We start from the raw sequence: 55,810 nt of genomic DNA, 5'->3' as shown, positions 1-55,810 counted from the left end.
GAGTGTGCTGACCTAGGGACTCGGGGATTGGAGGTGTCAGGAGTAGGGTTACAGATGTTGAGGGTGGCGCTGGTTGTAGATGGGATTGGGTATCTGGCCTGTTGCAGAACTTCATGCTTAAACAACAGAGCAGACTGGAGACCTTCCTGGCAACGGTTTATACTCCCGTGGCCAACACCTTAAGTGCCCAGGTGGACTTTGTGGTTGTTGCTAGCATTCTCCCATCTTTTTCTCCGTAGAAAATGTTTCCCCTTTCTTCTTCTACATAAACCATTTCAGAAAGAATTCTTAAAGATCATCGAAACCCAATCTCTCATTTTTCAGATGAGGAAAAAGAACGCTCAGAAAGGTTGCGTGACTTTCCCACAGTCACGCAGCTTTTTAAGGGGAGTCTGGATTCATTCAAAGCCAAGGCTGTTCTTTTACTACATTGTACCTACCTTTCTTTCTCTTCCTTTTCCTCCCTTTGCAAGCTAGACGTCATAGGCATCATTTTGTTCTGTTGATAGCCCATGGTCTTAAGTAATACTGATCCTGTTGCCCAACAACGTGAATATACTTGCCACTACACAACTGTACACTTAAACAATGGTTAAAATGGTAAATTTTATGTTAAGTGTATTTTACCACAATTTTTAAAAGGTGCTCAATAAGTGTTAAATAAATAATGAGTATTGAGCTTAGATAGTCACAAATACAGTTTAATATCAGATGTTGAGCTGTGGGAAAAAACATAATAAATGAGATCTGAAGTGACATTTCAATTTTCTTAATAAACACTTGAGCAGTAACAGTTTGTTTTAAGTAATACTGATCCTTCAGCTGATTCTAAGCAAGCCAGTGTGTTCTGTTGAGCCAACACTGCCTTTTCTGAGGGTGAGTGAGGAGGCAAATATATATGAAAATCTGTGTGTGCTTGCTTTATGTATTTCCAGATTTCTTGTACCCACAGAACCTCTGGAAGTGTGCAGCTAGTGTATTTTTATGAAATTTGCACACCATCCCATGAAAACTGTCAGGTATAGGACATATCATAGCTCACATGAGAAGGTGGGAGTGATTGATAAATTATCACTGCATGTATCAACATGATTAAATCTCAGAAATAACACACTGAAAAAAGTGAAGTACAAGATATGTAAATTATGGTGTCTCTTTAAAAACACATAGCCATATTGTGAATGCTTATACATAAAAAGCAGAAAAAATTGACAGGTATGCTACACACCAGTTGCATAGATAGTGATTACCTCTACACAGGCAGAGAGAGGAATGAAATCTGTAAAGTACACAAAAGGGGCTTCAACTGTTAATCACACACATGAAGCAAAAATGTTAATGTTTTTTAAAATTTTGGTGGGGATAGTAGGGTGTTTCTTATGTAGTCTTTAAATTTGTCTTGATGTTTGAAAGAATGTTGACGTATTTCCAACTTCAGTGACCTGGTGTGCTCACTCTGAACACAGCCTGACTGGTGTCATTCAGGTCAAAGGGGAAAGGAGTATCAGCAGTTAGACGGGTGAGATGCTGCACAAGCGGACGCTGGGAGGGTGCTGGTTGAGAGGACAGTCGACAGGAAGCTTACTTTCAAGGTATAAAATTATGCAAATTCAACAGGGTTAAAGTGAGGTGGTTTCTTTTATCCCATTCCTCTTTCATTCCATATTGTAACCACCAGTAGAAAGTCTGTAATGAGTGGGAACTTCACAGAGAGACATAGCATGTTGTTAAAACTGGTCTCTTTCTGGATGAACCCGTTTTGAAACCATAAATGTTAACTGGTAATACTGTACATGGTAATTTAGTATTGCATCGACTACCTCTCCCAGACCGCCCCCCCCAACCAAAGTCTTTGTTTATTCATTTACATACAACCTGATCATGTGGAAAAACCACTAGGCTGGAATTCAGACAACCTAGGTTCTAATTTCAGTTTGGCCACTTGCAGATTATTTGTTAACTCAAGGAAAGCAACAATCTCTATGAGCTTCACTCTTCTCTTTCAAGTTCGAGATACACAAACTCTGCCTATTTCAAAACTACAAAGCAATATAAGCATAGGTTTACATTTGTTTAAGTTGGAGGAGAGCATATTTTATCTATTTTAGGAAGCATAAGATGGTGGGAGTTTGGTAGGTTTTTGTTTTGTCTCTTTCTTGTTGTTACCTGCTATCCATAGAAACTGCTTTATATTTACCAAAGAAGCTCCGTCTGGGATTTTGAATTTTTGGTTGTTCTCCAGCATGTGTTTATAGTTCTATCACAAAAGTTATCAATGTGGGCTTTATTTTGGTTATTTACACGTTGCATTTTCCAGTCTTTCTCATAAGATCTTTTTCATTCTTGTGTTCTTGTGTTCTTGTGCTTTAGTGCTTGTGTTACATGTTGGGTGCTTAGGAAATTTAATTAAATTAGACCGGACCGTAAATTTTTTTCAACTTTGGGGTTATTCTTATTAAGCCATGCCATCTGCTGGTTCCCTAGTGTATCTGTCAGTCAGCCTGAATTCCTGTTGAAATTCATGCTGAAGCATTTGTGAGTTCGTGTGTTGGGCAATTTTCGCACGTCCTTCCACTTCCTGTGTCAGGTGCTCTTCTTTCATGGAACCAGCAGCGAGTTCTTTTTCCTCCAACCCTCTTTTACCTGTTGGCCACCCTTAAAACCCGGAAAAGTGGAGTTTCCATTTCGAAGCCCTGGAATGACCAGAGAAATATAACTGGGCATGCTCAGTAGGTTGCCTTCAGTTGGAACACTAATATGACTTGAGTGCTTGTCGATGCTGCTTGTGTCGGGATTGCACACATCAGTCTCCCAGCTTTATATGGGGAGATTGCAGCCCCTCCCACCCTCTTGGCGCTCGGTCTTTTTTAATTTTATCCGTGTGCCCAATTTTGGAGCCAGCCTTCCCGAATCTCTTGACCAATCAAGAGACCACACATTGTTGCCTAAGAGACCCCGGATGCCAGTGAAAGGATTTATAGGTGGTGATTGGATTACTGGAAGGAAGGGCGGGGGCTGGACAGAGTCAAAGAAAAGGCTGCCATGGAAACACTAGCGCTTGAGGCTTGAAGAGGGAGGTGAGCTGAAAGAGGTGAGAGCTATGGGCAGTGCATGAAAAGGATGGAGACTCTTTTCAGATCTCCACTCTGAGATCCTCATGGGCCTCTTACAAACCTTGTTAGTGCTCCTGGGGATAATATTTTGCTCCGTTTCAACTGCAGTTAAAATGCCAGGTGCTTCATGCTTAGGAAATTAAGAACAGTTCATTATTTCTGTGCCTATCAAACACTAACCTGTTGTCGTTAGTGTAGTTTTTGCTTTGTGTCTAACTAGTTGGATAGAAGATGAATTCGTATTTAAATCTAACCGTACTTTATTTCCTAATAATTTCCTGATAATTTAATTTCCTTCGCTAATGATACTGCATTGCACAATGTGTGTTGGCAGAGAAATTCAATCCTATTCTGCTCTGTAAATTCCAAGTAAAAATCCAATAATCCTGAGTTTAATTCCAGTGCTCAAGTCATAATGTTCTGAGTTTTATCCTACATTTCTATTAGTTTTAATCTTTAAACTGCTTCTTCTCCACTATTGTATTCATTCACTCAGTTGATTTGACAAATATTTGAGCACCAATTATGTAGCACTGGGATTAGGATTCACGTGAACAATGTAAGAAAACCACATGAGGAAAAAGGCATCAGAGTTCTGTACTAATTGTTTTGTACCAAAGTTCAGTGTGTCTGGGTAGATAGTGCATGGGGAGGGGGGTGAGAATGAGGCTGAAAAGGTAAATTGAGGTAAATTCATAGTGGACCTAGACTTCCATGATAAGGAGTCTGGTTATGCTGTAGCTATCAGAGAGTCTCTGAAGGTTTTTGAACTGAAAGGTGATATAATCAACTGGTATTTTTTTTTTAAAGATTTTATTTATTTATTTGACAGAGACAAAGAGAGCAGGCAGGGGGAATGGCAGGCAGAGGGAGAAGAAGCAGCAGGCTCCCCACTGAACAGGGAGTCCGACATGGGGATCCATCCTAGGACCCTAGGATCTAATGAAATAATAGATCCTAGGATCCTGGGATCAGCCGAAGGCAGAGGCTTAACCTACTGAGCCACCCAGGTGCCCTTCCACTGGTCTTTTTTATTTTTCTTAAGGCTTTATTTATTTATTTGACAGACAGAGATCACAAGTAGGCAGAGAAGCAGGGAGAGAGAGAGAGGGAGAAGCAGGCTCCCTGCTGAGCAGACGGCCTGGCACGGGCCTCGATCCTAGGATCAATCCCTGACTGAGATCATGACCTGAGCTGAAGGCAGAGGCTTAACCCACTGAGCCACCCAGGCGCCCCTTTCTTCCTATTCATTCAAGGAAAAGTTAAGGCCCAACATTCAAAGACCGCCATTAAGGTGGAAAGAGGTCACACAAAAAACAACAGGAAGCTTAGATGTGGGAGGAGAGGAAGACAACTTGCTTTGTCTTGCTGACAGAGTGGGGACAGTTACTTCTTCTGATTGTTATATAAAAATGTCTGTCTTTGTAATAGTCCTAAGTGTTAATGCCGTGAACATGTGTGTGCATGCAGGAATGTACACTGCTCATCTTCTGGAGTGGAAGGAGGGGGAAGAAAACACAAAAGGATAATGACAAAGCAAGAGCAGGACAACCCCATTTGAATGCTTCAGCAGAACTGTATTACCAAGAGGGCTGTATGTCCTGAAAACCATGATGATTGAAAAAAGGCTAGTTCAAATAATTTCTAACTGTTAGGAACCAGGCAAAAAGAAAACAGAAAAGAAAAAGAAAACTGTTAAGGCCCAGTGCTGGGCCTTAAGGAAGCCCAAGAGAAGCTACTTTGTCTTAATTCAGAAATTGTGCCTAGCTTGTTTCCTCCACAAACTGGAAAGTTCTCAGCTTACAGGAGGAGTTTTTCACCTGGGGTGAGCAAAATTTTATGTTCATGAGCATTTTTCTAGGGAAGGGATTCATAGCTTTCATCATGTTTTTGAAGAGTTTTATGGCCCTTAAAAAAACATTAAAAACAACAACTGGTTTAAAGAGAAGAAAAATCAAACATAAATAACAATACAAAACAAACAAAAAAAAATGTGATTTTTAACTGAGCAGATCTAGGCTTAGAGACCACACTTTGTATCTATAATTTGCCCACTCACACATACTTTTATAGCTGCCAATTAATAATACTGTAATGAAATAATTTCTTGTACATTTTGCAATTTGGCTAACCATATGTGACTCAGGTAATTAGGTGTTAGAGGTTGGGAAGAATGTGAGTCCTGATGTGAGTCCTCTTTATACCAGTGGTTTGGTGGCAGTAGGCAACTACCAAGAAGCAATTGGGTAATGATGCCCCTGTAGTTTTCAAACATTGGCTTTATCTTCAGCTATAACTCAAACCTGAGAGAGAATATTACCTGTTAAAGGAGAGCCTCAGAGATTTCAGACCTAGCTTTTGGGGGAATCCCATATCAGCCAAAAAAGTAATGTTTTCTTTTTTAATTGCCCAGTCTTTGCTGCTGTATAGTAATTTTTGGAGCCCATAGATCAGGGAGGCAAGCCATGGCTTTAATATGAAACCCACCTTTAGAGAGGAAGGAAGGCAGTAGCAAGTAGAAACTCTGAGGATATAATATTGAAACTATTGGGGTGCCCAAGTGGCTCAGTCATTAGGCATTTGCCTCCAGCTCCGGTCATGATCCCAGGGTCCTGGGTTCAAGCCCCGAGTCGGGCTCCCTGCTCTACGGGAAGCCTGCTTCCCCCTCTCCTACTGCCCCTGCTTATGTTCCCTCTCTCACTATCTCTCTCTGTCAAATAAATAAATAAAATCTTAAAAAAAATTTTTTTTTTTTTGCTATGGCCCTCCAATAGTTTTGTTTTGTTTTTGTTTTTGTTTTTGTTTTTTAGGATTTTATTTATTTATTTGAGAGAGGGAGACAGACAGAGAGCATGAGTGGAGAGAGGAGTAGAGGGAGAAGGAGAAGCAGACTCCCCACGGAGCAGTGAGCCTGATGTGGGCCTTGACCCCAGGACCCTGAGATCATGACCTGAGCCTAAGGCAGTTGCCCAACTGACTGAGCCACTCAGTCATCCCCCTCTGACGGGTTTTGAGGCACTCTGTCAAAGTCTAAGAAAGGTTGCAGGAAAGTTACTAGTTAGTGAGACTGCCCATCTGTCAGGCACTCTGTTGGACCCATTTTCTACAATCCTTGAAACAGTGGTTGAAGGTAAATGCAGATAGATCAAAAGCTCAGATAGACTGAATAAGTTGCAAAATGTTATACAGCTAGTAAGTTTTAGAGCCAGGATCAAACCTGTATAAAGTAAAAAGTTTTGTATGTTTTTTAATGTAAGCAAATATAATATTTACAATGTAAGTAAATAAGCAGAAAGAAGAAATTCATTGCAAGGATAATCAGATAGCTTACCAAAAATGGGCAAGAAAGGATAAGGGGCTTCCGAGGGGTAAAGCAGCAGGAGCAACTTAACAGGGCACTGATGCTATTGTTAACAACCACCTCAGCTGTCAAGTTAGGAGGAGCCAGCGTCAGTCCCACTGGTGTAGCTTGGTCTCATGACCAGGTCCTGGCTGGAGAAGGAGAGATAACCTTGATTAACCAACCCAGCAGATTCTAAACAATAAGGGGCAAGTAATTCTTCATGGAAATTTAAGTGTTTTAATCAAATAAACAAAGACATAGACTGGGTGCCTAAAAAGAGCACCTTTCCCCCAGTAAGCCCAAATATATCCATCTCTAAAGGCTCAGATTTGTCCACTACACCATTCTACTTCTTAAATATGGTATCAAGCTAGAACCCTTGTTACTTAGGTATCACAGAGAGGGGAGGAAGAAAGACAAGGGACCAGGATGGAGTGATTTATATTGCACTATGATTTTATAAATTAAATACTTCTTTCTGGCCAGGTGGGTATGTTCTTAGCTAGAATAATTTAAACAGACCTGATCTGATTTCTAGTTCCACAATCTACTGTCTGTCTGTATAAACTTAGGCAGGGTGTGTAACATCAGTGAGCCTCATTTTCTTCATCTATAAAATGAGCTAAAACCCACCACCTTCCCAGATTGTTATGAGCTTTAATTAAGCATTCCAATAAAGTGCCTGACCTATAAAATGTTCCCAGTACATGTTCTTCTCCCTCCCCAGTTCTCTCTCTCAGTGTACTAAAAGATGGTATGGTCTTAGTATTTTTAGTATTCTGAAGATCCTATGTTTCTTTTCTTCTGGTAGGTATGGTTTTTCTTATGGAAGAATATTCTGTTATTTCATGATGGCATTTGCACCTCCAAAAAGTACAGATGCCCCCAAAATGCAGACAAAAATGAGTACCTGGACACCTCTAAACCATCAGCTTTTGAATGACCGGGTAAGTGACCAGAGCTATTTTATATCTGTGAGGTTAGTCTGTGAGGAGTTCCCAGAAAAAGATTTTCTTGCTAGAATTGCAGTTACTGAATAATGCTGCACATTTAACCAAATAAAATGAATAAATCTCAACTGATGACTCATGTTACTCAGCTTCTCCTAAGAAGTTTATTTCCTATCTGCTTTCTGAGGAAGCACTCACAGAATAATACACCAGAGGATTGCAGAGGTGGAAAGCCGAGTATCATGCTGGGGTGTCATTGGCCAACCTCTGGGGATTTCTATTCCTGCTTCAGTTGGGGGCAGAATTTACCAACAGATCAGTGAGCTCCTATTATCAATCCCTTTATAAGGACCACACCTAATTGTCAGTAAAAAACAATCAACATCAATAAGACTGACCTCATTTTATTGCTCCTACACACCAGTTCCTCCTCCTGGTAAAAGGCATCACTTTACACCAAGTCACTCAAGCCAGAAATCATCCTCCTCCCTGCCAGCTCTGGGTTGGTATCTCCCAATTTACAAACTAATAACTTAGCCCATTACTTATGGCATAGAAGACACTACCATTTCATAGGAAAACACAAGGTTCTTGGGTCAGAGACAAAAATCTTTGTTACTCACAGTGCAGCAAGTGGCAGGAGCAACATGTTGGCATTGGTTCTCTTCGCCCACCGTGTCCCACAGGAGTGCTCCAGAAGGCATGGAAAAATACAACACACACCATGGGTTTGCATGACAACTGAGAACAGTGAGCCCAGGGAGTCCTTTGCTTTTATAGTAAGCAGTAACAGTCTGTCCTTGGTCCCCAAGGGAGATAGCACCTCATTACTCAAGGCTGCCTTGCTCCAAATGTACCTTGGAGAAATGGCCCAAGGAAAGAGCAATGGAGAGCTGACCCTCTTGGTATTCCAAGACATTTAGGAGTGTGAGATGGAGGCCCAGGGAGATATGTCTACCAGCACCCCCTCACTTCCACACACAGTTCATTTCAAGTTCTAGAAGTCTTCCTCTTCATTTGGGCCCCTCTCCTTCATTCATCCCTTTGCCTTCAGCTTCCCATTGTTGATTCACATCCTCATCACCCTCACCCTTTGCCCAATGCACTGCTGTAACCCCTAACGGGTTTCATCGCCTCTCTCCCGACCAATCCATCTTCTATTCTGGTCCCAGAGTGATTTTCCTAAAATACCAAACTAAAACAAGAAAAATAAATAGAATTAAAAGCTAAAATAAAATACCAAGGTCATCCTTTTGTGTGAAAATGGTAATAGGCCCTGCTCCAAAGAGAAGATTCCAAACCCCTACACGTAGCACTGGGGGCTTTTCTTAAGTCAACCTCAGCCAGCCTGTCAGTTCCAAGCCCTGCCCCTGCCTCCTCCTATCCTAGGCCCAGACCAACAAAGTAGCCTCCAGATGAGCCAGGCCCTCTCACACCTCCACTCCTTCGCTCCCCTTATTGCCTCCCCTATGAGTAACTTGAATGTCATCTTCTCTGGAAAGCCTCCTCCTGTTTGCTTCTCTTTGCTCTCATCACTCTTTATCCACTTTCCCAGTCAGCTGTAATGTGTTAAGAGTTGAGATTGTGCCTTTTCTCTCTGTATTTCCAGTGTCTGGCATAGTTCCTGAGATACAAAAGATGGAGTCAAAGTTCAGCCATCCTCCCTGGGACCTCCTTCACGGACGCTCCCCTTCCTGTCCCTACATCCCTCCTTCCTTAGTCTGGATTTGACCCTTTGCCTCTACACTGAACAGATATGCTAACTACCCTGGGAAAACATGAGCATCAGTCTGACCCCTCCTGTTCAGTACTTTCCTGTTCTACTCCTCTGATGTGAAACGCGAGCAATCTGGCGAGAGAGAGAGCAGCCAGTGTAGTGATCGGAGTAGTGAGAAATAAAAGGGAGAGAGACCGAAAAGGAAAAAGATAAAAGAAGTGAGGAAAGAAGAATGAGGCATAGAATAAGAGGAGAGATCAGGAGAAACAAAAGGAAAGACAGAGAATGAGAGACTGAAATCCGGCCTTCATCTGGCCCTGAACACAAGCAAGTCTATGGAAAGCCCTTTATATTCAGCTCAGCAACTGCTTACTGAGCACCTGTTCGTAAACGTTCTTGGCACTCCAACAGTTTATATAACGGCTTCTCTGCTTCCCCCCACCCCCAAAAAACTTCGGTGTTTAGTTTTGAAATCTGTTTTCTCCTAGAATCGTGAAGGCTTTACACATACGTGAAAAAGTGACTTGAATTGAAATACGTATTTGTTGGATGCCTTGATTTCAGAGATTTTCTTTGAAAAATTAGAGGAGTCTAGATCAATTTAGCAGCCAGGGAGAAAGTATCTTTTTTTTTTTTTTCATATGTTATTCTTTTATGTGACAGAGAAAGAATAAGCAGGGGGAGAGGGGAGGCAGAGGGAGAGGGAGAAGCAGGCTCTTGCTGAGCAAGATGGGGAAGGGCTTCATCCCAGGACCCTGCGATCAGGACCTGGGCCAAAGACAGCTGCTTAACCAATTGAGCCACGCAGGCGCCCCATTGAAAAAAGGCTTAATTGCCTGATTTCCTGTTGCAGGTTGGTTTACTAGATAAGTAGACTCTGAGGTTGGCATGTAGGGCTTCGACTGTGGAGGGCTCTCTGTACCAGCACCAGGGAAGGGAGGGGAAAGGAGGGGAGGTGGGTGAGGGGAGATGTAGAGGGGAAGGGACAAAGGCCACATGTTTGAGGCCTGGCCCTGTAGCCACCAGCCTTTATAGTTCCACGGTGGGGCGCCTGGCTGGCATAGTTGGTGGAGCATCTGACTCTCGGTTGTGTGTTTGAGCCCCACATTGGGTGTAGAGGTTGCTTAAATAAATAAATAAATAAATAAATAAATAAATAAATAAAAATATACTTCTATACTGACCATCTAGTAGGGACTACCTGCCCCTGGAAGGGCCTGACTTTGAATAAAGCAGAGCTCTCAAGTTCATGGCTGAGAGCCAACAGCACTCCCAACAGGTGGGTGAATAAACCCCAGGCAGTGAATCACAGCCCTCATCTTATCTTGAATTTTTAATAGCTTTTGTCTCAAAATGATAATTTCTAGAGATAATATTTATTTTGTTCTTTAGACCTCTCATTTTTATTTTTTAATTATTTTTTAAGATTTTATTTATTTATTTGACAGAGAGCACAAGCAGGGGGAGCAGCAGAAGAAGAGGGAGAAGCAGGCTTCCCGTCGAGCAGGGAGCCTGATGAAGGCAGGGCTCAATCCCAGGACTCTGGGATCATGACCTGAGCCAAAGGCAGATGCTCAACCAACTGAGCTACCCAAGCATCCCACAGACCTTTCTTTTATTTTTAAAGATTTTATTTATTTATTTGACAGAGAGAGAGAGAGAGATAAGAAGTAAGCAGAGCAGAAGGCAGAGAGAGAGGGGAGAAGCAGGCTCCCTCCTGAGCAGAGCCTTAACCCACTGAGCCACACAGGCTCCCCCTAGACCTCTCATTTTTTAAAAAAAAGCTTTATTCGTTTGAGGGGGATGCAGAGAGAGAGAGACAGAGAGAATCTTAAACAGACCCCCTGCTGAGCAAGGAGCCCCACCCAGGGCATGATTCCACAACCCCAAGATCATGACCTGAGCCGAGGTCAGGAGTTGGACGTTTAACCAACTAAGCCACCCAGGTGTTCCTAGCTCTTATTTTTTTATCAAGGAGTTATTTTGTGGTTTAGTTAAGTTCCAGTTTGTACTAAAATTATTTTTTAAAATTTGTGCATGTATATATACACATATGTATATGTAGAAAAATATATAGACCCATATTAAATTTGTATCCAGGTATACCAAACTATTTTTTTAAAGTAATCTCTATACCCAGTGTGAAGCTTGAACTTACAACCCCAAGATCAAGAATCACTTGTTCCAGTGATTGAGCCAGCTGGGTGCCCCAATCCCAAACTATTAATAATGGTTTCCAGGGGAGGTGGTCCTGTAGGAAGAAAGCTTTCATTTTTTACTTTACATAGTATAATAAAATTTCTAAAATTCCAAATTTGAAAACAATCTCAAAATTATGTAAATAAAAGTAAAGAGAAAGCAATAACTCTGGGAATTGAAAATTCTGGATCCAGATCACTGATACTTCCCTGTCTGACTTGAGTAAGTCACCTACTTTCTCTGGGCTTTACCATCCTCCTTATAAAATAAGTGAGTTGGATGAGATTACCTCAGAGGTTGTTTCCATATCTAACATTCTGACTGTATAAAGGGTATTAAAAATAGACACCACAGACACAGCTTGGCAGAAGGTGTCCATACAATAATTGTAAGGATTTTTCTATACTTCTAAATAGGGGATGTGTCACCAATGATCAGTGTAATTTTGAGGTCCTTGTTTTTATATTTGTTTTATTTTTGTCTGTCTTTGATTCTGTAGTAAGATGTAAAATGTGTAACTATTTCAGTCTTAAAAAGGGTCACAGGATTTTTAAAAAAATTTCTTTTACTTAAATTCTAGTTAGTTAACATACAGTGTCTTATTAGTTTCAGGTGTACAATGTCATGATTCAACACCTCCATACAACACTCAGTGCTCATTGGGGTACAGGAACTGAACTTCACAGCAGACTTAATGCAGAGAGATTGAGGGGTGCCTGGGTGGCTCAGTGGGTTAAAGCTTCTGCCTTCAGCTCAGGTCATGGTCTCGGGGTCCTGGGATGGAGCCCTTCATGGGACTCTCTGCTCAGCAGGGAGCCTGCTTCCCCCACCCCTGCCCCCACCTGCTTCTCTGCCTGCTTGTGATCTCTGTCAAATAAATAAATAAAATCTTTAAAAAAAAAAAAAGCAGAGAGATTGAATTCAAATTCAGATGCCTTCAAAGACAGCATGATCAGCAGGGGCAAATATAACAGATTTCAAAATAACTTGAGCATTTCAAATTTTGAGAGGAAGAGTGTTTTAAAAGTGGGCATTTCTTTGCCACCTAGCCATCTAATGTTTTAATTTTTTTTTTAAGATTTTATTTATTTGTCAGAGAGAGAGAGTGAGCATAAGCTGGGGGAGGAGCAGGCAGAGGCAGAGGGAGAAGCAGGCGCCCCTGCCATCCAGTGCTTTAATTGAAAGTAACCAACATTTCTTTTTCGAGACGTAGTACAGTACATGTTAAAAGGTGTTCTGAGAAAAAGCACCTTGTTGCCATTAACCAATCATAATCTTGGAGCCCCTAAATGTCTCACTCCTACACTGTAATGACGTCACACGGCGAAATATGTAGCTGCGCTGTCAACAGACTAAAATAACAACCGTAGGATTTTGACTTAACAGCAGGCTCCAAGTAAACTGTGATATAAACAAACTGCAGTAACTGCAGTGCTCTGCGAGGAAAGCAGACCCATTTTAATATTTCTGTTTTAAATCAATACTTTGTTTTCCAGCTCTTTAAGATGACAAACCTGATTGCAAGTCTTTGGAATGAAGACTTGCTCCAAACCCGAGGCACTGATGAATAATGTGTCCCAAATTCTCTTTCTTGCAAGAGTAGAGTCAGACCCAGATCTGAGCTTGTCTAGTGGTTTTCCTCTCTCCCATTGGCCTCTACCCGGGTCTAGATGCCTTTGTAAGAACTGGATTTGCTTGGACCTCCTTAGACTTGGTTATTGGCCCTCCAAAGACTATTGCTTTTGGGACAGTTAAGCATTCGACTCTTGATTTCGGCTCAGTCATGGTCTCAGGTCTGTGAGATCGAGTCCTGAGTTGGGCTCTGCACTGGGTGTGGAGCCCGGTTCAGATTCTCTCTCTCTCCCTCTGCTTCTGTCCCTCCCGGACCTTCTAACAACAACAACAACAACAAAAACAAAACCTCACTGTTTTAGCCTGAGTACACTCCCACTTCCCACCCCATTCCTTTCCTGCTACCTTCTCACTAACTATCCTTCCCCCTCCAAGTCAATGCCCCTTTGTTTCCAATGCCCCATATTGTCACTGGGCACCATGATGGTCATCTCATCCTCCTTTTGAAAAGAGGTTGTGATCTTAGGACTTAATATTTTTTCCTTCCCCCAACAGTTATTGCAAATGTAGGGCTGGATGTCAGGATGAGGAAGACCATAGTTCTAGTGAGGAACCAGTAAAGAGTTGAGCTGAACAGATGGCTTGGAACCAGTGATTTTTAAAAATTCATAAATGTAAGCCTTTGGGCCTCTGCTTGTCCTCTCTAAAATAAGGAAATTCAAAAGATCTTAGGGGTTCCTTTTAGCTCTAAAATGCTACGACTTTGGGGGCGCCTGGGTGGCTCAGTGGGTTATAGCCTCTGCCTTCAGCTCAGGTCATGATCTTGGGGTCCTGGTATCGAGCCCCGCATCGGGCTCTCTGCTTAGCAGGGAGCCTGCTTCTCCCTCTCCCTCTGCCTACTTGTGATCTCTCTCTCTCTCTCTGTCAAATAAATAAATAAATAAATAAAAATCTTAAAAAAAAATAAAATGCTATGACTTTTGAAACATTTTTGTTGTTGTTCAATCAGCAGGTGTTTGAGGGCCTGCCTTGCAACTTAGATTATAGAGAAAGTGGTTGTAATCCACATGGGAAGATAAAATGACCAGAGATGATGAGGGCCATAGCAAACTCTATAAAGCCCACGTGGAGCATGGTTTATAACTGGAAATTAGTTGGGAGGAGTTTGATCCCCTGGGCCTCTGAGAAGTACTGGAGCTGGTGACTTGGATCCAACAACAGATGACTGGTAGACTTTGGTTAGATAAAACGAAGAGTTCAGGAAATATCTGAAGCCACATTTTTAAATCTTCTGTACTCTATGGGTTCTCTTCTATTTTCATCCAGAAATCCCACATTTATCTGTTGCCATTATTTGAGAGTCCTAATAGCCCAGATGAGGGTTAATAGGGGGCAGGGGAGAAAGGCCTTCTTTTTCTTCTTCTCCAATATGAGAAAAATGTCTACCTGTAATGAAGGAGATTCTCCAGCCAGGAGCAAAACTGACATTTCACCGGCCTTGAGGTTGTTTTGAACCAATTATCTTAACCCCCCTTTTGTGTACCCTTTCAAAATAGAGTTTGAGAGTCTAAAAAAGGAAGAAAAGCGTTATCCATTAGAAGCATAAAACCAGATCATCATCCTTCTCCACAAAAAAGGAAAGAAATGGGCCTTAGTTAGTCTCCAAGTGGGAACATTCTTACAGCACTAGAGAATTTAGGCAGTGCTAAAAGTAAGGGGAAAACATCAATCCCAATTTTGAAAGCTGACAGAGGGCCTGAGTGTGGGGGAGAGAGAGACATTCACATCTGTTCGTGACTCTCCCTTGCTTCCTCTCTCCATAACTCCCTCCCCTGCTATTCTCCTTTCCTCATTCATTCAAATACACATATGACTGGTGCTCAGGAAAACACCTTCACACTAATATATAAATCTACCCACATTGTACTGCTACATCCATGAGAACATTACTTACCACAACCAATTCATTCAATCCAGCAAACAGGAGTACCTGTAATATGCTATGTACTCTACAGTAGAGATGTAAAAATGGCATGGTGTCTGTGCTAACGAGTATATCATAATAAGCCTATCCAGGTAAACACCGAGTTGTGAGCCCAGAGGTACACATACACAAATTTCTAATCCCGGAAACATATCAGTACATGTACACCCACGATATGTGTACATGACAAAATATAAAAAACAGAGCTGCTCACATAAATTTCACGCATTCTCATATGATTGATATTTGAGAGAGGATCTCCATTTTCCTCTTTTTCCTTTGTCCATTTTTTCATATCTTTTCAAATTCTAAAACTGATTTCGCCTTACAGTTCCATTCTTATGTCTTTCCCTTAACAAAAAAAGCATTGTTTTTCTTTAAGATGAATTATTCCACATGGAGAAAGTGAGAAAAACTATACTGTCTCCAAGTTAAAAATAAGGAAAGTACCCTCTCAGGAGTGAATTCTGTCTTTTTATACTCATTGGTATAATGAAAAGACTGTCAGTTTTTATTTATTGATACTTGAATGATATCTTTCTTAAAATGGGTATTTTGAACCATGAAATACAAAATCATGCCATTCTTTTTATTTATTGTAGATATTTGAAGAAAGAAGAGCTCTGCTTGGAAAATGGGTAACCATTTAAAATATAGTTACTTCTCTGTTATGTTATGTCACATTATCATAGAGCACAAAGAATTCAGTTTGAACATAAGGTAATAAGTGATCACTCATTGCCTGAGAAATTCGACTGGTACTCTCTGTATGTATCAGTTAGGGTTCTATACTCACAAAGTAGGGTTTGTAAAGGTGAGTTGAATCTGAGACGACAGCTAGCTAACCAGTCTATGTATTTTGCTATAGCATCCCAAACTTCTGTAGATACTTTGTTAGTGAAACTCATTGGAGACAGCATCTTGTCCACTGGTCAGAGATGTTATAATCCAGGTCAGAGATGTTCCCTTAATGAGAAAACATTGACTGTATGCTTTAAAGGGGAGATATTTCAAGTTGATTACACGTAACAAGAATTAAGAACCCTAAGAAGATAGTTAAGTGGGTAGCTTATAAGCAACAGGAATTTATTTTTCATAGTTGTAGAGGCTGGGAAATCCAAGATCAAGGCATGGGCAGATTTGGTGTCTGGGGACACCACTTTCTGGTTCATAGATGGCCATTGTTTCACTCTAACCTCACATGGCAGGAGGAGGGAGGGAGCTCTCTGGGGTCTCATAAGGGTTTCACCCTTGTGACCTAATTCCCTCCCAAAGCAACCCCCTTCTAGTACTACCACCTTGTGGGTTAGGTTTCAATGTATGAATTTGTGTGTATGTTGGGGGGGGATACAAACATTTAGTCCATTGCACTAGATTAACAAAAAATACTGTTTCTTAATGTTCTTGGTTGTCATAGTTGGTCATTCCTTCTTTTTTGTGTTGATCTACAAACTGCAGTCTAGGATATTTGTTAACTTAAGTAAATTTTAAAAAATTATTTGCATAGTATATCTGGAAGGATACGTAATAAAAAGGCAACATTTGTTTCCCCCGGGGAGAACTATAAATCTGGAACAGGGTAGAAGGGACTCCTTTAGCTGAAGAACCTTTTGTATCTTTTGTACCTTTTGATTTCAAAATAATAACAATATTTTGTAAATATGATAAAAATTAAGAAATTAAAAATATCAAAAATTTAAAATCTAGCTAAGTTTTTCTCATATCCTATTTATATTTCTAAACTAGCTTTATGTCTGTTACCAACAACTTAAAAAGAGATTTATTTAGAATAAGTGTTTTTTTATACTGTCATTCCACATACTATCAGTGGAAACCCCTAATTAATGTAACCAAGGCCAATCAATGTTCAGCCAGTATTTGATGTGACCAACTTTTCATTAGTTGGTAGCATTACCAGTTGTTAAATATTTTTTATACCATTCTGTAAAAAATTCAAGATCTTTATATTTTTTAAAAGATCTTGCTTTTCTTTTCTTTTCTTTCACCATAGCAAATAGAAATACATTTGCAAAGATGTCTCTTTTCCAACAGACTCATTTACAGGGGGAAGACATGGTTTTATATCTTGTCCTTTACATATTCCTTGACACTACCAGGCATTTAATAAATGCTTTCTAAATAAATAAGTGATACTTACTGATTTTTCTCTTTTGTCCCACAACAAACTTATACTTTAAAGTCACTGTATCATGTGGTAGTCCGTATACCTGCACAAATGCCACGTGAATTGTTTGAGGGGCATATTTACAATTTGCCTTATTTAATTTTCTCTCTCCATTTTAGTTTTTATTATTTTTTAATTTTTTTTATGATTTTATTTATTCATTTGACAGAGAGAGCACAAGCAGGGGTAGGGGGGTAGGGCAGTGGCAGGCAGAGGGAGAGGAAGAAGCAGTCTCCCCGCTGAGCAGAGGGAGGAGGGGCTGGATCCCAGGACCCCAGGATCATGACCCAAGCTAAGGCAGATGCTCAGCTGACTGAACCACCCAGAAACCCCCACATTTTAGTCTTTTTGTTTATTTTCAGGAATACCATAAGAGGTTGATAACATTGAAATACATTTCCAAGAAAAGAAAGGAAAAATAAGTATACAACTTTTTTTCTTTTTTTTTTTTTTTACTTAGCATGACTTGGGCTATTCATTGTAGGAATCAAGTATCAGTTTAAAGCTCAATCTAGTATTAGAAGTAAATCTAGTATTAAATAATCTGGACGGGGCACCTGAGTGGTGAGATTCCCAACCCCTCCTTTTGCCTATATGACAAAAATTGAGGAGCTAGATAATATCCAATGTAAGTAAGGATTTATTGGAGAGTGGGAAGATATGCATAAACACAGTCAGAGGGACTGTAAAGTGGTAAAGACTTAAAAGACAATTTGATGGGACTGATTGAAGTTTTAAATGCAAATGTCCTTTGAACCTGTAATTCCACTTCTGTTTATCTGTACTAGAGAAATACTCACAAAGGACACGAAAAGGCATGTTTCAGAATATTGAAGTTGGTTTTTTTTTCTTTTCTTTCTTTTTTTTTTTTGTACTGTAAATTGTGTCAATAATAAATTGAGTAAATAGATTATGGTATAGCCATGACGAAGGAATGAATGAGAAAATGAATATGCCATGAAAGAATGAGAAAACAATATGCTCTGGGTTTACTACATGTCAGGTCATTTCTGGCCATATTTTCTTGTGTTTTTAAACTGCTGCACAGTATCCTACAAGGAGGTTATACTCTAATTTATTTAATTGTTTCTTTATTGATGGCTGTATGTGTATGCTAATGCATAGAAATGGATAATTTCAAATTGTGCATAGTGTCCATCTAGGAAGATAGAATGAGATTGGATGGCGAAGAGCAGTTACAGAGGATTTTCATGTTTAATTGTATATGTACCTTTTTGAAACTTTTAAATAATAATGTGTTCTTGCTTTAATGTGAAAATCAGTTTTTGGTAATAGGACTCAGAAATTCAACCAGAGGGATGCCCCAGTGACTCAGTTGGTTAAGTGTCTGCCTTTGGCTTAGGTCATGATCCCCAAACCCTGGGATCATGACCTAAGCCAAAGGCAGACACTTAACTAACTGAGCCACCAGGGCATCCCTGTGCATAGGGCTACTTATCAGAGAACCTGTTTCTCCCTCTGCCCCTCCCCAACTGGTTCTCTCAATCTTTCTTTCTCTCTCTTTCTTGCTCTCTCTCTCAAATAAATAAATAAAACATTAAAAAAAAAAAGTCCACCAGATTGACATAAATAACCAATAGACAAACAATAATAGGCCTTCCTCTTCATCTTGTGCCTCACACACTGTGAACTTTTCCTTGCCTTTCGTTGTGAGAGGAGTGGAACCTGAAGGCTCTAGCAACTGCCCTCACTTCCTGCAACTGCAGTAAAAATCCTTGGAGTAACTAACTACTCCAAACACGGGATTTTTACAATTCTATAAAAAGGCATTACAATAATTATAAAATATAAGCATATCATAATTGTGATATAATATAACATAGCATAATACAATTGATATAAATAATATTTTTAAAAGGGAACTAACTGTAAAGGGAGGTATAATGTAGGTGATACCAGGTTGGAAGAATGGTCCTAGCTACTCCCCAAATCTCACATCTTGGATCTCTACTATGTTATGGGTATTTTTACTTGAAAGGTGAAAATGGGAGGGATGTAGGAGATTATCAAATTCCTGGACAGTTAACTCTTCCAGGGATTATTTACTCTTTGGATTATTCCTAGCACCTTTTAAATTCCAAAAGGATTTTCCCCAACCGTGAAGCATTCTTCTGAGTCATCAACCCACCTTCATTTGGAAGGAGTTCAAGGAATGCAAATTCATTTTCTATTAGCCTAAACAAACACAATTAGAATAGAAAAATCCCTCAAGGCAAAGAATACCTATCAAAACCAGATATAAATTACCTTTTGACCATGGTAATCAGGGAAATAAATGAGAAACCAATGTAATTATCTTTTTAATCTCTAGAGGAAAATGTTTTAATGTTTTCTTTTATAGATTTCTTCAGCATTTTATAATCCTAGGGTTCTTTTATATTGCTTTTAAATCACTGTTCTTCAACCTGAGCTCGTTCTCTTTTTGTGGGCAGCAGTGAAAGTAGATGGGCTAACCTCAGTCATTCTAAATGTACTTCCCAGCCTTGCCAATTTGCAGACATGATAATCTTGTGCTTTTTAATTTAATTGTTTGCATATATATTCTTTTCACACTGATTTAACCCACATACTTATTATTCTTAACATCACTTTGATATTTTATAATGATAGCTACCATGTCTACAATGAGGCGTGTGCCTTATTAAGCATTTTATACATAATTTTTTTAATCCTCACAACAACCCTACAATTTAGATATAATTATTCTTAATGTATAAAAGAGGAAATTGAGGGGTTGATAGTGGTGGAATTGGGATTTAGTGATTTATTTCTAAAGAGTATTAAAAATAATAGAGTACTGTAAGTGAGATTTCCCATGGCCTCATTCCGAAACCCACCATCAATCTGTAAGGCCATACTTCCTCTTATCCTGTTGAGAGATTACAGTTTGCATAGCTGATCCCCTATGGTTAGACATTTTTGGTTATTCTGCTTTCCTGCAGTGGTTATAATATCTCACGAAAATTGTTTTGTAACCATAATCATCCTGGGTCCCATGTAGCTCAGTTTCTACAGAACCACAGAATGCTGCCTAGAAGTAATTTTAAAATGAATTCTAATTTTCACTTCATGTTTCAAAGAAAAAAAAATCACAGCAAAACCAGTTTAAAACTCTAGACACTCTAGACAGTACTTCTCAGGTCTCCTTTTGTTGAATAATAGAAATTCAACTTGAGTAATTCAAAAGATCAAATTGACTCTATTGAGCAATTTGTGAATCGGGTCGCATTCTATCTCGCAAATAGAAAGGAGTTCCATTTAGCTGCAGAAAAGGAAAGGTTTTGAAAGGTAGAGGGAGCCTGACAATGGAAATTATTAGGAAAGAACACATTGTTTTAGGTAACATTGCTTTCCTAAGGGAAATGGAAGGGATCTGTTGGTAAATTTCCTAGTGCTGACCAGGAAATTCCAGGTTGACTGGTTAAAGGTTATATTCCTGGGGGATATATAATATTACAATTAGGTTAGTATTAAATTTTGCTTTGCTGACATGGGGCCCTTAACATAAGTGACTCCATTTTGTACTGTGGTTTTCTTTTTAATACCTTCATTCATTCCCCATTTATCTCAGTCTCTAATTGCTGTTGAGGCAATGACATTCTGAACCCCTAAACTCCCAACAAGCCAAAAACCTAACTGCTTTTCTCTCTCTTCACACTTCCCCCTTGGCTATTTTGTAGATCAATGTGGTTTCTCTGGCACAGTTCTTTCCCTGGCCCTAGTCATTCTGGTCTGGCTTCTCTCTTCATTCTAATAGTCCATCCCAAAAGGAAAGAAATCCCCCATTGTGAGAGCTGGAAATATGAATTGTGCAGAAATAAGGAGAGGAGAAATCAGGGAACACTCACACATGAATAGATTTGATTCATTTATTTGTAAGTTTAGGTTTTGGGTTTTTTTCTCCCCTGCCGCAAGCCCACTGTCAAGGCCTCTACACGAGTTGTGTATTTCCACAGTGTCAGGATTCCAAACAATGACCTATTACTGTGTATTTAACTTGGCTTCATACATGTCACACAAAACAAAGTACCATACAAAATCACACAACAGAGAAGCTATACAAGAAGCAAGGAACCAAGTGCAAGGTCAGTCCCTGAGCACGCAGTTGAGGTGAGGCCTCGGTCCAGTCTAGGTCGGCTCTCAGCTCATACTGCTGTGATGTTCAAGCAGTGGAGAATCCCTGTGATGTTTAAGATCAATCAGGTACTGTCGTTGATCGGTACGGTCAGAAGTGGAAGGGTCAGTGTCTGCAGATTCTGACAGTTTGCTGCAGAAATCTTCTGTTTAAAGGAGTTTAATCAGTCTTGGGCCTTTGCAGGCCTTCTAGTGATTATCAGCTCTTGGTTCTTTCAGGTTCCTGGGGCCTTGCTGATTATGAGTCCTTAGTACAGCCAGTCTCTGTTGTTTTGGTGATATCTGGTCTCAGGTACAACATCCTTGGCTAGTTATGTCACTGCTTGACATGAGTGACTCCATCTTGCTCTCTACATCATTCCCCCCACTTGAATTAGTTTCCAAACTGAGATTCTTAGGTCATAAAATAGATATATATAATAGTGAATAGTTTTCATCAAGAAATATTCTTGCAAATTAAAAAAATACATCATGGGTGCCTGGGTGGCTCAGCGGTTAAGCATCTACCTTTGGCTCAGGTCCTGATCCCGGAGTCCTGGGATCAAGTACAGCGTCTGGCTCCCTGCTCATCAGGGAGTCTGCTTCTCTGCCCCTCCCCTGGCTCGTGCACTTTCTCTCTCTCCCTCTTGCCCTCTCTAAGTAAATAAATAAAATCTTTAAAAAAATACTTCATAAGACTATAATGAAGTTGACTTGTCATGCTTTATATGCTTTTTTAGGTAGTGTATTTTATGATTACAGCTAAAATTTCTTATAAAATTCTCACTAGCTTGAGACAACCATAGAAAATATCTATATGCGAAATGCAATAGTATACAAAATATAGGCCACCCCAAACTTTCCTATCTCTCTTCTCTAAAATGGGCTAAGGAAAAAAAGAGAGGTTTAGACGTCCGGTAAAGTGGCTCATTCAGTCGGTAGGTGTTCCCAGAAAAGCCTTTCTTTTGGTTTTGGCCAGCCCTCAGATTCTTATCTGTGATCAGTCATTGATGTTGGAACTGTTTAGGGTTATCTCTAGGGAAAATAGTGAAGTAACCAAAGCTCTTGTTTGCCCTGCCTCAGATTACTCTGGCATCTCCTGCCTGTCTCTGACACTCCCAATCAATCATTAACACATTAGTGGGACTTTAACCCTTCTCAGGGATATTTAGACAGTATACCTTATCTCCAATGGTGAATGCAAAGCTTTGTTTCTGGTCCTGGAGTTTGGCACTTATGAGCCAGTACAGAAAGTCTGGCCAGAGAGGAGCTGCCCAGGTGCCTTCTCTTGAAATTTTATATATATATATATACACACACACACACACACACACACACACACACACACATTTTTGAAAGTTATATTTATGTATTTGACAGAGAGAGCATGAGAGCACAAGCAGGGGGAGCTGCAAAGGAGGGGAAGAGGGAAGCTCCCCTCTGAGGCTCAATCATAGGACCCTGGGAACATGACCTGAGCAGAAGGCAGATGACCAACTGACTGAGCCACCCAGGTGTCCCTGAAATTATATTTTTAAGTATATATTTTCTCAGTTTTTGAATATGACCAGCTCCCAACTTACTGTCCTTATGTAACTACAAGTTCTGAGGTCAAGTACACACACGTTTGTGTACACACTCAGGTCTTGCACATGCTCACATGTATATATGTGAGGAAGAATAGGTAAGTAACAAAACATCACATTTGTTAATTAGGGGAAGAGATACATGCTATTCATTAGGAATAAAATAATTAAACTCAATTCTGTGCCATTCTTATCCATTTCTCTAATGAATCTCTGGTCTCAAACTGAACCTGCAGTGTTTTTTAATCTTTCTTTTTTCCAGTTTGACAAATGGACAGACTCTCAACGGAGAAGAATCTTGACAGGCCTGTTAGAACGTTGCTCCCTGTCACAGCAAAAGTTCTGCTGTCGAAAACTTCAAGAAAAAATTCCAGCAGAAGCTCTGGATTTTACTACCAAGCTTCCAAGAGTGTTATCTCTATACATCTTTTCTTTCCTGGACCCACGAAGCCTTTGTCGTTGTGCACAGGTAAAAAGGCAAAGAATCCGTATACATGTTTTGTAGTGATAGCCTAGAAAATTCTAAAATGAGGGGGGAAAAAAGCACACATGCAAAACCAAGAAATAGATGAGATGGTCAATATGTGTAGTCTATATAGTTTGAATTAACCCCCGTCTTCTTTGTGCCTCTCTATTTACTGCTCAAAAGTAGATGTAAAATGATGTAAGACATCATTAGTGTCCACAGAATAGTATTTGCTGGTTGAGGAGACAAACATACATATGAAATGGTTCATCAGCAGAACAGTCTTATATTATAAAGCATATAACTAGAAAACAATTGTAAATTGTACAGTGCAGGCTATTCATAAATAGAAAAGCTCAAAATAAGGTACTAGTGGGGTATGTACAAAGAGTACAAATCTTAAAGAGTTCTGGGGGCGCCTGGGTGGCTCAATTGGTTAAGTGTCTGCCTTTGGCTCAGGTCATGGTCCCAGAGTCCTGGGATCGAGCCCTGCAGGCTAGCCTCTCTCTCCTTCTCCCTCTACCCCTATTCGTATGCTCTCTCTCACTCACTCTGTCTCTCAAATAAATAAATAAAATCTTTAAAAAAAAAAAAAAAGACTAAAAGAGTTCAGAGTAAATAGACTTGCTTCCATTGGCCTTGGAAAAGGGGCTGACTATATTGTTTTCCTACAAGTTAAGTCCACGGTCTGTTAAAGTACTTTAACTGCGGGGCGCCTGGGTGGCTCAGTGGGGTAAAGCCTCTGCTTTCGGCTCGGGTCATGATCCCGGGATCGAGGGATCGAGCCCCGCATCAGGCTCTCTGCTCAGCAGGGAGCCTGCTTCCTCCTCTCTCTCTCTCTGCCTCTGCTGCCTACTTGTGATCTCTGTCAAATAAATAAATAAAATCTTAAAAAAAAAAACAAACATAGCATTCTAAATGTCCAACAGTAAAAGACTATCATATAGCCATATGATGAATTATTGTGTGGCCATTAGAAAACATGTTTTCTAAGACCAAAGATGCTTAGAATAGGTGAAATGAAGAAAGCACTATCTAAAATTGGATATATAGAATTTCCCAGTTTGCTTTCATACATGCTTAGAAAAAAGATGGAAAAGAACCATGTCAGGTGGTTAATAAAAGTCATGTCTGACTGGTAGGGTATGGGTATTGTTTTTCTTGAAACTTCTTGGAATTTTCCAAGTTTCGCACAATGAGAATGTTATCACTGGAGGGAAATGTTATTTGAAATCACTAATCCTATCATATATGTGTATCATATGTCAGTCTTGCAAGATCTCAGCATTATATTTGTTCCCAGTCCTGCCTGTGAGGAAGACACAGGCGATTGTTCTTTAGCTAGATTTAAACACTAATATCATTGCACTAAAATGAGCTTTGAGCAGTTTAAAAATATGGGGGGAGGCTGATAATTTTGAAAGCTCTTACCTACCCTTCAACCCTCCTCCTTCCTATCTACTTAAAACAAACAAAAAACAACAAAAAGCAAAAACATAACATACAAAAAACCTACTACTCCGGGGGGAAATCAAAACAATTTAATAGCCATGTCACAACAAGATGTTAGGAAAATGAGGAAAAGAGTGAAAATGGAGAAACTTCTCCATCCCCTCCCTGCGAAACCTCTCCTCTCCACTGAATTCTAAGTTAATTAACCATACGGGGATTAAGGTCGATGTTGTTGCCTTTCTGCACTAAACGAAGTAGATGTGATTTCTGTTCTTGCCTGCAGGGCTTTGTCAGATTCTCTACCCTTTTTCGTCCTTCCAGTTCCTGAACCTGTTACTTCTTGTAATTGTGCCCTCCCCTCTCCTGTATGTCTCCTCTTCAGCACAGAAAACAATGCTAAACATAATGGAGCTCTGTACTTGGTAGATGGAAGGAGGGAGAATGGGAGGGCCAGGTAAATGGATGTATCTTACAGTTTCTGCCCTTTCTTCTTTCTTTCTTGCATTTTCTTCTTCTTCTTTTTTTCTTTTTTAAAAGATTTTATTTATTTATTTGACAGAGAGAGAAAGAGATCATAAGTAGGCAGAGAGTCAGGTAGAGAAAGAGGGGGAAGCAGGCTCCTCGCCAAGCAGAGAGCCTGATGCAGGGCTTGAGCCCAGGACCCCGAGACCACCACCTAAGCTGAAGGCAGAGGCTTTAACCCACTGAGCTACCCGGGCACCCCTCTTTCTTTCATTTTTTATGCTCAAAAAATTATTAATGATCTACTTAATGTTGAAAAAGAAGCCAGTTTTCCAAGGATGAAATTTGCATTGGAAAGTTGGATGTCATCTTTGCAACTCTTAGAGCCAAGACACAGAACCCCATGTCTGAACTTTGTATATGAACTTGACCCTAGTTTTCAGCAAGACTTGTTCAAAATCTGGAGTAAGTTATTGTAAACACTGCTGCACATAATAGGATCACCTCCATCTGGATTGTGAGATTGACCATAATGCTGTGGGAATGGAATGTACAGAGCAAATAATCTATGCTCTATGGAATCTTAAAGGCTATAGAGGACATACCATATGCCCATATGTCAAGGACATACCTTGACTTTCTATTTACAAAATTTCTATTTAGTTAAATCATAAGAATGGAGGGAAAATGGAAACATATCAAAAAATGAGTAAAGAATATGCTAAGATCTGAGTTTCTATGACCTTCATATAACTCTCATATGAGCATCTAGGAAATTCCAAAGTCTCTCTGAACCACAGTTCTCTCATTTGCAACATGAGAGTAATAATAACACCTCTTTCCTTAGGGGGGGATGGTTAGTTAATAGGTACTCAGTAAATATTAGTTGACTCTGAAAATCCTTCTGCCTGGGTAGAGAACACTTCAGGTAGGTAACTTTTTAAGTTTTGATTTGGAGGAAAAGAAAAAAAAGTCATCTCAGGTCCAGGGTGACAGCTGAAGACCTAGAGAAAAATGGGCTGAGTAGGGTTTCTCTTTTCTTTCCAATTGTTGCTTTTCCAGGTGAGCTGGCACTGGAAGAGTTTAACTGAGCTGGATCAGCTCTGGATGCTCAAATGTTTACGATTTAACTGGTACATCAATTTCTCTCCAACTCCCTTTGAGCAGGGTATATGGAAGAAGCACTACATTCAGATGGTAAAAGAACTTCATGTTACCAAGCCAAAGGTAAATTTGGGGCAAAAAGGAACAAACATACATGTATCAGCTATTTAGGAGTACGAGGGCGGGGGTGGGGTGGTGCCAGGAATGGGTTAAACAGGTGATAGGGATTAAGGAGAGCACCTGTGACAAGCACCGGGTTTCCGTGGAAGTGTCAATCACTAAATTGTACACCTGAAATCAATATCATACTGTATGCAACTGGAGTTTAAATAAAAACTTAAAAAAAAAAGAAATTCTAGAACTAAGACTAAAAAACTTGAAGTTGGGGAGTGGAATAATGAGTGTACTAAAGTTCTTTTTAATCTAGAAACTAAGCAGTATAAACAAAGGAAATACACTATTACTTCAAAATTCTCCTTTTCTGCGATCTCGATAGTCCTTTCCGAGACATCCATGTTAGCCAAGAGCCCTCATTAGACTCTCCTAAACCAGCAGTTCCCCAGGAGGTTAGGACTGTGGAGCTCCTCACTCTGTTCAGATTCCTGGATTTCCCTATCTCTGACTCCCACGCCAGGCAATTCTGACCTGGGACTCCGTGGGTATTGTGCAGTATTTGCTATCAATGGGTCATCCAATTCTACTTTATTAATTCGAATTTTCTGATTCTACCAGATGAGCAAAAGGTTATTTTTATATCATTTATAAAGAAAAGTTTTCCAATAAATCTGTAATTTTTGAAGGGAATAATGAGTATATTAAAGTCCTTTTTAATCTAGAAACTAAGCAATGTAAAGCATTTACATATAATGATAAAAAGTAAATAATGCAAGAATAATTTTTCTAGTTGTTTTCTCTGCATTATAACCAATGTTTATGTTCCTTCTTATAGTCACAGTTAATTAGATAACTCATGGGAAATTTTTATGAGCCTTTTCTTTATGGTGTGATCTATACACATGTGGAGCTGTGCATTGTTTTGTATGATAGATGAGTTCCTGAAAAATTATGTGTAAATTAGATTTTTTAATGATTTTTAAAACCACAGGGGTATCATTTTCTATTAAAAAAATGGCAGTGAATCCTTTTAAAATTGAAGAATCTTTTTAAAGATGAATAGTCAACTCCTAGCTTCTTCATTTGGGTTGAGTTTTATTGTTTTAAAGTAGAATCCATCTACATTTAGTACAGTAGTAAACTATGCATAATTAATGTTGTTCTAATTGCAATGGTAAAACTAGCCTTTCCGATTTCAGTAATTGGTGTGCTCCACAAGGATTTCTTTTAAAAAGAAAAACGTAAACTGCAGTGATGGAGAAAGTTATTTTAAAAATTACCATAGCTATGATTTCTTTTCAAGATTTGATAAGGCTTTTCTTGACTCTCATTTTCAGTTAGGGGCAGGGAATGGCATTCAAAGCTGAAGCTTGGGCCATTCTGGGGCAGATAAGAGAAGAGTAATTAACTAATCTGTAGAAGAAAAGGAGGTTTTGAGTATTTATAAAACTGACTTGAAAGCATTGTCTTCAGCTGTACTTCTTTTCTATAAAATGTGCATAACTATATTTAAAAATGAATCGTTCTGATCCAAGAAAATTGCCATCTCTTCGCTTAGTATTAAATTTCTTTAGGGAACACTTATATTAAATGTTATATTAAATGTTAGTTTTTCTATTTTAAAAAAGGACCTGGGGCGCCTAGGTGGCTTGGTCATTGGGCGTCTGCCTTCAGCTCAGGTCAAGATCCCAGAGTCCTGGGATCAAGTCCCGCATTGGGCTCCCTGCTCAGCGTCAAGCCTGCTTCTCCTTCTCCCTTTCCCCTGGCTTGTGTTCCCTCTCTCACTGTCTCTCTCTGTGTCAAAGAAATAAATAAAATCTTTAAAAATAAAAAAAATAGACCTAAGTCAGAAAGACTGAAGAGTCATGTGACTAAGGTTAATAAAAGTCAGGTGACTAAGGTTAAAAAGTCAACTGTCAGCACGATACATACTTGAGTAATTTGGGTGATTCCCTGTGAGATTGCTCCAGTGATGGTGAACGTAGGCAGCCCCTGGATTAAAGCATAATTTACCTTTACTCAAGCACCTTCCCTAGCAACCTTTCCCTCAATACCCTGTACTTAGCATGTGCTCCAGCAGAACTTTTGAAAGCATTTTATGATCAAGTGGTTGTGGTTCATATTAGTTTCCCCAACCTTAAAATGAGAGGACTGGACAAGAATGATCTTTATAACTATCTATCAGGCTATGCTATATCTACTCCAGACAGCATAATTTCAAAAAGACTTCATCTACAGAAAGAAGAGGAAGTTGAACCCAAAGTAGATAGAAGAAATAATAAAGAGCTAAAGTCAATGAAATTTGAACAGACAAATAATAGAGTGAATCAGTGAAACCAAAGCTCCTTCTTTGAAAACTTAAATAAAATTCCTAAGTTGCTAGATAGGGCGATGAAGGAAAAAAGAGAGAAAATATAAATTACTAGTGACAGGAATGAAAGAGGGGGCATCACTGCAGATCCTGTAAATAAGAATAATGAGAGAGTTTTATGAACAAGTCTATGTCACTAAATTCAAATACCTAGATGAAATGGATAATTCTCGAAAAATGCAGATTAGGAAAACAGTTCCACTAGAAAATAGAAAACATGAATAAATCTTAATCAATTTAAAAATCGAATTCACGGCTACCTGGGTGGCTCAGTTCTTTAAGCAACTGCCTTCAGCTCGGGTCATGATCCCGGAGTCCCAGGATCGAGTCCCACATCGGGCTGCCAGCTCCATGGGGAGTCTGCTTCTGCCCCTGGCCTTCTCCTCTCTCATTCTCTCTCTCTCTATCAAATAAAAAAATAAAATCTTAAAAAAATAATAAAAAATTCATAATTTTCCACAAAACTCCAGACCCAGATAGCTTCTTTTTTTAAAAAAAAAATATTTTATTTATTTATTTGACAGAGATCACAAGCAGGCAGAGAGGCAGGCGGGGAGAGAGAGAGAGAGAGGAGGAAGCAGGCTCCCCACTGATCAGAGAGCCCGATGTGGGGCTCGATGCCAGGACCCTGGGATCATGACCTGAGCAGAAGGCAGAGGCTTTAACCCACTGAGCCACCCAGGTACCCCCAGATAGCTTCATTAGCGAATTCTGTCACACACATAAGGAAGAAATATCAATTATACATAAACTCTTTCATAATATGGAAGATGAGGGGCGCCTGGTGGCTCAGTGGGTTAAAGCCTTTGCCTTCGGCTTAGGTCATGATCCCAGGATTCTGGGATCAAGCCCCACATTGGGCTCTCTGCTCTGTGGGGAGCCTGCTTCCCCTCTCTCTGTCTCTGCCTGCCTCTCTGCCCACTTGTGGTCTCTGTCTATCAAATAAATAAATAAAATCTTAAAAAAAAATAATATGGAAGATGAGGGAACACTTCCCAACTCATTACCTTTATACCAAAACAAGATAGACCCTTAATAAGAAAACAAAACAAAACCACAGATTAATATCCCTCATGAACACACATAAAAATCTTTTAAAAATATTAGCATATTAAATCAAGTTCTATACAAAGAAAGAATAATTCATGATGACCAAGTGGGAAGTATCCATGGAGAGTAAGGTTGGCATAATATTAAAAAATTAACCAATGAAATTCACAGAATAGAAAAGAAAAGATGTATGGTCATTTCAGTATATGCAGAAAAAAGCAGTTAACACGAGTTCGACATCATTCATGATTCTAAAAATTCTCAAAGACTTTAGATGAAGTGAACAAAAATTTTGTTTAATACAGAAAAGTCATCAGTTTTCATTATATCCTGTTTTGTTAAAGTGTCAAGCATTTTTCAGACTAAATAATGTTTACTTACATATAATAACTAGCATGTATACCTAAAATTTTCCCCCTGAAGTTTTTTATTATCATATACTATTTATTCCCAGTAGTACTAAACTAGACCTACTTAAGCAAAGTCTTTGTTCAATCTATGCTCAGAATTGGAATGAATGTCCATTTTAAATGAGACCTGAACAAAATATTAAATACCAAACCAATAATGAGCTATCAATTATATAAAGAAAATGTTTTAATTAGTTACTAAACTACAATCATCCATTAAATCAGTAAATATTTAATAAATACGGTTATGTGCTAGGTACTCAGTATAATGATCCTAACCCTGCTTTCAAGAAGCGGAGTCTAGTGACCTTAGACATAGACAAATACATAATTACAGCACTGAGTACTAAGTGCTATTCTGTAACAGATATATATACAAAGAACAGTTGAAACAAGGATAAGAAACTGATTCTGCTTGAAGGGTTTGGGGAATTTCTTAATTGTCACAAACAATTCAAGCAAACCAATTTACCATGCAAAGCTTCCCTAATCTCTTAAAGAACAAAAATTAAGCCCTTAATGGCTTCTCTACATACCATTACCGCTTCCCTTAGGTTACAACCACATAAAACCTTATGAATTTCACATACGAAAATAGACTTTCCATTTGGGAAATTAAAGCCAAAGTATTCTTTGAGAGCAGTTAAGATTTTGATAACTAATAAAATCTACAGTCTACCTGTGTATACGTCAAAGTTGTCCCTATGTTCTACAGATAATTAAGCATGGAGTACTATTTTTTGGAATGTATATGTTTTATTGAGTTAATTAACTGCAGTTGTGGAAAACGTACACAATGATGTGGTAGACGAGGTGGCAGTCCAGGATAGACAGGATTAGAGCTAGGACTTGAAGTAAGACAGTCCTAGATTCACATTCTGACCCTCGGTCTTACCATTTAATGTAGTAGTAGGTGAGTTCATTGGCTTTTCCCGTCTTCAGTTTCCTCTTCTGTAAAGTGGGAGTAGTAAGTATTTCCTTTTACAGTTACAATGAAGGTTCAATAAAATAATGCATGAAGACTTCTTGAGACAGTACCTGGCACTTACAAGACTCCTGGGTTTGTGGCTGCTGTAATTACTGTCACCATTATCATTGCAGTTGTGGCGAAAATGATGACAAAGATATAATGATGATGATATGATGATTTTTTATTGTAATTATTACGTTGTTTTAAGAACAGAAATAATTGATTTTCTTCTTCTAGACACCTCCAAAAGATGGGTTTGCCGTTGCCGACGTTCAATCAGTTACAAGCAGTCCTGCAGAGGAAAAGCAGTCCCCTGCGTCAGCTTTCAGGTCGTCTTCCTCTTTGAGAAAGAAAACCCACCCAAAGGAGAAAGAGCTCCCACCCTGGAGATCATCTGACAAGCATCCAACTGATATCATTCGCTTCAATTACCTGGACAACTGTGACCCCAGTGAGCAAATCTGGCAAGGGTGAGAAGTTCTATGCTCTTCTCTATTTACTTGCCGTTGGAAACAATTTGCTGGCACTTAGGTATACGAAAAGAGGAAAATAGAATTTCCTGTGAAATACAAATGCTTTTCAATACATAGAAGCAAAACATCATTGGAAGGTAAAGGAACCATTATTGGTAAATTTGCCCTGCTCATCAGGATCTGTTTGCATTTTGTAGCTATAATGATTTAACATTACAGCTCCTTTTAATAGTTAGGACTTCAGATTTCAGTCTAGCCCCACAGAGTTCATTCTGGTCTTTTCCTTTTTCATATTTTCACCTCCCTTCTCTGTCAAGGAGAACCTTGGTTCTCATATTTATTTATACAAATTATATATGTACATATAATATATAATCAAAATAGATATATACATATATAACTTGCATACAAATTATATACATATGTATATATAATATACATTTGTATATGTAATATGTGTATACATAATATAATATATATATTATAAAGTATACACATATACACAAACAGTATATATTTACTTACAAATTCTGAAAATAATTTCAAAACTGCTAACTCATTTCATTATTAAAACAAATCTGCTGGGTCATCTGGGTAGCTTAGTCAGTTACTCATCTGCATTCAGCTCAGGTCCTGATCTCAGGGTCCTGGGATGGAGTCCCACACCAGGCTCCTTGCTCAGTGGGGAATCTGCTTCTCCCTTTGCCTCCTGCTTGTGCTCTCTATCAAATAAATAAATAAAATCTTAAAAAAAAGAACTTTTTTGGATCTATAGGCCTACCTCTTTTTTTTCCCCCCTTGCAATTTGTTTGTTACAGAAATCAGGTCATGTATCCTACAGAGCTTTTCACATTCTGAATTTTGCTGATTGCACTCCCAACATGCAGCCTAACATGTTCTCTGTCTCCTATACTTGGCCATATGCATGGTCAGATCTAGAGCCTTGAGTATATAAGATCACGTACTTCCATCATAAGGCACATTATTTCTGGTTGTCTCCTTTTTTTATGATGTTAGTGGCTATTGAAGACCATGACCTAGATCCATTACTACAGGCAAACTTTTTTAGAGAGCGCCAGACAAAAATATATACGTTAGGCTTTACAGGATATGTCTCTGTCACAACTGCTCAACTCTGCGATTGTAGCCTGAAAACAGCCAAAACAATATGCAAACAATAAGCATGATGATGTCCCAATTTAGCTTTATTCACAAAAACAGGCATTGGGCCAAGTTGGCCTCTGGGTTCTAGTCTGCTGATTCCTACCTTATCCAAATATATATGATAGTTTTAGAAAAACAATACTAATATTAATTCAAACAATAGGATTACTAAAAACAGTTTAAGATTTCTTTGCCGGTGTTTTTGTCCTTAGGACATATTCTACTAAGACTATTCAGACAAATACTGTGTTTCAAGTCTCATGAAGTAATTCCTCCATGTGTAGTAATGCTACCAACTCCAGAGACAAGATTATTTCTTTCATTTTGTTCTTAGATTTTAGGGATTTCCTTCCTTTGTCTTATTTTATGATTTTGAGAAACATTGAGAATGTTCTAAAGTCAAATATATAAAACAAAGTATATTTGGAGAGTCTAGCTTCTGTTCCTACCCCTCCATATTGTTCTTTGTTCTTGATTGGATCACATGGGAAGCCTACTTATAGATAACCATTTTTTAAGTTGTTATGGTATAGTCCTTCTATTTAACAAAATTTTAAGCAAATACACCCATCTGTTTCTGGAATAAATGGTGGTACACAACATACCATTTTATTCACCTTTTTTTCATATAACAATATATCCTGGATATGTTATTGTTATATATATGTCATATACAACAGTATATCCTGGATATAACAATATATCACCCCATGGTTGGATGTAGAAATACCTTGCTTTCCTTTTTATAGCTCATAGTGCTCCATTGTGTGGATGGGCCAGAGTTGATTCAACCAGTTCTTTAGTGCTCTACATTTGGCTCATTTTCAGTTGAGTGAAAACAATCATTTAAATCACAGGAACAACAAAGTCCAACAGACAAATAGATGTGCAAATTTAAAATGATTCTAATGTTCCAATGATTTCTGATTTATAGGAGGAGGAAAAGACATGAAATGAATCCAGATTTCAGCCGACAATCACATGATAAGAAACATAAATTGCAGGACAGATCTAAGCTAAGAAAAGCACAGTCACTGGTAAGTATTGCTTATAAAAGCTTCCACACCATAACGTTTATGAAAATTGCTGGATTGCTAGTTCTATTTGTGAAATGAAATTTGTTGTTGTTGTTTTTTAACCAGAATCATCAAGTGGTCGTTTTAAATTCTGGTCTCTGACTGACAAGCTGTTTGACCTTGAAGGCATCCTTTACTTAATTTCTCTAAGTCTCTATTTTTAATTTTTTTTTAAAGATTTTATTTATTTATTTGACAGAGAGACATCACAAACAGGCAGAGAGACAGGCAGAGAGAGAGAGAGGAGGAAGCAGGCTCCCTGCAGAGCAGAGAGTCCAATGCGGGGCTCGATCTCAGGACCCTGGGACCATGACCCAAGCAGAAGGCAGAGGCTTTAACCCACTGAGACACCCAGGTGCCCCTCTAAGCCTCTATTTTTTTTTTTTTTTTAATTTCAGTATAGTTGACACACAGTGTTACATTGGTTTCAGGTGCATGACATCGTGATTCCTCATCTCTAGACATTATGCCGTGCTCACCTCAGGTGTAGCTACCAACTGTCACCACACAACACTATCATAATATCAGTGACTATATTCCTTATGCACTCCCTTTTATTCCCATGAGACTCTAAGTCTCTACTTCTCTTATCTGTTAAAAAAACAAAAACAAAAACTGGATGCACTGAAGTGTATGGATCTGCTCTGAAAAGCAGATAATATAATGGGTACATTGTTATCATTGGTTCTTTCTTCTGCTATGAGTCTTTAGGGGTGGGGGGAAGGATAGGCTATAGAAATTTCTTTATATAAATTACTTACCGGGGCGCCTGGGTGGCTCAGTGGGTTGAAGCCTCTGCTTTCGGCTCGGGTCATGATCCCAGAGTCTTGGGATCGAGCCCCACATCGGGCTCTCTGCTCCGCGGGGAGCCTGCTTCCTCCTCTCTCTCTGCCTGTCTCTCTGCCTACTTGTGATCTCTGTCAAATAAATAAATAAAGATCTTTAAAAAAAAAAAAATTACTTACCTATACGGAGGCCTGGGTGTCTCAGTGGGTTAAGTGCCTATCTTCGGCACAGGTCACGATCCCGGGGTCCTCAGATTGAGTGCTGCATCCCTGTATCGGGCTCCCTGCTCAGCAGGGAGTCGGCTTCTCCCTCCCCCTCCCCCTGCTCATGCTCTCTCTCTCACTCACTCTCTCTCAAATAAATAAATAAAATCTTAAAAAAAAAAAACAAAAAACTTACCTCTAGAGTGCAGGTTCCACTTACCTGAGAAAAGGTGTACCTTCCTTCGCTGTCCTGCTACCAGTGGAGTATGACTATAAAAGCTCATTTCAAGTCACTGCAGAAAAAATGAGTGAGGAACTTGTCTTACCTTAATTAAAAAAAAAAAAAGCTTACCGACTACCTCAGAAAGTCGGTGACTGGGGAGCATTATTATTTCATGGTGGAGTTTTCCAGATTGTGATTCTGTACCTGCAGGGGGCTCCCTCTCAGCCCATAGGGGAGTCTTTGGAGCAAAGTAGACAGGAATAAGGGTGGAATAAAGAGGTCGTTTCGGTAGTGAAGATCTAGAAAGAAGCTGAGGATACACACTCAAGGAAAATTAATATAAAATGGATGTCAGTTGGGAGAGGAATAAGTATGTACTCATGAATAAATCACTGTTATAGCTCAGCTTTAAAGCTCTATTACTTTCTGTTTAAATGTATTTTCAAGTGTTATGTTTCCAAAAAAGAGAGCTTCTTAAAAAATGAGCTTTTTTAAAAATAGGGCAGTCTGTATTCTGAGGGGCCAATTTTGTTGGACTGGATGAGGCTTATCGTAGACATATGTACAGATGCCCAAGGGAATGGAGCCGCTTAAAACAGAGCAGTAAAATTGTCAGTGAAAACCATTAATTGAGCAGAATAACTTTATGAGGCTTATCACACGGGCCATTTAGGCATGCTTCTGCCTGATTTCCTGGCCCCTATTAGGCCAGGAGTAGCAGAGAAATCCAGGGGAGAGCTGGGAATTTAAAGGACGATAAAAGTTGATGGTTGATGTATGCTTACAAATTATCAGCACAGTCAAAACATTTCTCTGGCTGAGAACACAAAACAAAATCAAAGGCTAAACAGAAGCCTTCCCCAGGGGCTTTTGATATTAACCATCTGTCACACACTTAGAAGGGCTTGCTTAAGTTAAAAAAAATTCCTTATATTTCTAAACTTTAAAAGTTGTGCTCAGTAAGGCTGGAAGGGAAACTGGAGCAAATTAAACCGTGATGGAGAACAATGAACCCATTAATAAAATGAAGTATGCACTTGGATTGATCTACTGGGGCTGTTTATGTAAATATACTAATTATCATCACTATTTATGCTTAGCGGTTTGGATCAGGAGCATATAGCATAAGTGAACCCTCCAGAAGTGTGCTAGGATCCTTCTGTCGGTATTGCTGCCTTGTGACAAGCCTGGCCCTGTTGGGTGGGCCACGAGTGGCTCAGGCCCAGTCTTCACATGGTGGCAGTTTGCCCTCACTGTGGGCCACCCAACTCAGAGGAAATAAGCAACCTTCTCAGTGATACAAGGTGGTGGTGAAAATTTAGAATTGCTGGATGTGGGGATCTGAAAGAAGAAGAAACAGGCTTTGAGCAAAGGCAGTTAGAGGACAGAAGGAGAGAAGGGAGTAAAACTCTTGAGAATTGCCACTGTAGAGAGAGAGGGTGGTGGACACAGCCCGGTACAGTTGCAACGGAGAGAACCCTCTGTTCGTTCGATGGAAAGTTCTCACATCATTTAGATATGCATACGCCTAAAGGTTTCAAGAGGAACTAGGGAAACAGGTGAGCAGGCAGCACTCAGGCGAACACATGATAGAGGTAAGGATAAGAAGGACAGACAGACAAAGCTGCCTCGAAGGTCTCTGAGGCCTGAACACTGAGTATTCCTTTCCCCTGTAAGGAGAAAATATTTGGGAGCTTGGAGAAGGTAGAGCTTCGTAAAGTGGAAGGATTGGAACAGAAAAAAAGCACAGGAGAGTTAAGAGTACAGAGAATATCCCCTGAGCCATCTCTCCAGGACTGTGGCTATCGGGCCAGTGAGACCCACCTAATTCACTTTTTGCCTACCATGACTTATAGCTTTCAAATATGAGTGACGCCTCCGAAAAGAAAAACCTGCTTAGGGAAACAATTTCGAACCCAAATAGTGAGCTTGTGATGTTTTCTATTACTTAATGGCCTTGAGTTTTCAAGGCCCAAAGGGCACCTGGTTTCCTCTTAAGGCTTTCAATTCTTTTTTTTTTTAATTAATTTATTTATCTGACAGAGAGAGATCACAAGTAGCCAGAGAGAGAGGAGGGAGCAAGCTCCCCGCCAAACATAGAGCCCAATGTGGGACTTGATCCCAGGACCCTGGGATCATGACCTGAGCCAAAGGCAGACGCTTTAACCCACCAAGCCACCCAGGTGCCCCAAGGCTTTTAATTCTAAAGCTGCCTCTTTACAGCTGCTTCATTTACCCACCTTTGATGGGAATCACTGATAGAAGATGCAAAGAAAGCCTAGATCTGATCACTAATGCTTTCTGATTTTGAAGACCGATTATTAAAAATTAGATAAATATTAAGAAATGTCCATTACAATTAGTTATGATAATAAAATTCCATACCGAACAAAACAAAAAATAGCAACACTACCACAGTATAGTGAGTACTGCTATTGTTATTAAACTTCAGAAATTTTCCTGTCATATACAAAAAAACACATATAAAGACGTGTTTTTTTTGTTGTTTTGTTTTGTTTTAAATCTTAACAGCCAGACTTGAAGTGCCTGTTTGGGAAGGGGAAGGATTGAGCTGTCTCCTTGGGGGAAAGCCTCCTTGATGAGTTTGTGGGGAGGGATGCCACCTTGAGGGCTTGGATGCTACAGACACCTGGACTTCAGAGGGGAGTGAAAACCTGCTCTGCAGGAGATTAGAGGAAGTTTGTTGTTTCTGCTACTGCATAGGAAGGGGGTGGGGGGGGGCACAGCAGAGAGGTGGTAGAGAGAGAGCGAGCCAGGAGAGAAGCTCAGGCAGGTAGGGGAGCAGGGCCAGGATCCATTCCGATTGAATTTATTTGCTGTTGCTTGGGTGTCAACCCTGCCTTCCATCTCTACAGTAAATTCTCAGTTTCCACATGAAAGCAAGATCTCAAAAGTCTTGAAGTCCAGAAAAACAAAATTCTCCAGGACCATTCATAAAAACCCAAGGGTGGGCTTTGGACGTCCTGGGCTGTGGAGGTACATTCTGAGGACCCCAGCCGACATCTTGTTTCCTATAATTTTTCCTTTTTTCTTCTTCCTACCAAGTTAAGTATAAAACCTGAAATCCCTTTTCTTTTTTTTAAAAAGATTTTACTTATTTATTTGACAGAGATCACAAGTAGGCAGAGAGGCAGGCAGAGAGAGAGAGGAGGAAGCAGGCTCCCCACCAAGCAGAGAGCCCGATGCGGAGCTTGATCCCAGGGTCCTGGGATCATGACCAGAGCCAAAGGCAGAGGCTTTAACCCACTGAGCCACCCAGGTGCCCCAACCTGAAATCCCTTTATCTCACATTCAGCTATTACTTGGAGAGGAGAAGTCGTCACTTTCTAGGTTCTGATTTGGCTTCAGATGTCAAAAAGCTTGCCTTTTCACATTTACCTAAATACAAGTAACAAAAGTCTCAGATTGCCTGTTTACTTTCACTGCTTTTTTTTTTTTTTTTAAGATTTTATTTATTTGATAGGCAGAAATCATGAATACTCAGTAGGCAGAGAGGCGCTCTCTCCCAGGACCCTGGGATCATGACCTGAGCCAAAGGCAGAGGCTTAACTGAGTCACCCAGGTGCCCCTGCTCTAACTTCTTTTGATAAGACCTTACCTTTTTCTGTGCTCTGTGAATTCCAGCCTCTGCACTTAACCTTCTTCAACACCTTCCAAGATAACTTGATTCTTAGTGCTCTGGTTTTTTAAATGCTTCTGCAAGCTTTCTCACCTTTTTCTTTTTTCCCCTCTCTGAGTCAAAAGAGGAAGAAAAAAGAATGTGCCCCAAAGTGATACCTGATTTTTGTCATGGGAAGAACTTGGTTTAAGAATCGGGCACTGGGGCACCTGGGTGGCTCAGTGGGTTAAAGCCTCTGCTTTTGGCTCCAGTTGTGGTCCCAGGGTCCTGGGATTGAGCCCTGAATCGGGCTCTCTGCTCAGCAGGGAGCCTGCTTCCCTTCCTCTCTCTGCCTGCCTCTCTGCCTACTTGTGATCTATCTATCAAATAAATAAATAAAATCTTAAAAAAAAAAAAAAAAGAATCGGGCAACCCAGAGTTCTGGCCTCTGCTCTACAATTAACTAGCAGTCACTCCACCTATAATTCTTCATTTTCCCATTTATGAAGTGAGAGTTGCGGGGCACCTGGGTGGCTCACTTGGTTAAGTGACTGCCTTTGGCTCAGGTCATGATCCCAGGTTCCTGCGATCAAGCCCCACACATTGGGCTTCCTGCTCAACGGGAAGCCTGCTTCTCCTTCTCCCACTCTCCCTGCTTGTGTTCTCTCTTTCTGTGTGTGCCTCTATCTTTAAAGAAGAAGAAGAAGAAGAAGACGAAGAAGAAAGAAATGAGAGTTGGGATTACAATATCTTAAAAGTCCATTCCAGGCTACAGTCTGGATTTGTGGGACCCCACAGTCCCTTACCCGTCCTCTCCCTGATCTCTTCCGATACCTGAGGGACACAGCTGTGGTTAATGTGACTTTACATAGAATACCAGAAAGAATTTATCATACTCGTGAGTTCTGATGATCAATCAATCAAAACTGGTTTCTGTCTATCTTTTTCTTGGAGCTTTAGAAAATACAGTCGATTCTAACAAGATTATTTATGAAACAAATGTACGCTTGGTTTCCTGTGGGCAATCTTTAGTAGATTTCTTTCAAATTCTGATTACTTCCCCAGGTATTTGTTTTATAGCATCTATTTGGTTTGGATGTGCAGAACTAGAAATCTCTATAGGAGAGATTTTTCATCATTTAGCTCAGGCAGAGAAGTTCCCAAGAATTCCATCTGGAATGCAGAGTAAGAAAGAACATGGGCTTTGCCATCGGACAGACTTGCACTCTTTCCACTAAATGGTGTGACTTGGGATAAGTCACTAAACCTTTTGGAGCCTCCATTTCTTCAACTGTGAAATGGGACTAATGATAACTCCCTTGCAGGATTGTGATTTGGGCCATTTATTAACCCCTGGGAGGTTCTGTCTCCTCATCTATAAAAAAGGGAGTTAGGAATGATACTAACCTCACAGGGTTGGGAGGAGGGCTGTAAAGCATTTAGGTTAGTGCCAGGCTCAAAGAAGCATTCGGTAAATCATAGCTAGTATGGGGGGTAATAACATTGGGCTAGATCAAAATCCCACGAGGTCAGCACCTGAGGCTACAGGAGAAAGAGGAGGTAAGAAGCTGCAGGCAGCCAGGGTAGGGGTTGGTTGGGGGTAGGGGGCTGGGCAGGAGGCTCCAGCCTATGGAATAAGCTTTTCTTTCGTTCTTTCTTTTTTTTTTCTTTTTTTCTTTTTTTTTTAGATTTTATTTATTTATTTGACAGACAGAGATCACAAGTAGGCAGAGAGAAAGGAGGAAGCAGGCTCTGCACTGAGCAGAGAGCCAGATGCGGGGGCTCCATCCCAGGACCCTGAGATCATGACCTGAGCCGAAGGCAGAGGCTTTAACCCACTGAGCCACCCAGGCGCCCCTAAGCTTCTCTTTCTTGCTTTTACTCTTGCTTCCCCTCAGTTTTCTTTATCTTTCTCTGTCTTTTCTTTCTCTCATGCTTTCCAAGGTATGAAAAATGGTTGTATCCATAGCTGTATATTGAAGTGTGAGCCACATATTTTTTTTTTTTCCTGCTTGGTCTCCGTACACTCTTGTGCCTGCCCATAGTTCATGCATTCACTCCTCATCCTTGTTAGGTTTCATAATCCCACGCTTGCCTGGACAGCGAGTGTGTGTTGAACTCCATGCTGCCAATTCCATGCCTCCTGTACTCCATCGCCTGCTAATTACAATATTGGTTGCTGTTACTTTTTGATACCTAAGAGAAGAAAGGGCCTGACGGCTGAGAATCCTGGGGGCAGAGTGAACTCTCAGGCAGGACCACTACTTAGAGTCTTTGCATTTATCCTTTGCCTCTAAGAGAGCATAGTTTTCTTGTTCTGTCTTGTTATCTCTTGTTGTATGATGCTATGTGTAATAAATTACCCTAGCATTTCCAACAGGAGTGACTTGACCTGCTTCTCTTTCGCTGAATGTTTAGATGGCGACATAATGCCTACCTGCTCTTAAGAGTTACAGACAAAATATCTGACACAAATTGGCTTCTCTTTAGGATCAGCCAGAAGAGAGGAACCGTGTTTGTGAGTTCTGGAGTATTATTAGTTGTGACAGAGATTTAATCACTGCTACTACTGGGGTTTAAAAAATATATGTATGTGGGCTGCCTAGCTGGCTCAGTATGTAGAGCATGGGATTCTTGATCTCAAGGTTGTGAGTTCAAGCCCTGCTTTGGGCCTAGGGCTTGCTAAATAAATACCTAAATAAATAAGTAAATGGGTGTGTGTATAACATTTAACAATACAGTTTTTCACCACAAACTACGGTAGAAGCCAGTTCTCTAAGACATGGCTGTTTTGCAATTCAAGTTCACCATCATTGCTGACAAATAACCATCGGAACTCTATGGCCTGTGTGCATTTTGCAACACATCCCTAACTTCACTTGGGAGGCCTAAGGGTGCCATCACACAGTCTTGGTTTGAAATCTCCAAACCCTGCCTGGGATTGTTTAGCCTTCCTCCACAGCTCACAGCTTGACCCTGAGGTTTTAAAAGATAAACCAACCGCAAAGACGGGCCTGTGTCTTCTTTAAAACTCTGTTGATGATTTCTCCCTAACAGCTTCCCTCTGTGTCTCATGGAAGCAGAGTGAGCAGGGAGTGAGCAGAGGAACACCCCTTCCACAGTATTGACCAAAGCAGTGTGGACCACATGGGTGTGTGCAGCAGTCTGGAATCCCAAGCAGACAAGAGGACAGCAGGGATCCTCCTCACAGAATCCTGGATGGAAAAATCCAGGCAGCAGCTCCATCCTAGAGGTTAAGCAAACACTGAGTGGAAGCCAGGATGAGCAGTCATCCATTGTAGACTTCCTTCCCAGAAGGAAAGCCCTCTAGGTGGGCACTCCTCAGCCACCTTTTCTATCCTCTGAGCCTTCATCCCCACCAATGACCCTTACTTATGGCTCAGTCCCCATCCTAGGCTGAGACAATTTATAGGAATTAGTTGAAGTTGTGTTTATATTACTAAAACAACACATCTTTATTTTATTTTATTTTATTTATTTGACAGAGAGAGAGAGAGAACAAGCAGGGGGAGCCACAGAGGGAAGGGGAGAAGCGGGCTCCCTGCTCCGGGGCTCGATCCCAGAACTCTGGGATCATGACCTGAGCCGAAGGCAGACAGTTAACCAACTGAGCCACCCAGGCGCCCAGACAAACACTTCTGATCTTGGGATTTTCAAACACAGTATTTCATATTTATACATAGTATTACCATGTTACTCTTGAACTGAATGTCATGAAGTGTTGAGGGTAAATTTTTAAAAGGGTAAGATCTCCTACAGAATGAAGATTATCACCTTCTTTACTGTTCTTTACCATATCACAGGCTCGAGACGATTACATGAAATAATAAATATCACCCGAGTGGCTCAATTGGCTAAGCATCCAACTCTTGATCTCCGTTCACGTCTTGATCTTGGTCATGAGTTCAAGCCCTGCATTGGGCTCCACAATGGATATGGAGCTTATAAGTAAAAATTAATTAATTAATTAAAAATGTTTTTAAGAAATAATAAATGTATGACACTTAGCACAATGCCCAGCAGCCAGATATTTGCGAGTGGTGGTGGGGTGATAGTTTCAGAAGAGTGTTTGGCACACTACAGGGGCTATTATTTTTTTAAAAAATATTTTTAGAATATTTTTATTTATTTATTTGATAGAGAGAGATCACAAGTAGGCAGAGAGGCAGGCAAAGAGAGAGGGGGAAGCAGGCTCCCCACCGAGCAGAGAGCCTGACGCAGGACTCGATCCCAGGACTCCAAGATCATGATCAGAGCTGAAGGCGGTGGCCCAACCCACTGAGCCACCCAGGTGCCCCTACAGGGGCTATCATTATTGTTACTGTATTTCTCTGCTTTTCATATCCACATATTCCTTTACCTAATCGATTCTCTTATGTGATCCCTGGGTTTATCCAATGGTGTTGTTTGTGTCAGTGATCATTTGCAAATTTTTGCAAGTAATGTGCATGGAGAGCCAGAAAATAAAATTCAGTTGGGGAGTGACAGACACAGGGATATATTCAAGCTGGTATCCATAAGTTGTTCCTGGGTGACTGCCCTTCTTGGGCCTTCCTTTGCCTCCTGTAGGGTCCTACTCTTTCTTGGGACACTCAGCCTCAATACCCTCTCCCCATTCTCACTCCTCAGTGCCCAATACAATGACCATCCAGCCTGAAGATAGGAGTTTTCTATCCCCAATTCAATATCCACTTGCAAAGTGGCTTTAGCTGCTGCCCTAAAATGAAAGAGGAGGAATTACTGCCATGTTTATTCATCTATCCCACAAGTATTTTACGGGTGCAAGAGTGGATGCTAGGGATACAACCATAACAAGATACAGTCCCTGCCTTCCGCATGCTTACAGGCTGGAGGGGGGCAGCTTCCAGTTAAGGAATGGTAACTCCTGGGTATCTGGGTTGGGTAATTGTGTTCATGCTCACGCCACCCACCACTGAGACTGGAAATGAGGCAGGACATGCTAGGTGTGAGGTACCTCTGCACCACAAGTATATGCATTCGGAAGAGAGTTAAGTTTATGAGCCAAGAGCTCAGGAGGGACAGTTGGGTGAGACATAGAATCCAGCAACTGAAGATGTGAGCACTAATTGCCTAGGAAGTGGGCCAAGAACAGAACCCTGGAGAATTCTGTTGTATAAAGGATGGACTTCTATTTCTCTTCTACGTCCTTCCATTTAAAGACATGCTAACAAGACTTGGAGATATTATTGGGTAAATATCTAGAAAAAGAACAGTAAGAGGGCCCCTGGCTGGCTCAGTTGGTAGAGCACATGGCGACTCTTGACCTCGGGGTTGTAGGTTCAAGTCCCACGTTGGGTGTAAAGATTACTTAAAAATAAAATCTCTAAAAGAAAAAAAAAAAAACAGCAAGTTCAATCAGTGAGAAAAATATATTTATTTTTAAGATTTTATTTATTTGTGTATTTGTTTGTTTAGAGAGCACATGAGCAGGGTGAGGGGATTGGGGGTACGGAAAAAGACTCTCAAGTAGACTGTGCTGACTGTGGAGCCCAACATGGGGCTCCATCCCACAATCCCGAGATCATGACCTGAGCTGAAATCCAGTCAGATGCTTACCTGACTGAGCCACCCAGTCACCCTGAGAAAAATATATTGAAATTATAGATGGTCCCTGGCTTCCAACGGTTTGATTTACGACTTTTTCAGCTTCGTTAGCAACCATACAATGAGTTTTGGACTTTGAGCTTCTCCCAGGCTAGCGACATGCAGTGTGACACTCTTGTGGTGCAGGTCAGGGCCAGCAGTCAGCCCCGCCGTCACCAGGATAAGCAACTGAAACACTTAGCAACCATCTGGGTCTCACTTTCAGTGCAGTATTCAGTACATTACAGGAGCTATGCCACACTTATCATAAAACGGGCTTTGCGGGGGCACCTGGATGGCTCAGTGGGTTAAGCCTGTGCCTTCAGCTCCCAGGACCCTGGGATCAAGCCCTGAATCGGGCTCTCTGCTCATCGGGGAGTCTGCTCTCCGCCCCCCACCCCACCTGCCTCTCTGCCTACTTGTGATTTCTGTCAAATAAATAAATAAAACCTTTATTAAAAACAAACAAACAAAACAGGCTTTGGGTTTGATGCCAGTGCAAGTGTTCTGAGCATGTCTAAGGTAGGCCAGGCTGCGCCAGAACGGTTAGAAGAGTAGGTGTTTTAATGCTTTTTTCGACTTACAGTATTTTCCACTCATGATGTCTTCATCCGGACATAACCCCATTGTAAGTTGAGAAAGATCTGTAGCTGATTCCATCTCTCTTCATGGGAACAGGGTGAGGAAAAGCTATAGCAGGTGGACCTGCACAGAAATAGAGATGATTTATAACAACAATGAAAGAGCAACTCCATCCTATGGGGCTGTATGCAGAGGCGTGATCATGGAAGCATGATCAATTATTAAATCCATTTCCAGTCCCTTCTCCCTGCTCCGGAGGACAGTGAGTGGGGCTGAAAATTCTAAGCTTCTAATCAGGACTTGGTCTTTCTGGTAACCGGCCCCCATCTAGGAGCCTGTCCAGAGTCACCTCAACAGGACAAGAGATGCTCCTAAGTGCTCTTATCACTCAGGAAATTACAAGGGTTTGAGCTCTGTGCCGGGAACATGGGACCAAGACCAATATGTGCTTTTCTATTATCTCATACTCAGTGTTGGTATAAAAGAAATTCCCAGTTATTTCAACCAGATCGTCAGATACTTTAGATCAAGATCCAAGACTTTAGGTAACTTCCGCATGTTTCCCCCTTAAATCTTAGTTTTTCTCTTGATGACTTTGGACATTAAAGTCTTAAAATGAATAGGGTCTGTGCATTTGTTTTCACAGACAGAAAGAAAGGGTTGTAAGGAGACCATGTTCCCAGAGCCGATCTTGGAGGGAAGAAAAACCCAACAGTCTCAATAGGTGGTGACAGTTACCAGGGGTGGGGGGAGGGGTGGGGAGGGTGGGAGCAGTGAGGGGGCTGGGGCTTGGGGGCCAATCCTGCAACCTGCCTTGGCTAAAAAAAGGAGAGCTTGAGAGGAGCCTGCCTCAGCATGTGAACTCCCCCCACCACCACCACCCAGGGGGACTAGGAGAAAGGGGTTCCTCAAATGCAGTGATAAATCAGCTTTGCAGAGTAATAGGATTAAATTCAAAACTGTTACAGGTGAGGTGTGACTAGCCTGTTCTTGTATCCCAGAGAGCTAGGCCTTTTCTTCTTTCAGCAGGTATTACTCTGTTTTCATTGTTACTAAAACAGTACAAAGGAAAACCTCTATTTGTTCTCTTACCTTATGTCGATCTTAGAACAACACCAAAAATGCTTACCCTAGTTGGTCTTAAAACTTAACACTGGAAGCTTCAAAGGAGGGAAGATTATTTGCTCCCATTTCCTGCCCTTTTTCCTCTCCAATTCTAACAACTTGCTACATTTAATCCCAGCTTTGCCTACCTTTTCCCCAGAAAAATCATCAGCGAGCATGTGTAGGCAGACACCCGTAGATTCACTGAAGTGTCAGAGGCCAGCTTTGCTCTCAGGGAGTTTGCAGTCTTGTCCGGGAGTAAATAATTACGGCCAGGAGTGAATATGAATGTCCAAGAACATGGGAATGGGAGCACAGAGGTCTCCCTAATAATGGCTGCAAGAATCCAGCTGAGGCAGAAATCCCGGAGGGTTCGGCACCTGGGTGGCTCAGTCAGTGAAGTGTCTGCCTTTGGCTCAGGTCCTGATCCCAGAGTCCTGGGACTGAGTCCCACAGGGCTCCCTGCTCAGTGGGGAGTCTGCTCCTCCCTGTGTCTCTCTGCGTCTTCCCCGGCTTGCAATCTCTCTCAAATAAATAAATAAAATCTTTTAAAAATAAAAAAAGAAAGAAAGAAATCCCTGATGGTCAAGACACTCCAGCTTCTTGGAGAAGGAAGATCTCGAAGGACAGGTTAGATTTAGAGAAGGAATAGAGTATGTGAGGCAAGATTGTGGGGTACCTTTGTGGACTAACGAGGGACCCTGTTCCCTGGCCGAGAGGACAGGAGACAGCAGTCATTGGCTGAAGCAGTTTCTGATTCAGTGAAAGTCTCAGGTAGGATTTCCCCAGATTAACAGAAACCCTGTGTGTGGGAAATGTACCCAGCAGAGCATGAGAGAGATGTGACAAGAGTTCTGACAGCCGGGACGAGCCGGCTGGATGTGGAGTCGTGGGGCGGGGATTGTGTTCAGGGCAGGTGACAGGGTCTGTACATGTGCCCTGTCTCCTTCTCACTCTCTGCACAGTAGGGGCCAACGTAAGAGGAACCTCGTGAGAGTCTGTCGCTCGTGCTCCCAGCAGGCTCAGCTCGTGTTCTTGCTTTCTCTTGTTCTCTCCTCCTCTCCCTCTTCCCTTGCCCGCCCGCTCGTGGCCAGATGTCCCGGAGAAATCCTTTCTCACTGTGAGTTTTGGTTGGAATGTCAACCTGTGACATTTGCCTTTTTAGAGCGAATTGTGTGCATGCACAGATTAGTAGTGAGTGTAAAACAACGGGAGCTCTCCCAGACCTCGCCTGGCCTGAGAGCCTCGTGTCTCCAGGCATGGCTCTGACGCCTTTCTGCTCTGTGAACTGGCCTGGTCTGCTCTCCAGTTTCTTTGATTTGTAAAACAGAGATGCTAATACTTCCCTACTTGCCTGGTGGAATTTCCTTGAGGTTCACATGAAATTACGGTTGTGAGAGCACTTTGGAGGCTAATAGACTGATTCTTAGCTCAAAGTGAAGATTGCATGGGGGTTAGGGGTTGGTGACATTGGGAGGTCTCAATAAATCCCATCCAACCCTAGCATTTGAGAAAGCTGTCTTATATCATTAAAATAAGTTTCGTTATATAGCTTCCTGTCTGGTGTTTTCAGGGCTGCTCCTGGAATGATCTCTTTTTCCTCCCTAGATATCCCTAAGTGCAGAACCCAGCGCCGCTCTCCGAGTTCCTGCTCATCTCGCCTGGTCTCTTCACCGGTGGGCAGGGCTCCAGGCCACCGAAGCTGACACAAAGGCCTTCATGCAACCTCTTCAGAGGCACCCTGGACTTCAGGCATTATCCAGCCAGGCTCCAGAGCCGAAGTCAATTTAAAAACATGAAAGGATTTTGATAGACATCTCCCATTGGAGAGATGTTACTTGGGTCCTCTATTAGAAACTTTCAGCTTAGGTACCTGCTTGGGAAAGGGAGTCCTACAGTATTTCAGTAAAAGGTAATCATGGCAGAAGTGCTGATGTGGTTACAACTTAGAGACAGATGTGAGGATAGGTACCATGAGGATAAAAGGACCAGGATAGCAACAGTGGTAATATTGGGTGTACAGGGCCGGGTCCCAGAAAGGTGCAGACAGCCGACTCCCAAGGCTAGTTGAATTGTTTAATGGGGGGCTGTTTACCATGGTGTCTCGTTGGCTGGAGCTGCCATCACCCAGTACCCCTGCCTTCATCTGGTCCAGCTTCTATAACGAAAATACCGTAGATGGGTGGATTACAAACAACGGACATTTATTTTCTCATAGCTCTGGAAGCTGGGAATTTTAAGGTCGAGATGTTGGCAGGGTTGGTTATTTCTGAGGCCTCTCTTCTTGGCTTGCGGGTGGCTACCTTCTCCTCCTGTCTGCATATGGTCTTTGTTCTGGGTGGTCTGTGTCCTCATCTCCTCTTACTTACAAGGATACACGTTAGATCAGATTAGAGCCTGCCCATATGACCTCATTTAACCTTAATTACCTCTCTGAAAACCCTAGCTACAAAGACAATCCGGTTCCGAGGTCCTGGGGGTTAAGACTTCAATATAGGAATTTGGGTGGGAGGTTGGGGGGAGTGGGACACAATTCAGCCTACAAACAACAGGGAAGGGAGTGTTAAGAGCATCAAGATGAGATGGTGAACCACCTAGGAACTGGTGACAGTGGAAGCCTTTGTCAGCCTGTGGCCTGAAGAGGCAGAAAGGAAAGGGCCTGTTGTTCCCAGAACCCAGTGAGAGCTGTAGCCACAGGAGAGGGGCCACCCACCAGGCTGTATGCTCTGTGGTGAAGGAACACAGTCATTGTGGAAAACGAGGCCTAGCAGGGAAGGAAGAGGTCGAAGACCCAAGCCATCTCTCTCCACACCCCTCTACACTCCTAACAGCACTTGGCTTTGGTCAAACCCATCCAGAAGTCCAAGAACAAAGGAGCCTGGGAAGAAATGTGTCCAGGAGTGGGTGGGAAGGGTATTACATGAGTGGGACTGTGAGGAATAGCAGCACAATGGGGGCAATGTAAAAATTTCCAAAGAAGGCATTAGAATTAATGTTCAAGCAATGTAAATGGGCCTCAAAGAGTCACTGGAAAGCAGAAAATGTTACTTGGCTGAAAAAATATTAGTCAGATCTTCTAAACTAAACCACCTTCTCATGTAACCATTTCAAGGTCCAGAAGTTACCATTCTAGGATACTTATTTACCTAAGTAAAGCAGAATGATAGAAAACCAAATGTTTGTCTATCACGTAATATTGAACACTCATGATCTTGTGTTCCATACTGTAATATACATACATAATATACATGTAACATGTAATATATATGTATATGTTACATGTATGTTATATACATCACACACACACACTCTTGTTTTTAAGGTTCAAAATGGTGGCCTGGAAAGATGGCGCAGGTTACAGAGGTTTGGATGCCCAAATGATTGGTATAGGACAAAACACAACCAGCTTATAATTGATTAGTTTGCACCACCCAAGGTGATACTAACGCATGACTCTGAGGCAGAGAAGAAAAAAAATCCCATACCCAAGATGAGACCTGGTGTTCTTCCCATGGTTAGAGCAGATGGCTCTCGGTTAAGATTTCCTCTTCCGGAAGGCGGAGGCCTCGTGCTCAGCCCTCAGAGCCAGGGGCAGCTGTGCTGCTGGGGTGGCCTACAGCTCCAGGATTCTGCACTGCTTTGTCCCAGTGAACCCCCTGGGTGATGTCAGGATCCAGTCACACTATGGACCTCTGTTGGAATGGGCCAGCCTGGAGTATGTCCCCATCTCTTCTGAAATAAACCAGAACCTTTTGGGGCAAGGACACATCAAGAGAAAGAAGGGCTTGTCTAGTACAAGTGGCTCCCTCTTGTCTTAAGCTGTATTTGGGTTATCTATTCCTATAAAACAAACCACCCCAAAACTTGGCTACTTACAACAACACTCTGTTATTCCCTTCATAAATGTGCAGTTTGGGAGGGGCCTGGGGAAGAGCTTGTCTCTGATCCATACAACATCCTCTGGGTCCTCCTGACAGAGGGCTGGGAGATCCAATTCCAAGATGGTGTAGGGACATGGCTGGGAAGTGCGTATGAGCCCTTCATTGGGTGTTCAGCCAGGGCTGAGGGCAGGGCCCCCTGTTCCTCTTCTTTGGGGCTGGGGTTCTTGTAGCATGGGGACTGGGTTTGAAGGATGGGCATCCCGAGAGAGACAGGTGGACTCTGAATCACCTCTTTTGTCCTCGCCTTGCAAGTCTTACAGTGTCACTCCATTATCCCCTGGTGACCATAGACGCTAACCCAGTTTTAAGCAGAGCAGGCACAGATGTGGGAGAGCTGCGAGGTTCTGGAAGAACGCGTGGGATGGGAAATATAATTGGGCCCATTTGGGAATAGACTGTCTGCCTCAGGATGGTTCCCTAGGTGACCCTTACCCATCACTGGTCACAGCATAGTTACATGAACTAGGCTGAGCCTCTGTCTTAGCCTGCTCGCCCTGCTGTAACAAACACCACAGGCTGGGGGACTTAAACAGCATTTATTTTCTCACAGCTCTGGAGGCTGGAAGTCAAAGATCAAGGTGTTGGCAGGGTTGGCATCTGGTGAGATCTCTCTTTTGGGGTTGCCCTTTCTCTGTGTGCTCACATGGCCTTTCCTTGGTACCTGTGCAGAGAGAGAGAGAGAATGAGGTTTCCCTGGACAGATCCTATCTGATCAGGAGACCACCCTTATGGCCTAATTTAACCAACCTACCTTCCTTCCTTCCTATCTTCCTTCCTTCCTTCGTGGCCTCATCTCCATATACAGGCTCTCTAGGGGTTCAACATATGAATGTACGTGGGGACACCAGCATTCGATCTGTAACATTCCCCATAATGATATGAATTAGATGACAACTGAGAAATATAAATTTATATTGATATTCCTTAAGTCAAGAAAACTTTAATTTATCGAACTCCAACCTAGTGCCAGACTCTCTGCTAGGCTCTGGGAATACAGGTAGGAGAAAAATAAACTTCCTGCCCTTAATGGGTCTATAACCATGGGAGAGACAACGCAGCCATTAAAATGGGGCAGGGGGCGCCTGGGTGGCTCAGTGGGTTAAAGCCTCTGCCTTCAGCTTAGGTCATGATCTCAGGGTCCTGGGATCGAGCCCCGCATCAGGCTCTCTCTCAGTAGGGAGCCTGCTTCCTCCTCTCTCTCTGCCTGCCTCTCTGCCTACTTGTGATCTGTCTGTCAAATAAATAAATAAAATCTTTTAAAAATAAATAAATAAATAAATAAATAAAATAAAATGGGACAGGAGCTGCAAGGAGCAGCTCTCCATTCGGAGCTGCACTGGGGCTGTCCAAGCAGAAACAGAGGATGCCTGGTACTGAGGAGTAAATATGAGGCAGGACAGATGAGGGGAAGCATTCAGGAGAAAGCAATAGACCATGTGGAGACCCAAGGCAAAAACTAGGGTGACCGCCATCCTGATTTGTCCAGGACTGGCCCACTCTTAGCACTAAAGTCCCACATCAAGAACTCTTCAGTCACTTTGCTTTATTCATGGAGAGAGTTCAATGCAGCCAGCACACCTGGGGGCGGGGTGGGGGTGCAGCAGGGCTGGTGAGAGAGAAAGCTGAAAACATGGGCAGGATTCCAAACAAGAACCAAGCCACGCTAAGGAATTTAGACTTTATCTTGCGAGAAGCTGAGCAATCAGTAAGTGATCTTACCCATGGGAGTGGCTGGCTAAGACTTAGATGTAGAAAGAGCTCTATCTGCTGGATAATTAAGAAGAAGAACAGTTCTGCAGTCCTGTCAAGAAGCCCTGGCGGACTTCCAGGGACGAGACTGTGGCGATTTAAAATAATGCAGGGCAGGGAGCCTGGGTGGCTCAGTGGGTTAAAGCATCTGCCTTCGGCTCAGGTCATGATCCCAGCATCCTGGGATCAAGCCCCCGCACTGGGCTTTCTGCTCAGCAGGGAGCCTGCTTGCCTGCCTCTCTGCCTACTTGTGATCTCTGTCTGTCAAATAAATAAATAAAACCTTTAAAAACAATAAAATAAAATAAAATAATGCGGGGAGATGGAGAGATAGGATTTGGACTAGGTTAAGGAGAAGCAACAGAACCTGGAAATATAGAGAAGGGGGGCTGAGAGACCAGAATTCAAGAATGACTCCCCGGTATCTGGCTTGGGCAGCTGCAAAAAGTATTGACAGGGGATTCAGATGGTTTGGAAAGCCTTCCCCACGCCACCCTACACAAGAATACCAGCAAAGCCGCTCTTCTGCCTCCCATACATCTCCTGTTGACCTAGAAATTCTGGGTTATTGTACCACTGACCCGGAAGTCTTAGCCACAGCCACAGCCACTAGACTTACAGGAACAGAAGGAGGCTAGGGGTAAGAGAAGGAAGAATATGGGCATTAATTACACTCAATACTTCTAAGCGACTTATGTCCTCTACCGCATTCAGTTTTTGCAAGAATCCTTCGAGGTGGGCAGGTTGTTATCCTCATTTCACAGATGCAGAATTGGGGGCAAAGTAGGCACCAGGCACCACGGTGGCACCAGGGGCCACAGCTACAAGCAGGCAAAGGAGGGGCTTTAAACCCAGATGCGTTTGAGCATAAAGAACTGTTCTTTATTACACCACGCTAATTTCCCTAATGAACACGAGTTTCTACCTGATTGGATATTTCGCACATCTTCGGCCCTGCCTTGATTCCATCCTCCTTCAGTGTTGAAGGATGAAGACCAGGAGAAGGAACCTCCTGACTCTAAGAAGCCAGCTGAAGGTTGCTTCCAGGAACAAGGATGGCGAGAGAGCTTCTTAATCCTTCATAACTGGTCCCCAAACTTGTTATACATGCAAAAACCCTAGAGCCAGAGGACCTACGGTAATTATCTTTGTGAGCATCAGGGCCAGGGTATGAAGACAGTGTGTCCCAGTCAACAGCCTATTTAGGGAAGAAGGAAGTGTCCAGAGATGGACGTCAAGAGGTAGGGAACTAGGGGAAGGACACAAAAGGGAAGAAAGGAACCCGTGATGACTTTCCAGGTCCTCCCTCCCAAAGAGAGGTGAGTTTGTCTAAACCTCACGGGGCCTCTGCAGACCTAACAGCCCGAACCCTATGGCCCCTACATGGGGCTTGTCCTCCCAGTCCAGGGACACCCCGTACCTGGAGCCTTCAGAGAAACTCCAGTGCCAACCTCAGCTCCTTCTTAACCAGCGATGCGTACATTCTGATATGAATCTTGGCTTATCTCCTGCGAGATTTTAACCTTTCTGTATTCACGTAATAATCTATCCATTTTGCTTGTAGTCTTCTACTGTTATTTCTGAACATATTTTACTCTCCCCAACTCCCATCCCCACCTGCCTTGTAGACTGGGAATTCTTCAGAGGATCCCAGTTTCACTCACTCTGTACTTCCACATTTTCTTTTATGCAGGAGGGGTTATAACTGGAGTTTGCTGTCACTGGAATGTCATCAGAAGGTCTGAAATGAAAAAAAGAAAAAAAAAGGTCTGAAACGTTCATTTCTCAGCCAGCTTCTTTATCCACTGACACTGACAGAGAGTGGACACAAGAGGGCGCTCCTTCCCCTCTAGCGCAGTCCAAGGAGCTGCTCCTTTTCTGCCTCTTTCAGTCCCTTGAATAAAATTCAGACAGGACTGACATCAATGAAAGCATATTTTTATTACGATTGGGGAGAGGTTTGGGGCAATTCCGAATATTTAAACAGACACCCTTAAGGATATATGTATTCAGCTCAGGTCTTTGATTTCATTTGAATCAAACAGATACCCACAATGTCAGTTTTTGAAGAACTTAAAGTCTAAGGAAGAAACATGTGTTTTAAAAAGTAACCTAAAAAAATAAAAAATAAAAATAAATAAAAAGTAACCTACCACTTTACACCCATTAGGATGGCTATTGTCAAAGCACAGATAACAAGTGTTGGCAAGGTTGTGGAGAAATCGTAACCTTTGTCCATTTGTTGGTGAGGTTTTCAAATGACAGATGTTATTGGAAAATTAAACCTAGGATGACCTTATGACCCAGCAATTCAGGTGTAAACCCCAAAGAACTAAGAACAGGGCCTCCATGAGATACTGGTCTATGCATGTTCACAGCAGTATTATTTATAATAGCCAAAAGGTAGAAGCAACACAAGTCTCCATTGACAGATGAATGGATAAACAAAGTGTGGTTTAGATCTCCTGGAATATTCTTCCGCCTTAGAAAGGAAGGAAATTCCTTCTACAACATGGATGAACCTTGAGGACATGACGCTAAAGGAAAGAAGCCAGCCTGGCTGGCTCAGTCGGCAGAGCATGAATCTTTTGATCTTGGGGTTGTGGGTTTGAGCCCCAGGTTGGGTGTGGAGATTACTTAAAAAAAAATAAATAAAATCTTAAAAAAAAAAAAGAGGCCAGTCTCAAAGGATAAATACTGCATGATTCCACTTATATGAGGTACCTCAAGTAGTCAAATTCAAAGAGATAGAATAAAGGTTTACAGAGGCTGTGGGAGGGGGGAAATGGGGAGTCAGTACTTAGTGGGTACGCAGTTTCCTTGCCGTTTAGGAAGATGGGTGATGGTGATGTTTGCACAACGGTGTAAATGTACTTAATGCCGCTGAATTTTACACTTAGAGGAGGTTAAAATTGGGAACGCCAGGGTGGCTCAGTCAGTTGAGAGCCTGCCTTCAGCTCAGGTCATGATTTCAGGGTCCTGGGATTGAGCCCCATGTCGTTAGCAGGGAGTTTGCCTCTCCCCCTGCCTGCTGCTCCCCCTGCTTATGTTCCCTCTCTCTGACAAAGAAAATAAAAATATTTTTTAAAAATGGTTAAAACTAGAGGCACCTGGGTGGCTCAGTAGGTTAAGCCTCTGCCTTTGGCTCAGGTCATGATCTCCGGGTCCTGGGATAGAGCCCCGCACTGGACTCTGCTCAGCGGGGGGCCTGCTTCCCTCTCTCTCTGCCTGCCTCTCTGCCTACTTGTGATCTCTCTCTGCCAAATAAAAAAAATCTTAAAAAAAAAAAGTCTAAAGTGGTCAAAATTGAAAAAAAAAAGTGGTTAAAATAGTAAATCTTATGTATATTTTACCACACCAAAACGAATAAAGGGGAAAAAACCAAAATGTATAGTTATCATAGAGGCAAATACGAAGATGGAGCCACTGCTACATGGGAGACAGGCTGGGAAAAATTATCATCAGGGGTAAGTAACAGTGATCTGGGTCTTAAAGGTATAGTGGATAAGGCAAGGTTAAGTTTTTAGGCTCCAATTGTCTCTTCTACACCCTTTCTCCCCAAGCTTTTTGGGGTGCCAGGGTGGCTCAGTCATTAGGCATGGCCTTTGGCTCAGGTCATGATCCTGGGGTCCTGGGGTCAAGTCCCACATCGGGCTCCCTGCTTAGCCGAGAGCCTGCTTCTCCTTCTCCTGCTCTCTGCTTGTGTTCCCTCTCTCGCTGCCTCTCTGTCAAATAAATAAAATCTTAAAAAAAAAAAAGCTTATTCTTTTTTTCTATATTTTGTTTATTTCCCATGATTTAGCTTCTCTAGCCCCTGCCCTGGTTTTATCAGAATCCAGATTTTTTTTTATAGTACGTGATAGATTACAGTGCCCTTTCTCCTACACTATTAACACAGTTGACCCTTTAAACAATCTCCTGAGACAAACATGGAAGACACTACTATCACCAGTATACAGATGAAGATCCCAACATTCACCAACAGTAACGGTCCTGGCCAAGATGTTCGAGTTAATACGGAGCCAGGCAGGAACTAGATTTGTACTTCCTTTCCCTGTCATTGGTTCTACATACTACGTGGCC

General features: G+C 41.5%; 1 protein-coding gene across 12 annotated transcripts; it reads left to right on the top strand.

The window, feature by feature from the left end:
- Positions 1–1,553: 1,553 nt before the first annotated feature.
- Positions 1,554–53,653, top strand: FBXO16 (F-box protein 16). 12 transcript variants are annotated; one of them, XR_014310658.1, is made up of 9 exons: positions 3,003–3,091; positions 7,268–7,403; positions 15,481–15,516; positions 23,046–23,252; positions 26,226–26,390; positions 31,420–31,652; positions 33,754–33,856; positions 47,646–47,949; positions 53,421–53,653. XR_014310658.1 is itself a non-coding variant. In XM_082726855.1 (9 exons), the coding sequence occupies exons 2-9, from the start codon at positions 7,305–7,307 to the stop codon at positions 47,653–47,655; spliced, it is 879 nt and encodes a 292-aa protein (XP_082582981.1). In that variant the 5' UTR covers positions 3,003–3,091; positions 7,268–7,304; the 3' UTR covers positions 47,656–47,786. The 12 variants fall into 12 exon arrangements, 8 of the variants coding, with proteins under 8 accessions (XP_082582985.1, XP_082582981.1, XP_082582983.1 ...); XR_014310659.1 differs by having other exon boundaries at positions 47,646–52,865; XR_014310660.1 differs by having other exon boundaries at positions 47,646–53,046.
- Positions 53,654–55,810: the final 2,157 nt, after the last annotated feature.

The sequence above is a fragment of the Mustela nivalis genome (assembly GCF_964662115.1).
Source record: "Mustela nivalis genome assembly, chromosome: 4".
NCBI classification, from domain to species: domain Eukaryota; kingdom Metazoa; phylum Chordata; class Mammalia; order Carnivora; family Mustelidae; genus Mustela; species Mustela nivalis.
Note: the sequence above shows the minus strand (reverse complement) of the source record. Positions and strands in the feature narration are given on the sequence as shown.

Excerpts from the sequence above, each read along its gene's own strand:
- FBXO16 (XM_082726859.1), top strand. The coding sequence starts at position 7,305 with ATGATGGCATTTGCACCTCCAAAAAGTACAGATGCCCCCAAAATGCAG. Across the intron at positions 26,391-31,419 it reads TTCATGTTACCAAGCCAAAG|ACACCTCCAAAAGATGGGTT; the intron begins GTAAATTTGGGG and ends TTCTTCTTCTAG. Across the intron at positions 33,857-47,645 it reads TAAGAAAAGCACAGTCACTG|ATATCCCTAAGTGCAGAACC; the intron begins GTAAGTATTGCT and ends TTTCCTCCCTAG.